The 72,089-nt window shown below is 44.0% G+C and overlaps 2 protein-coding genes across 2 annotated transcripts in view; both read right to left on the bottom strand.

The window, feature by feature from the left end:
* Window positions 1–8,338, bottom strand: part of LOC307247822 (B2 bradykinin receptor) — a gene marked incomplete at both ends in the record, with an annotated part of 23,508 nt that extends 15,170 nt beyond the window's left edge. Inside the window, one exon of the mRNA XM_080023943.1 lies at window positions 7,268–8,338. Coding sequence (XP_079880069.1) covers window positions 7,268–8,338 — 1,071 coding nt within the window. The remainder of the gene's footprint in view (window positions 1–7,267) is intronic.
* Window positions 8,339–37,476: 29,138 nt separating this feature from the next.
* On the bottom strand, window positions 37,477–63,051 carry LOC307245980 (uncharacterized protein C14orf132; the record flags this gene model as incomplete). The annotated part of the gene is made up of 2 exons (XM_080021745.1): window positions 37,477–37,710; window positions 63,025–63,051. 2 exons carry the CDS (start codon window positions 63,049–63,051, stop codon window positions 37,477–37,479), a joined length of 261 nt encoding a protein of 86 aa, XP_079877871.1.
* Window positions 63,052–72,089: the final 9,038 nt, after the last annotated feature.

Raw genomic sequence — 72,089 nt, 5'->3', positions numbered from 1 at the left:
AGTTATTCTTCTATTTCTGTTCTTTTTTTCATGCTTTTTTCATCCAAAATGGAACTTTATTAATATTTAACACCAAAACACTCTTTATCACGGTGTAGGAATCCCATTCTCACCTGGTTTTCACAGTTTGTTCCAGAAATATGCATGAATTGATTGGTCTTAGAATAAATAATGCATGAAACCATGAGTAAAAAATGTAAGCTAGATATTCATACAATATATATTTTAAAGGTTGGTAGTCTCACTGATCTGGGGGGGAAAATTTTCCGAGAACAAGACTGAAATTTCCCTGAATTAATTAAAATTTCAGCGGCAAGGAAAAGTTAATTCATTTTGTGAATATTTCAGTTCATTATAAAACATAATATACCCAGAATTCATAAAAAAAAAAAATTGTCTTCAGAGGCAAGTCATTGTGGTCAAATGAAATGCTTTTGGACGAATTTACTTGTAAAATGGACTTCAGCTATATGGAGGGGGAGTTAACCTCAGGGCCTTTTTAATGACCTTTTGATCTCTTTAAAGGGACCTCTAAGGGATCCTTTAAGTATCCTTTTACCCAGGAAGCAGCTGAGGCAGGGACGGTGAGAAAAATCAGGACATTAATATGAATCGATATTTCCCACCCTCAGCATCGGGTTCACGACGCGAGAGAAACAAATGGACGTTTGGGACGACAATAAAAAACAAAAAACAGCGGGGGAGGCAAAAAAAAAATAGATTTTATCGATCGGGAAATTCGGGCCCCGGGAAATATAAGCGGCTTAAAAAAAAAAAACGCCCAAAAAAACCACACCATCGCAGGGCTTTCACCCTCGCCGTCTGTGGCGACTTCCTCGGCTCACATCAGAGGTGTTTGTGGAGCAGACATCTGTGTACCGTCGCCACGGCAACTGCAGCCCAGACACCCCTCACAGCATCTTCTGTGCCGAACGGAGGCGAGACCTATTATCTGCTTGTCTGACTTTGTGTTTATTCTGCGGCGTGGCTTCAGTGCACACCGCGGGGCCCGCAGCGCGTGGAATAAGAAAAGGATGCACCAGATGCGTGGCCACGTGAAGCACAAATGCAACGCAAACAGAGGGACGAGGGATCTTTGGAGCTCTTCTCCAAAACGAGGCGTTTCATCCCGAGGGGGTTTCGTCCTTTTCCCAAAATTCATTTGAGTCAACGCGTGCCTGTGTATGTTGCTTTGTTTCGTCCGGCCTCAGACCATAATACGCGTTTTTTTTATCGGCGTTTTCTGCTTTCTGTGTATTTTCTATTTGCACATTTGCTGGGAAGTCAGCAGCGCTGTGAGCCCAAATAAATCATTATGTCACAACATATCATGTCATGAGTTGACATGACGTCATCATACATGGTCATACGTGGCACTACTCTGGCTCATTAGACTGTACTGTATATATTAAACATAATATTGATTATTTATTTATTGATTTACTCATGAAAATAAATTAATAAATACATAAATAAAATAAAATAATATTTAATTATTATCCAATATAAAAATAAATAATGATACAATTTAAGAAAATAAAATGTAATAACGTCACTTAGTACATTTCAATTGATTAAAATATAACAAACTTGAAAACTTTGAAAGACATATTATGTTACGTAAGAAACAGAAGAACAGGCATTTATTTATTTATTTATTTTATTACAGTAAGCCTAAAGAGTCATAAGCATAAAAATGAGCACTAGGGATTGTGGGATTGCTGTAAACCGGAGGGCGTCTAATTCCTCCGATGTGTGACGGTGTTTACTGTAAATCCCATCATGCCCCAGTCCCTCTGTGTAGGGGATCGTACTGTGTATTAAGCAGAGTTGGTGGGTAAACTATATGTACTTAGGGGTAATCTATACGAAAACTTTGTACTTTTGTACCCAGATTTTAGAAATGGCGCTTTTCACTCCAGCGTATTTGTTAATGTACGTTTTGCTCAGTTTGCAGTTGATAAACATGTTTTTTTCTTCAATTTGCTCAAATTTCCTGTTGCTTGATCCCCCTTTAAAGCAGCACTGCTGCATCGAACTTTTGGTATTTGGTATTTTGCGCCCGCTCAGTTGCGTGTCTGAGTGAAATTGCACTTTTACGCCACTGTCGGAAAACTCGATCCCGTGTCCGTAAATCATTTACTTTTTTACGGCCACGTTTCAGTAACAGTCTATGTAACAAACATAGATATAGTGTACACACAAGGCGGCAGCGCCCCTCGCAGGGACCTCAGCGCTGCAGCGAGCGCTGAGGTCCACATGTGCTCGGCCTGGCGGGGAGGTGGTGCAACTACGTTTTGCGTGAGCATTACAACCAGACATCTTGACCGGCAAGTTTAAAATTGACGCACTTCTCCCGGGGTTGCGAACCCGGACGCAGAAGTGCAGGAACAGCCGTTTGGGATGGGGTTGGGGATGAAAGAGGTGCCCCTCTCCAGATTACAAGTCGCTGTTCCATCAAAATGATTCTGAAGCTGTTATTTTAGGGTTACATGGCGCTGCTTCAATAATCGATGCTGAACCAACGACGTTAAAGCAGTGAGAATGGTCGTCAAAATGCACCAAAGGGTTCGACAAAGCGCTTGCCCTCTGGCCACTTCCCCAGCGTTCCATTTACCTCGGAAGTCGGGGGTCAAAAATCCAAGACGCCTCCTCCGTGGCGCTTGCGCATTCGGAATGAGGACAGGTACGGATCGAATATGGGAGCGGGGTCTGCAAACGAGAATTAATAATAATAATAATAATAATAATAATAAAATAAACATCGTTAACACGCTGTCGCAGCCGTCACCGCCAGTGTTGTTTTCCGAACCCGGAAATTCCGCAGAGTTGAACGCAGCCCGGAAGCACTGGAGCGGTGGACTTAACCTGTTTCTGTTTTTTGGAGAAGTACTTGACTCAAACCCAGTCGGAGTCTTTCGACAGTGACCCTCACCACCTCTGTCGGCTACACAAACGTTCCGCTTTTATACGAACACGCCACCATTCTGCACGCCTTTTATCATCGTAATGTTCAAAACAACATCGCTTCATTTCACAAGCATGTTTTATAAATTGTAGAGTGCGCCGGGCGAACCAAAGTGATGGAAATTAATTTTGTATTTTATAACCCAGGTTATGTGAAAAAAAAATAGATATAGATAAATATAAAAATCGAAATAATAATGTGATAATATTAGAATAAATATTAAAAAAAACAACAGTTGTCATTCTGGTGGCGTGAGGCGACAGGAGACGTGCACAGGTTCTCATGGATCAAAGTTAGAAGATTAAAGATTAGAGATCATTTAAAGTAAGAATACGGATAAATCGTGATTGTTGGGAAGTTTCAAGGTAAGTCAGTGGGTGGCTGACGTTCTGCTTAAAACGCGGTGTGCTTAGGACATTCCCGTGACTTAGTTAGCATATTCTAATTAGCATAATTTGCCACGTAGCTGATGTAACGGTGCAGTTTACCGATTATTCTGGACAGAGAACACCGAGGATACGACCGTGACCCGATGGAACTTGAATGTCTAATGCTCAATAATTATACTTATAATGATAATGATACTGATACTAACATTGGACATTTTAATGTTTTAATCTTGTAGTACAGCCAATGTATGCTAGGCTACGGGCTAGCCCAGCTCAACAAAGCCAATGTGGTGTTTACGTTATGATTATATTTTATTTAAATGTATTATTAATGCTTGGTTGAGGTTACCGTTGTTTTTATTAATCTGTTTTTTTGCGGTTATTTACGGATTAGTTACGAGACAATGTTCATTGTTATGGATGTTGATGCATTTCTGACGGAATACAGAACGAGGTTTGGCTTTGTTTACGTTTGTGTGTTTTTCTCTTATAATATAATGTAACGATCGGGAAGAGCAGAGCAGTCGTTTCTCCGCAGTGATTCTGTTCCTTTTCAAACTGCTCCTCCAACTGAACCTTGCTCCTCAAAATCATCATCGTCGTCGTCGCCTTCATCATCGTCGTCTGGTATGACCTCGACTTCCCTCTAAAAACATCTAAAACGCTTGAAGCCATTCATTCATTTCACTGCGAAACTTTAAGATCTGAATATTGTTTGTTATTGATTATTATAATTGATTATTATCATCTTATCAATTCAACTCGATAAGATCTTTTTTTTTGTTTTTGTTTTTAAATAAATTGTAATCTGTTTTGTTGGTTCCAACCCCAACCAACTGGTACAGTACTGTTTCCTTTATTATTATTATTATTATTATTATTATTATTATTATTATTATTATTATTAATACTTATAAACAAAATAAGACTTGAATATCAAATAGTCATTGACTTAATTTGACATTAGAAACTGTCTGAGGGTGAGAGTTGTTTTTGGGGGTGGACAATATCTACTTTAAACTAACTTTAACGTAAAACAGCCTCTTCATAGAACCTAGAAACTTATGGAAATGATAGAATGTAGATGGTGCTGCCTCCATTCCAACTTCTTTGAATTGAACTGACAAAAAGGCCCTTGGGACTGATTGACGTGTAAAAAGTACAAGATCTTTCTCCTCAGCTCCTAAATCGATCATAATCAAAAGCACCACTAGAGGCCAGTGTGCGATGGCAGAATCGCATTTCTGGAGCAAGTAAAACGGTCACTCGACATACGAGTAAAATAAAAAGCTTATTTCTCTGATATATTTATCATATAATTCTGCTATTGCTTAAAGAATAATCCTTATCAAACATTTTGTGTATTTATTTGCCCAAAGTATAGGGGTTTAATTCAGTAAGTTATTAATTCAAGTTCAATTCCTGTTTAAAATCCAATAATAGTCCACGTCCATGTCGTTCTTTCACACTTGTTTTAGTAATAAAAAGCCCATAATGCGGTTTTTTTTCCTGCTTTGCACCAGAATTTATGGAGACATTAAGTTATTATTTTTACCATAAATTCCCTTTGCATTTCAAATATCTAGCACTGCTCGGGACATACATAAGTATACACAGTTAGTCTATTGAAAATATAGCATTTTGTGATTAAAATACAACAAAATAATACTAGAAACAACGAATAATACCAAGATAAACAAGGAACTCAGTGACTAATGCATGAACAACTGTGGAGGCAGACCATCCTCTGGTGGCTCAGATGACAACTGCACCTTAAATGATTGATATACAGTATGTATTTACAAACTAAACCATATCAAGACAGCAATATCAATTCATTTATATGTTTTAAAAAATGTGTACATGGAAATTACATGAAATGGCACAAATGTATGTATATACAGTACACATACAGTATATATGTATATACTGTATGTGTATATATATTTGTATATGTGTGTGTGTGTGTGTGTATCTATGTATGTATGTATATATATATATATATATATATATATATATATATATATTTGTATTCTTTTTTCCAAAATATATTATATACATATATACACATATATACATGCACACACACACACACACATATATATATATATATATATATATATATATATATATATATATATATATATATATATATATATGTGTGTGTGTGTGTGTGTATATATACGTGTGTGTGTGTGTATATATGTGTGTATATGTATACAATATATGTATATAATATATTTGGGAAATTTGGGATAAAAATAATACAAATACAGTATATTTTAACTCGGCTGGAGCTTAGTATTCCAAGGGGAGTCATGCCATAAAAAAAAGTTTGGGAACCCTCCTGGCCTACAGTGTAGATGATGCAGAAATGTTTTCGGGATCTCAAGGGCGACTCGGGGCTACTGAATGAATTTTGCTCTCTATGAAACATTAATATTTCTATTCCTCCCGTGTCAGGTGAAGTAGTTGCGTAGCTACCACTTTGCCTGGTAAGAGGGTGGGAGCGGTAGTTGAGAGTCGGGGGGAGGTGGTCGGTTTGAATTCCAGAGGTCAGCAATGGGGGCAAATCTGGAAGAAGAAACTAAATAATTAAGTCAACTGGCCCCACTGCCTACAGGTGTGAATTTAATATCATGCACATATTATGACATATCATTCTTCGTGGTTCCATGAAAAACCATCACGAACAAAAGAACCACTTTATTTAGTGATGGCCCCCGTTCTTTTCATATGGTTCTTTAGTTTAATAAAGGTTTCCTAATTCTCATTGGAGTAATTGGATGGTGGCGAACGCTCCTAATCTGTCTCGTAACGGAGCGCTCCTTCTGGCAGCTTGTTGAGGTGTCTTTGAGCAAGACTCTGAACCCCCAACTCGCATGGCTGCCTCCGCCATCGCTCTATGAATGTTTCGCATGTCTGTGGACTAGAAAAGTGCTTCATCAAATGCAGTTCATTTAACATTTACGCTACATTTACTCCCCCATGACCTTGAGTTTGAGTGTGATGGCTACCAGCTTGTACTGTGTGTGTGTGTGTGTGTGTGTGTGTGTGTGTGTGTGTGTGTGTGTGTGTGTGTGTGTGTGTGTGTGTGTGTGTCTGTGTGTGTGTGTGTGTGTGTGTGTGTGTGTGTGTGTGCGTGTGTGTGTGTGTGTGTGTGTGTGTGTGGATTGACTTCTACAAATAACTAAAATTCAACGAAATCCATGAAAGCTGGTGTCTAAGAGTATCAAATGTCTAAGAATCCAAACTGGTTCCTCTCAGGTCGTGTCCTTTGAATGCAGTATGAACGCAACGCAGAGTAGAAATGTGGCATTTATTGACACCCAAACACACAAAAAAACACACTCGAAAATAAATATTAAACACCGATGATAAACACTTTGGTGTACCGTTAGCTTACAAAAAAATAGTAACGACGGCTTTTTAAAGGACGATATCAACTTTCTTTTCTTAAATGAGTCCCCTTCATGGTCCAGCCCTTAATGGCAGAGCACTTCATCAACCTTTGACGTATCAGGGACAATGACAGTCTTTATAGATCACATTTAGATGAATCCTCACCACAGTGTATTACAACATAAATCAGTACAAGGCATGATTTTTGCATTTCAAGTTTTTGGAAAATTCCCAATAATTCGCGTGAGCACAAGATTACGGCAAACACAGTGAGGAAAGGTAGAACGGCCAAGCCAACTGTCGGTGGAAATGCAGCCTTGGCAGATGGCCTCCGGTAATTACAGTTCAACAAGAATCAACTGGAACATCCCAGACCAATTTATGTCTTGGCTGGTCGCAAGAAAACAACCGATCAAGCTGAAGCCGAAGCTTATCAACAGAATAGTAAAGCTTCTGTTGTGACCTTCATTCGTTTATTACAGTTCAGCAGAGTCCGAGGTCACAATACTGCCTGGATCTGTCTGTAATCCTCTAGTTTTTCAACGGACATGTTCTGCATGTTTAATCTGTTGACTGAGGAGAAACTCACACTGAAGGACGTCAAGTCCTTAGAGAAGCTGTTCGCCGTATTCCCAAACACCTCTTTTGCCTTCTTCCTAAAGTGCTTCCCCACGACCACAAAGAGGAAGGGGTTGATGGCGCTGTTGCTGTACGCCAGGTACGTAGACAGTTGTATTCCGATGTCGAGGACGTGGCCCCAGAGGCAGCCGGGCGTCGCCTGGAAGTAATCCAGAGTGTCCAGGAAGCGCATCACCTGGTATGGCGTCCAGCAGAGGAGGAACACTGCCAGCACAGCGAGCACCAGGTGTGTGGCTTTCCTCTCTGTCCGGACCCTGGGGAGCCGCCGGGCGAGGCCTTTCTGGAGAGCGGCCACGATGTGGCAGCTGCAGTAGGTCACCGCCGTCACTGGGAGCAGGAATCCCAACGCGTTGTTGGTGATGTTGTGCTGCACGCTCCACGCCGGATGGGGGTATGCCAGGATGCAGGCCTCCACCCCGGGATTTCTCACGTACCTCACTCTGCGGAAGAGCAGTATGGGCAGGCTGAGGAGGAAGCCCTGGACCCAGATGGCCAGGCAGATGCGCTTGGCCCACGTGGCCCTCCGCAGCCGGCTAGGCTTCATGGGCCTCACCAGAGCCAGGTAGCGGTCCACGCTGACCAGCACCAGGAACAGGATGCTGCAGTAGTAGTTCATGGAGATGGCCACGTTCACCAGCTTGCACAGAACCTCGCCAAACACCCAGTGGTAACTGTGGGCGATGGTCACAGCCCAGAAGGGCAGGCAGAACATCATGACGAGGTCGGCGGCCGCCAGGTTGGTCAGGTAGACGTCGGCCACGGTGCAGGGCTTCCTCTTCAGGCAGAAGACAGAGAGGACCAGGCCGTTGCCCACCATGCCCAACACGCTGACCAGGCCCAGGTAGACCGGCTGCAGGGCCGACAGCCACTGCCAGGCCACGGTGTAGTTGCTGCAACCTGTCCCGAATGAGTTCTCATTGGGGGGCAACCAGTCCGACATGTTCAGAACCATTGGAAACTGTGAAATGTAAATACAGGGTTATAAATATGCGAACCTCCTGTGATTCCATAAATTTGGAATTATGGTAAAAACTGATATTCTTGGTGAACTGCATCACTAGACGGTGAGCTGGGATGTTTGGCCTGTGTCTCACCTCGGAAATGAGCGGAACGGTATGACATCACTAATGGGAAACAGATGCCGTTGCACTGTTTGTAGAAAAGCTCATTTATCTGATCTGCCTCCTTCCCACTGCTGAAGCCTGATTCATTGTGGGATTTTTCTGTGATACCTGCCACCGCGACTGCAGCTTAACTCTCAGCGCACTCGGGTTCTGTTTTTTAAAAAAAAAAAATTTTTGTGCTCGGGCTACTCAACTCACTAGTAGGGACTGTCCAAGGCTAACATCATTTGTTCTTTTCTCTGTGAACACTATGCAATCCTTTGTTATAGTTTGTTATAAACTGAGTAGAAACTGGATGGAATCCCTAAGAAGCATGGAGGATCTGTTTCGTGGATGAGCCATGAGCCAAGTTTGCACACTCTCTACACCCAGGGGGTTAACACTGGCCAAGAAAAAAAATCCATAAATCACATGGAAATACACCTTTTTCCCCTGGTGGACAACGCCTGTCAGCCCCATAACCACTCACCTTATCTGCAATGTTCCGTCCAGATGTGCTCCCTGTTCATTCCAAGGGGGCTATCGTCATGGCGATCCAGCCTCGGATGGAGCCCGCACTGGAAGACAGGCCACTTTTATATCTGCAGACTTCACAGAGATCATCCCATCCCCGTGTCGTCACCCAGAAATCTCAATTTTTTTTTTTCTTCCTCTAACCACTGTGTCAATGAGCAGTGAGTGGGCCCTGGCTCATCGCTGCGCTTTCCACCGCTCATCCACACTGTGTTCTCACTTGTTTCCCTCTGACTCAGTGACAACTGAACAGCAAAAGAAAAGATCTGAGGATAGAATGGATGGAAATGATGAGTCTATTCTGGGCTTCTGTATCTGAGGGATCGGACACAAATGTCCGGCCCAAAAGTTGGATTTAATAAGCTGCACGCCGACCCCAGGCCCCCGCTCGCACTTCTCTGATTAATATCTCACTCGTGCAGGAGGAAATAGCATGCGCTTCGATCGATTGAATGGTCGCCCCGGAAACTCGTTGTGTCCTCCATGTGCCTGGGAAAACTGGGGTCGGTTAATAGGGGCAGAAAAACAAACAACTGAATGTGCAGAGATCCTAAATCCAGCGATTCAATTGGATTTACGTCGGGTTGGACCCTAATTCACATTTTTAGCAAACCTATGCAAGTTCTTCTTTCTTTCATGAAAAGGGTTAGGGTTAGCTGAAAGAAATGTGAAATAAAGCAGGGAGCTTGAATGTGAGTGATTTTCAAAGAGGAATACATTATTTGGATTTTGACGATTTCATCATTACGTTAAAGCAGCATTTTAGCGCATCTCATTGCACACTGATCTAACAGCCCCGCCTCCATAATGGCATAGTGGAGCTGGAGCAGCTCGGGCTCTGCCCTATCACACATGCATTTATTTAATCGGAGGAAGCGCCTGACCTCCAGGTAGCCCGCCGCATACAGGGGATGTATTAGGTTTAGGAAATATGAGGTTCTCTGTCTTGCCGCAAATTGTCACCTCCTCACTCCCATCTCAAGTTCCAAATGTGAAATAACAGCCGTCTAAAACTTTAGAGATTTTGAATTTTATTTTACGGGGTGGTCAAGGCCATGCGGGACAATTTATTGAGACCGAATGAAACTAGAGAGTGAAAAGCAATTACTGGGAAGCATTTGAAAGTCAATTTGGTCGTTTTCCTGGAATTGACAACTTAAAAAAAAAAAAATGTGAAAGAATGAATGAATGGGAAAAGAAAATCGATGAGGCAATCACAGTCCTATGCTACAAAGAGCTGATTATAACTAATCCAAACAATTGAATCGTAAAGTTTGACCACTGTGACTAATGTCGACTTTTCCATTAAAATCTGAATAATGTGGCATGGGACCTAACTAATAGTGTATTAACAATAGTTAAATAAAAGTATTATTTGTAATGTTTGCAGAAATATAAAAGCCTAGAGGTGAAGTAAGGATTTGTAATCTGGATCTTGGATGTTGATTTTAAAACTTGAAGAAAAAGTTTCACTGAACGAGATATTTCCATGATGGAAATGAGTAACTGAGTGTTTATCTATTGGCACACATGTATCTTTTGACTGTTTTTCCTCTAGTTCTTCTGTTTATTTTTCTATTCAATTTGGTCAACAGAAATATTTTAAGTGTTTTAAGTACGTATTTTCCGGACCAACCTATGACATAAATTCCTCAATTTAAAAAAAAATCTAAAACAGATATGGGAAGAAAGGGACGGATGATTATTATTGGAGTTATTTTGACATGAATTTGGGTCTCCACTGACGTGCACAGCAGCACAATGAAATAAAGCCTTTTGTCTGTAACTCAGTAAAGATGACTTGACCCCATCTGTCTCTGACATCTGACTCCGACAGCTTCGCCACGAATTTCCAAATTTCCACTCGATTTACGACCACGCTCAGCACATTTTTCTCCTTTAGGCCTCCGTGGCTTCAGATATTCCGAGAACAAAGTGATGGGCTTGGGCAGATTTACGATCAAATTGTCAATCGGCGACCGACTCCATCGATCACCATTGACATTGATGACTGGTTAGGTGTTATTATAATTAATAAAATAAAATAAAAATTAATTATCCGCCAGGGAAAAAAATCTGTGCATTGAAACGGTGTGAGTGGAGTTTACCCTGTTCTGAAACTGTTTTGGAGGGGGAGAGAGGGAGGGAGAGGGGCCACAGGCTCTCCCCCTCTCCGCTCAGGGCTGTCGAGTAACCACTTGTGATTGGATCTCACTTCCCTGCTCTATATTCAAATCCTGTGGTTATAACATATGATATAGCAGCGTACTGTACAATATGACCTCATAGAGAAAGATTTAGGTTAATTTTGTTTCCGTGCTTTCTTACTTGTATGGAAACCTAAACCTAACTAAGAATTCTCCTCCAGACAGCGTTGCACCACGCGCAGGCGGCGCTTTGCAACCTGGGCGCTGGCTTTCCTGTGTTTTTCATTTGAGTTTCTTTCCTCCGTGAATGAAACAGCATTTTTAAACACAACTGAGTTCAGGGGCTGTCCCGCCCCGACCCCTTCTGAAAACATCTGTGCACGTCCGCCCGTTGCTTTCCGTTGCCATGGCAACTTAATTTTGTATGAACTGGATGTTTTTGGGTAAATAATTTGCTTGTAAATAATAAATCCTGCACTTCTGGAACAGGGAGACCGTGTTTGCCGTGTTACGTCCAATAGACGCGTGATAAAATTGCCAATCGTTGATCGCTGCCGTCGGCACCATCTGGAATTTGGCACAAATTCAAAAGTGACACCATTTCTGTTTTCTTTTTTTTTCTGTGCCGTCTATCTCAGGGACCGGGACACATATCTTCCCGGGGAGGGGAGGGGTGAGATCTGCACGGCGCTTTGTTGGCTCCTGTTAATCAGCTTTGGCCGGAAGCCATGAACCCCCCGCCCCCCCAACCCGAATGATGCTGCTGCCGAAAGCGTCCTTCCAGACAGGTGAGCTGCCAGCTGCCTCCCTATCTCCACCTGCCTGCTTCACTTTTCAATTTTCAGGCAATAAAATAAGTGCAATAACACTGGTCAAACTGTAACAACTTAGTAAATATAAAGCAGTGATTTAATTATAATTTGTACCTGATAGACCAATATCAATAAAATGTCCTGTGCATAATTGCATTTGTATATTTTAATATATTTGACAATTTCTGTTTTGTATTTTGTGTTCTGTTTGCTATTTGTGTATATTTGGTATATTTTTTTATTAATTTTTTTCTTTTACTTTAGTTTTTATTCTTTTTTATTTTATCAATATCTTTATAAAATATTTTTAAGCCTTTTTTAATTGCTAATCATCCGTAGAAACGCACCAGTTTTCACCTCGACAAATGCCTCAATAAGCTCATTCTGATGCGGATCGCTTATCTTCCTGCGTATTTGTAGCCACGCCTTTCCTGTTTCCCCCCGTCTTCCTTTCCCGTTCTCATTCTCTCTCTCCTTTCTTCGTGGAATTAGGCCGGGCTCTGGCTGCCGGGAGGGCTCGGCGGCGGCGGCTGCATCGCAATCAGCGGATCAGCCCGTCAGCCCAGATGAATGGCTTCATTAAAGGTTTGACCCACTGTGTTGGCGGTGTGGGGACCCGAGAGGAGCTGCGCCCGCAGTGTCTGCGGCCCCGCAGGGTTATTTCAACAATTGAATCCATTATTCCCTATTTAGATCGCCTCGATGACATCTCAACATTTGGAAACCACTCACCGAACAGGGGTCAAAACACTCGGGGGCAGACTCAAAGAATGGATTGTGGATGGTGATAGCGCCGTGCGTCTTGCATCAGTTGTGCTCGCGATCTGCTCCGTCTCACCGTCCGGTTCATAAAATATATTATGATGTACAGTGCAAACACGGCCATAAAGTTATGCTGCAAGTGCAATTTGCCCTTATATTGCATCTGATCGCAATGATCCAAATTTGGTTAAACCTTTAAAAATTGCTTCTGTCAACGTTTGTGACGCCTTTTTGTACAAGTTGCTTTTGGCGTGAAACCTCGGACTACTGCCCGTTCCACCACCTGCAGACGCTGTGACAGCAATTATAACTACAATAATATTGTCAAAGTATAATTTACCGATCACTGGAACGTTGGGGCGTGACACCGCTTATAAATGAACTTCAGTTGCACCAGCTCTCTGAAGACGAGTGGCAGCGCCGTCTCTTTTTCCTCACTTTTCTTTTGGTCTCATGCAGTTACCACTGGGTCTCTGCAGACACTCATGTCTTCACTCTTACTGCGTGTGGCTGTCAGCACCGGTCTTTGTCAATTGGACATTTTTTTGCGTCGAGGCTCGTTTGCATGGAAAGGGGCAGATTTGGCGCCAAATGTAAGAATAAAACCTCATTTAAATATGCACAAATAGCACCAGCGCATCGAGACGCTATTTGCCTGGCAGCGCAGTTAGAGTTGTAGTTCGAGTGTTAGCATTTCACCACTTGCGGTTGCTTTGTGAATCACACGCTCGCTTTTTCTGTAGTTTGCCCCGGTTTGGCGGCCGCAAAAGCCGCGCAATCCTTTTGTGAGTTCACCCCTCACTCCCCTGGGATCGTCCCCTTTTTACTTTCAACTAAAGTTGCTTTGACTAATCCGGCGAAATGACTCCCTCTGATGCGGGTGTGGCTGACTGGTGTGTGGACATTTGAAACGCATTATATACGACTTTTCGTATCAACAAGTTCCGGGAAGGATGAAACGGCACATTCGATACCATGACGTCATCTTAAGAACGGAATGTTAAAATAAACCTGAAGGGAATGCCGTTGACTCCAGTCGCTCTTCATACCGTTGTGAGAGAAAAATGCTTGCGATCATATATTTTGAATGAGGACAAAGGCCTCTACCTCCAGAGGGGAGTTTTTTAAAAACATTGTCTCTGTTTTCCCAGGGCCCCCCCGACTTTATGTAAAGAGGGATGTTCTTTCTCTCTACAATGTCAATTCTAACATGGAAGAACCAGATCACATTTGGCCCTGTTTACCTTGTATGGAGATGAAGAATAACCCAAGGGGAGCCTGGAGGTGCGTTGTAAGGGACTGTAATCAGCGTCTGCCAGCTCAGTTACAAGTTCCTGTGAAAGTAGTGTTTGAGGTTGGCATCCAGGGAGACAGCTGAGGGACACAGACTTGCAAATGACTTCTGACCCAAGCCACACCCTCTGTTGTTGTATAAAGCCCTCTTGATCAGAAATAAGATCAGACTGATCAGAACACTGCTTTGGAGCAGTACTGAACCTTTCTCTTTATTCTGCAGAATAAATATCTTGAATATTCTCAGTTTTGTTTTCTTGTAGCGGGCAGATTAACCTCACCGATCATTGACCATTGTCAAGACCACCCAAGGGGTGTCCACCGCCCGTGAGTTTCCATGTCTGATTCAAGACCTTTGGGTGAACGGGCGTTAAGAAGTGAGTCCACTGCTTATCCAGTCTGAGTCAATTCCAAAACGTTTGGAGTGTGAACCATGACCAACGAGGTTGAAACCTGAGTCAAAGACTCGCACCAGAACAGCGCCAGAAAGGGAAACTGAACAGTGAATACCATGGAACCAGTTTCCCTGGACTGTACTTCTTGGCTAGTCTTCTTTTCAAAACAGATTAGATAGAACTCACAAGTTGTGTGATTCTTGTAAAGTCAAGTCCAATTGGGCCAATCGTGGTCACCAAGGTCGCAATTGCTCCATTATACTACGTGTTGTCGCTTTAAAAAAAAAAACTTGATTCCAGTCACTCAGGTTGACTCCCACTGATCGAAAAATCACAAAGACACAACACGAATGTCTTCCAGCCAGGTACGGTCACATTTCTGGTTTTATTGAACTTTTTCTCTTGGCGTGCTCACAACGTCACTTCCCGCGCACTCAGAGGTTGCGGAGTCTGGCATGGAGGGTTTTGAGGATTCTCTGGAGTTTTGACAGTTTGTCTAAGGGAAGGAAGGTGTGAACGCTAACATAGCGTATAGGTTTAAACAAGAGGGGAATTTGAATTGCATTGCTGCAGAGAGAAAAAAAAAACAGGACAGGAAAGATGATATTACGATTAAATAATACAGTCGTTATTTCCCAACATCCCCAATATACTGTCCTTGAGAGAGTCAGTAAAATGTGGGGAAGTTTACTCATTAAAAATATTAATATGTGGGTTTGGTTAAAGTGACAGGGGAATATTTTGCCAGTGACTTTAGTTGTGTAAACGTCGCTGCCTGGATACGTTTTCCTGTCAAACATAGTGATTCAGGACGACGAGCGAGTTGAAGCCTCAGCAGCGGATGAACTGGAATCCAAACCGTACAAGGATTCTGTTTGGCACCCCGCCCCGTCCCCGTCACTTTGTGTCAGCGGCTTAGTGGAACAGTCCGCCGAATCCCAAGTGGACGTTTACAGTAAATACACTTTTTTTTTAAATCACAACAAAAGGCGCGACGTTACTGCCCTTTGCACTGTGAAACTAAAAGGAAGGTCGGCTGGGATTAGAACTAAGTGAAACTATTCCTTGTATTGCTGTCTAAACATCTGCATCTGCAATATTATGCATGTTTTTTTTTTTTGGGAACTTGATTTTTTAATTCATTTTTTTGATTATTGTTCATTTATTCTCTTATTCAGTGCATTTTTATTTGTTATTTGAAATACTTTATGTAAAACCGAGAAAAAGAAAAGGCTTTTGCCTTCAGAGAGGTACTGCACACTAGAACCCGCTTTAAACTCAAACATACTGTTCTCTGATGAAACACATCAGTCCTGGTCGTAATATAAACGTTTCTTTAATGTGAATAAATCAATAATAAGTGTGACTCAGCGCCACCTACTGGTTGAAATCAGTACAAACCGCTCAGGGAGGATGCTGATGTAGATTAGTACTGTCTGCGGCTCTCTACGTCACGAAAACATTTGAAGTAAAACAAAAACTTCCCCTGGTGGTCCCATCCCAACCCCACCGTCCTGCGTCGACCGAGCGAGGGCCACGAGGCCACGCCCGCCACCGACCACTTTCTTCCCGGAGCGTCCTTTCGTTAAGCGCCGAAGTATTTGACGTTAACGCCTCACACACACTGTTGCGCCGGAGGTCTGTTTGTGTTCGAGTGTGACCTCGAATGTAAGAGCGGCCGCCGACGAGCGCTTTGTTTTGTTCTCTCCTCTGATCCCAAACACTGTGACAAGGAACGAGGCTTCCAGGAGAGAGGGGTTAACGCCGTGACACACACAGTAAACTGACCATGATCCCCTCCGCTTCCTGCCGTTGCACGGCGGCCGTCCCAGCTGCCGTTGCACGGCGGCCGTCCCAGAGGAGAGGGACGGCCAGCGCAAAATCCGGACGAAGAGACGGGACGAGCGGAGCCGAATCAAAAGCCGACCTTGCGTCTGGACCAGCGTTTCCGTTATCCGGTAATTCCCGGTATTTGACCGGAAAAATCTGTTGACGTCCGACATATTTAAATCCCTCCGGTCATAACGTCCGGTGAAAATGATTACCTCCAGGCACAATTTGAATCAGTGCCGGGTGGGTCATTTCAATTTAAAAAAAAAAGTCTGAAGATCTGTTTATTTACGCGCTCGGCTAAAGCTGATCTGAAAGCTTCACCTCTGACCAGTCAGGATGCTCTGGTGAGCGCCAGGGCCTGGCTGGTCACAGCTTTTACCAAGGAAGGGGTGAGAGGCAGGGTTTGAAACAGCGGCGCTACAAGGACACGCTCTGCTCTGTTTTAGAGGGAAATGTGACCTTTTGCAGCGTGCTTGGTTGATTCCTTGGTGTGGTGATAGAAATGGGCTTTTTTTTTTCTTCCTCTTTGGGGCCTTTTTGCTTGTGTGGCTGATAATGCTCTTTTTTTTATTATATTATAATTGTATTATAATATAATAATAAATATGATATAGTATTATAATCACTATATCATTATAACTAATATTTATTTATTTTTATAATTTATTTATTTCTTTGCTCATTGATTTGTCTTCCACTTTTTTTGTGCTTGTGCCACTGGAATCAATCGATACCATGTGTTAAATAAAAGTATTTTTAAAAAGTCAAAAAACTCACAACTCCTCCCTCTCACACCCCCCCACCCCCCCCTCTCTCTCGCCCCCCCTCGCTCACTCTCTCTCTCCCTTCCTCTCTTTCTTTCCTCCCTCTCTCTCTCTCCCCTCCCCCACCTCCTTCTCTCTCTCTCTTCCCCCAACTCCCTCTCTCTCTCTCTCTCTCTCTCTTTCCCTCCCTCTCTCCCTTCCTCTCTTTCTTTCACCTCCTCTCCCGCTCTTGCTCTCTCTCTCTCTCTCTCTCTCTCTCCCCTCCTCTATTTCTTCCGCCTCCTCCCTCTCTCCCTCTCCCCTCTCTTTCTTCCGCCTCCTCTCTCTCGTTCTCTCTAACGGTAAGTACAGATGGAGGTCAGTAACAACCAGACCCCTGACCCTGTCCCTGGCTAATAGCTGCTCTGATAAGCACCAGAGGAATGCCACCCCCCAGAGAGAACCGATAAGTGGGTTTGGTGATGCTGAACTGGCCATGCCTCCCCCACACCAGAGACCACACTGGATCAACTGGTATGATGATATGCAGGAGAGATACATGCTCATGGGTTATGCTTCAATTATATGATGTAATTACATGCTGTACCGGAATAAAATATATGCAATTGGATATCAGCTGCTGGACTGACGGACATGGCTGAGGTCTCGTGAGAACCGGGATGTGACAGAGGTCTTGTGGTTCAAGGTTCGTCCATATTGGTCCACATTCCGAGCAGGAATTTGTGAAAAACCAATAAAATTTGACCGGAAGTAGCCGCACGTTCGCGCATCGCCGACACCCGGAGATTCCAAAACTTCCGGTCGGGTGGTGGAGCCAGATGAGGTTGTCGAGTAAGACGCTTTGTGACATCGTCATCCACTTTGTTATGTATTTGCAGGTTGTGGCCGCGAAAGTCCATTGGCATCTTCTGAGCCGCATGGTGTAGACTCCATCGCTCTGTAGTGGTTGCAAACTGCGTTTGTCGTCTTATCTGTTTGACGTCGACGGGGCTGTTTGATTGATATTTTCTCTTTTGCTCTTTTTGTAAATAAAGGCATGATGTTAGCCTCTAACCCCGTGCTACATGCGGCGTTCCCTTGCGTCCCTCCTTACCTTGCAATATTCAAGGAAGTTGTAAAATCCAAACTGCGAATCCTTGATGCATTTCATGTACTCGGAACGCATGGGAAAAAAGGAGGACAGAGCAGAGAAACAACCATGTGACACAGACAGCCAATCGTACAGAGCAACAAAACAACCATGTGACACGAACAGCCAAATCGTACAGAGCAGAGAAACAACCACGTGACACGACCAGCCAATCATACAGAGCAGAGAAACAACCATGTGACACGAACAGCCAATCGTACAGCTGAGATACAACCGTGTGACACTAACAGCCAATCGTACAGCAGAGAAACAACCATATGACGCAAACAGCCAATCGCACAGCAGAGAAACAGCCTTGTGACACAAACAGCCAATCGTACAGCAGAGAAACAACCGTGTGGCACGAACAGCCAATCATGCAGAGAAACAACCATGTGACACAAACAGCCAATCGTACAGCAGAGAAACAGCCATGTGACACAAACAGCCAATGGTTCAGCAGAGATACAACCATGCGACACGAACAGCCAATCATACAGAGCAGAGAAGCAACCATGTGACACAAACAGCCATTCGTACAGCAGAAGTGCCGGTGCTGCCTCCGCTCTCCGGCCGGCAGGGTGCAGCGGGGATGAGGCCCCCCTGAGCCGACGCGCCGGGTCTTCCTCGAGGCGCAGTTTAAACTGGACCTCGCCCTCCTCCCGAACCAAGAGAGCGATTCAAGAAAGAATCCGCCATTTTCAGTGACGTCTGGAGAAATCCCTTGCTCCGCTCCAAAAACATAATCCATAGTCATATCATCATGAAATGTATTGATTGATTGATTGATTGATTGGTGTGCTTTATTGCCATAGGGAAATTCTGCTTTCAAAAAGATCTAAGAGAGATTTTACAATAATGACATGAGGAAGACACGGTGCCAAAAGACATAAATCATGTAAATCAGTTAATCATGATCATAAATTATGTGAATCAGTGGATCAGTCTTGGTGGAGAGTTTCAGCCTCTTATATTCATTATAATCATGTTGAGAGCTCTTAAGTTTTTTTTATTTATTTATTTTTTTTATTTTTTATATTCTTCCAGAATCAAAGTCCGTACTCAGACTGTTGAATATAGTCACAATCTCTCATAATTTTAATATCTGTAAACTCTTTCTCTTTGCCGGGAAGAGCATCCTCAGGTCTCCAGAATCTTCAAACTGCAAGGGACCTGCATTTAGATGATTCTCATTTACTGTGATTACATTGTTTTGGCAGATATTGCGACAAAATGCCTCGTAAATGGAGTAAAGGCTTCAGGTCTAATTCAGGAGTCTGTCTCTCTCTCTCTCTCTCTCTCTCTCTCTCTCTCTCTCCCCTTCCCTCCAGCTCCAGGCTCTATTTACATGGACTCATACTTTCTTCCCGTCCACATGCAGACTTCCTGGCGTCGGCCTGAAGGGGATGGATTGTCTCGAAGGAGGAGGAGGAGGCTCTGCACCGTCTCGTGCATCACAACACAAATGTTTCATCCAGAAAACAAAACACGCTGGAAGCCGGGAGGCTGCGGCGACGGGGCCTCCGTGGCCTTGCTGTGCTCCACTGTGAGTGTTTATTCTTAGTCGCTCGGAGGTGTCAAACGGGGTTAATGTTCTATTTCGGTGCCTCTGTTTTCACGACGGCCTATGTTTTTGCGATGGTGGCCTTGATGGAACGCCCGATTAGAGTAAAGTGCTCCCCTTCCGAAAAGTGTACACAGAGCCGCGGAAGGAATTTTTATTTTAATGGAGCCTGGAGCCAGGAAACCAGTGTGTGTGTGCGTGTGTGCGTGCGTGTGTGTGCGTGTCAGCGCGCATGTGTGTCAGGGTATTGAGAAATGAAATCAAATACCGGAAATGAACCATATTTTACTCAGAACCAAAAACGGAAATCAGAGTCAGCCTGTCTTGGCCAACTATGCTTACACACATACAAGGCATGTGATTGAGGATGTCAGTGATGGAACATACAGGAAGGTAAAAGACGAAAAGCAAAGTTTAAGAATATATACTCATTTTTTGTCATATTTACATATACAGTATTGGTATTGTATTTATTATTTTACTGGATGAGGTCGAGCGTGCATGATGGTACGTAGTAACGATAAATGTATATACAATATTAAATATTGCAAAAACATTTAATCGTTCAAAGTTACATAAGGTTTCTTATGTAACTTTGTGTAATCTGCCTGTGTAATCTCTATTACCAGATAATGACGTTATTTTTTCATACCATCCACATTTTTTTACCTCCTGTTTGACCTCCACGCCCCAAAATGTCAGATCTACGTCAGGTCATATCAAAAAGGACCTTTAGTTTGTGGCACGGTGCACTGCTGCCTCACAGCAAGAAGGTCCGAGGTTCGATTCCCACCTGGGGCGCTGTTGGCACCGTGCTCCGGCGGGTTAGCTCCCAAATAGGAGCCTTTCTGTGTGGAGTTTGCATGTTCTCCCCGTGCTCACATGGGGTTTCCTCCACCTCACGTCAGTAAGGAACCCCACCAAAAACATGCACCCATCATGGTCTGACCAGCAATGGACATTTATCACCTGGTCCCCGGGCGCGTCCACGTATGCTGCCCACTGCTCCTGGCTGTGCCCCCGGAGGAAGGACAAGCCAGGATGGGTCAAAAGCAGAGAATCCATTTCACCGGCCACCATCAAAGCATGTGCATGTGTGTGTGTGTGTGTGTGTGCAAGCATGTGTTATAGTGTAGTGTGTTGCGTGATGAATAAAGACTGTTTCTTCTTTCTTATTCTTCTAGTTCGGGTTGAGGAACATTACGTTTAGGTGCTGGTCCTGCTCCAAACAAACCGTTTGGGGAAAAAATATACGCCGTATATAAGGCCTGGTGTGAGTTGTAAAATCGTATTATCGGTCCTGAAATATCCAAGGGTGAAGGGTCAGTGCAACCTGAGCCGCTCCCCGAGATCAGAGGAGGCTCCAATCGAGAGGAAGACACAATGGTTTTCTTCCTGGAAGGTTTTTCATTTTTTTTAAATCTTATTATTATTTATTTTTTTCTCCCCGGAGTGATGAGTGGTGTAGCGGGGGCCGAGTGACACGGGCGAATTCACCCCCTTCACCCACTTTCATCCGCGGCGGAGAAATGTGCTCGCTCCCGTCAGGTCCGCTGAGCATCAAACGCTCGGAGGCTTGCGGTGACGCGCGGCGATGCTCGAGTTATAAACAATGAATGTTGAAAATGTGAAATGTTAAGATAACATATGCCCCCCGTTGGGTTTCCGTAACCGGGCTGAGGGAAAACCCAACCTGGGGTTTTTCCTTGAATACACAATAGATTTAAAAAAAAAAAGGGGGGGAAAACCGCATAATTGGTTCCATTACTCCAATGTTGGATATCCAGTCCAGCGCTGCTGATGAGTCATAAGGTGGGAGGGAAGGATAAATTAAATAAGGATTTTGAAGCCAGGCAGCAAAATCGGATCAAAAGGTCAGTGCTGAATAGGGCAGAGTATTTTTTTTTTTAAATTCCCATACCGGTACCCTTAAAGTGATACCGATACCAACAGAGTACCTCATTTGATACTTTTATTTTTCTACTGTACCCATCATGTGAATGGAAGGATTTAGTCATGTACAATGCCACCACTCCTCCCTATCCAAATTATTTTTACACAAATACATTTTGAAAGCGTTGAAATTATTGAAACATTTATTAAACAACTGTACAAAACTGTACAATGAAGTATTGGGGCAGTGTGATTTTAAACAAATAGCCAGTACAGGACGACTGATTACAGAGAGGAAGACCTCTTTCACTGTTCATATGGACACCTGACTGTTGTTTTCAGAGGGACTTGATAAATTGTGAACCTGTCCTATAACAGTCTGTTGTAGCTGCTGCTGCGGTGGGGAGCCAATCACACGCCGCATTAAATGGAAAAACCCTTGCAGTGATTGGCCCCGAGTAAAACCAGACAAATAGTCCTGTTTTTCTAGATCTGGGTACAAATAGGATTGAATGCAGGTATCGTTTGACTGGAGAAGATTCGATACGACTTGGTGTTATTTCAATCGATACCTTAAAAGGTATTGAGTACCAATACCCAGCCGTTTAAGTACCAATACCCAGCACTTTAAGTACCAATACCCAGCACCTAAAGTACCAATATCCAGCCCTTTAATTACCGTTGCCCAGCACTTTTAGTGCCAATACCCAGGCCTTTAAGTACCAATACCCAGCCCTAGTGCTGAATGCCCGTTTTCTGATCTAAGAGTCAAGAAATAAATAAACATTTTAGAAAACATCTTTTTACGACTGCGAGTTCGAAACAAATGACGAAATCTGAACAGGTGAAGTTTAAAGGATACGTTTAAACACCATCTTTCATCAAATTGAGCAAAACAGAAAACTCACATCAAAGTCCAACAGGTTTTCTTCTGCATTCCAAATCGGTAGTTCCAAGTCGGTATAGTCGCCAGTTCCCAGCCTAATGTGTTCCATTTCCTCTTTTTGGGGAAAACATGAACAGTGTATTTATATTTGTTTGGCAGTTTGTGAATTCCACAGCGTCTGACCTGGAGTTAAAACTACAGGGAGTGGTTTAGATCAAAGTTGGACGTGTTTTCAAATAAATACTTTTCCAAGTAGGAGGTGCGATATTTCCGAGTTCCCACTTCAATGGAATGCAGGATCTGGTAGGGGTTTCACAACGACCGACTTTAACTAGTTGCCAAGTTTGGAGTTGTATCCGTAGAGGCGGTTTAAATGTTTGGCCCGATTTTTTTAATACTACATGACTCAATCGAGATATACTGTAAATGTAAATACAGATGTAGGCGCTGGATTGGACAGTGGAGCGAGGAGGCGCAGGCTGGAGACGTCGGGAATCCGTCTCCTTTTGTTTCTCAACACAACAACGTCGCCTTCGCCCTGAGGGCACCAGCCTGCGCCTCCTCGCTCCAGGCGTTACCAACAAACTGTTCAATCCAGTGCCCACGCATTATTTTAATAAACTATTTTACTTATACAATAATTATTGCAAATCTGGTGGGTGACTAGTCGGCTGTTGCCAGCAGCGCAGACTAGTGGTTATGCTAGTCGACGAGTTGACTAGTTGGTGAAACCCCGAGCAGCAAGTGTATTTTTTTTGTGTATTTGTTTTTGTTCAATCATAAAATGATGAGAACCAACGTTTGAATGAATCCTGAATGAGGATGAATAATGGCAAACCCGTCCTTTAAGCTACGGCATGTCTCCTGGGCGGTTGGAAGGTTCTCGTGCGATTCGGTGACATTTCGGTGAATGCTTGTGCGGTTCAGAAGGACGGGAGTGATTGAATGAATGAAGCGAACCTTCAGTGCTTCAAACCCTGTCGTCCTGTTAAGCCAACTTTGTTTCCTTTCACAGTTCAATTTACATTTTCCACCAACTGCACCAATGGCTCCCATTCCTCAATAGCTTTATGGTTATCAGAAGGAAACGGGGACCTTCATTTAAAGCAGGTGTAGTGAAAGTATTGACATTACTGGTGGTGGCGTACCCCTGGATAGGTTATATAGATGTGTTTTTATTATTGAAAATATTACTCATTCAGATTGTTTACACACAACACATTGTGTTTCTCATTTATTTTCCATATTTTGCCTCTTTTTGAGGAAAATATCAGTGCCACAATTTTGCTTGTAACAGCAAATTTCCAAACTCTAAAATGCGCCGGAAAAAAAACAACAACAAAAAAACGGACCCTGTTTCACCTGAAGCACTTTCCAGCAGATTCACGTCGGGGAAATCCTCCTGACCGACGCTGCCACCGGCCTTCACCTCTCGTCCCCGATCCTCTTTCAAAGATGGAGCCTGTTGGCATTCGATGGTTTGTGGGAAGCGAGTTCCGCTGCCGTCGAGCGGGGAGGCCCGAGCTGCGAGGAGCCGTCGGTTGAGATCGGCCTGAAAATCTCTGCCATCTGACATGTCAGGGGCCGATAATGAGCCATCACTCTCCCAGGACGCTGGCGCTCGCTTTAATCAAAGATGGGGTAATGCCCCAGAGCCCGTCGTCGTTAAAAAAAAGTTCCCGTCCCCTGACCTCAATCGCTCTGTAAACTAATTGCCGAGGTGCGGTGTCCTCGCTGTCGCAGTGGTTCATGGTTCACGGGGGAAACTTTCTGGCTTTCGGTCCCCCTTGGCATGGGACCAAAAGGAGTCTTCCTGGCCTCCAGAGTTTCAAGTATTGCGTCCCCGTCCGACTCCACAGGCGGTGCGGGGTCAGTTTGACGCATTTTCAAGATGCCTCACGCAGGCTTTTACAGCCGCATTAGCTCAGATTATTAAGATGGAATGGCCTGTGCCACGCAACGGGACTGTGGAACTGTGTTAGTTCCACAAGTTCTGGCCCCTTATAGTCAGGGGGAATGTCTTTATGTTCACAAATAGCAGCCTTTGTCTTCTGTACCTGCCCAAAATTGCTACTGGGATACTTGATGGACAATGTTGATGTTGTATTGTAAATTGTAAACCAACGGTGGTGATAAAATGGCTCAGGCAGGGCGGCCCTTTTCTGCTGTAGATTCACTGGCCATGTGGCCTTCTCTGATTTGGTTGTTGTAGTATATGTCAAAGTAAGTTCCTGAGATGCCGACTGTGTATTATTAGTGTGCCGTGTTAGTGTTCCATACATCACTAATGCTGCATGGATGGGTTTTTGTGCCTGATCCCCATTTGGACACACTGAATTGATTTCTTTGATGGTTGCACCAACATCGCAACATCACAGACCAGGTTCAGGCCAAAAAAATGGACTGCTTACCTTAACATGTTTTATATCCTTTATTCTGTATTTTAACCTGTGACTTCTTGCCTACAGGGTTAGCGTGGGTCCTTAAAAAGTCTGAAATCCTAATCCATTTAAGCATTTTATTTTTTTTACCCGTCAGAGAACGACGCCATCCGCGATCCATTAAAAAGGGGGCTCGTTCTCTGGTATTACATTGGAAGGCGCGGACGCGGCTCTCTGGTTGAAGGCGTTCCGAAGCAGGAAGTGATGCTGCGTTCATGGGAACTCGTAAAACCGTAATTTGTCTCAGTAGCCCCCTGCTTTGTCGGCTTCCACCGCAAATTTGTTTCAGACCTGCGGGACTTTTCCTTCATAATCCTCGTACTTTTTTTTTGCCAGTATGGACGTGAAGGAGGTTTTAAATTTCATTCATAATGGTCTTAAACGGTCTAAAATTTAACCTGTTGAAACCTGCAGAAGCCCTGTCATATGTGTTGTCAGACAAGTTCAAAAGCCCCTCACATTCCTGGGTTCCAGTAAATAATGAAACGGTTGTCCGGAACTTCCTCAAAGCTAATCCCAACTAATCCTTTCAGAATTCCGTCCTCCTCAGAACTTCTGCATCGGCTGCAGCACCCCCTCGTGATGGATCGCAGCTCGGTCTGGATGCTTCCGACCGGATGAATGTGACCGAATGGAAGTCAGTCGAAAAAGAAGAAGAGTCTTCGAGACGGAAATACAATAAATTCAAAGTCAGTCTGTGATTTATGTGAACTTTGATGTGTTAATGTGACTGAATGTGTTGCGTTGTGATCTCAGTGAGACTGAATAAAGCTGATCTTACGTGTCAATTTGGTTCGGCTCGCACATCCTGCCCCAAATGCTTCAGTCCATTATCCTGTTGTGTGAGACTAGGATGATTTATTGCTTTGTTCAGGCTAATTCCTTCTCTCCGCATCCTCGCCGCCCGTCTTCTTGCTTCTTTATTCAAATTCCTCCTCCTGTTAATTCCACTTGTTTTTCTGACCGCATTTGTGTTGCATATTATGGTCTTGGGGCCTCTCAGGACCGTCTGTGTTGCTGCCTCACTCTAGAATCTATTCCACTGGCGGCTCATGTCCATCGCTGCTCCCTCCTAGGGACGGGCTCAATTTCAGTTTCCATGGCGACCGCATCACAGAACAGCGGGCAGCCGTCCCCCTTCCTCCGTATGGGAGCATCTGTCGTCCCCTCTCGCCGAGCGCTGGAGGAGCGGGTCGTGGCTGAATAACAGAGGCTCCAACAGTGAAACATGTTGGTGGTGAGTGTTGAGAAATGGAAGGAAAGCACCATAACCAGCCAACAGCAATAGTCACTTACTATACCAAATACTATATTTAACCATACTGTAGTATATTTAAACATATTCATTGCTACTAGTCCTATCAAGGTATGTTATTTTGGCAGTTTGCACTGTCGCTATAGTATGTTTGTACTTAGGTGAAAATGATTGTCAAAATTAGAAGAACGCTTTGTGGCACGCTGGTGCAGTGCATCCTCTGCTGCCTCACAGCAAGAAGGACATGGGTTCGATTCCCGCCTGGGGCACTGTTGGCACTGTTCTCAGGTGGGTTATCTCCCAATTTGGGACCTCTCTGTGTGGAGTTTGCATGTTCTCCCCGTGCTCACATGGGGTTTCCTCCAACACACCAAAAAAAGGACCCCAATTAAAAACATGCAGTCCCTGTCCTGTCCCTGGCCACAACATGCATCCACCACCGGGAGTTGGTCCCCGGGTGCCAACATAGCGAGGGCTGCGTTCTGCTCCTGGCTGCCTCTTGGAGGAAGGACAGATAGGATGGGAGAAACACAGAGGACCAAATTCACCATCATCTTGTGTGCGTGTGGTCGGGTCGTCACCACTACCCGTGTGTGTGTGTGTTAAGTGCATTGGACCTGTGAGATCAATAAATTAGGATTCTTCTTCTTTTTTAAGCAATGTTGTGCTATTATAAATGCTGGAAAACAACATGTTAGTCAGGCCTGGGTTGAAAACTCATGGAAACTTAATGGATCGTTACCCTTAACATTTGTTCAGCATTTAATGTTAAACCTTTCCAATCCTTTCTATTACTTCTGTTTATGTGTGTACACTACATATATGTAGTTTAATTTGTATTTACTTTATAATTTAGCACTTTAACTCCCGGTGAATAAATATAGTGTTCTTATTTTAATCTTAATATAAAAAAGCAATTTTGCTGGATTTGTATGTGATGGATGTGATCGGCGGAGGCCTTAAAAAAAACAATAGGTTGAAGGGCGATGTTGAGCACAGCAGTTTTTAAAACCGAGAAATAAATATGGCTATAAATAGCAGAACATTGGTCACGCATGCATGGGGCAGGATAAAAAATTGCTTTTAAGTCATTAAGTGCTTCAAAAACATCATGAAAGCACATCGCCTCGAGGATCCAGCTGTATGGAACCGAACAGGCTGAAATAATTGATCCCCCCAACCCCCCCCCCCCCCCCCCCCGCTGTGTTATTCGACGTGTGTCAGGTTTTTCTTAATTTATTTTTTTATCACCAAGGTCTCTGAAACCGCGACACCCTGATAAAACTGCAGATGAAGCCGCCGCTGAAACACGGCCGAGGAAAGCAGCCAGCGGGGCGATATGATTGCACGGTAATCCTTCCACCGGGAGATCGATCGAAACACTTTGCGACGTCCAAACAGCGGTGAAAAACGCTGCAGTAACTAAGGCCGGAACGTCGGCGCCAATCTCCCAGATAGAACGGTAGAAAGAACAGAAAACCCCCCTGCTGTATGGAACCCGGGGAAACGACTTTTCACTCATTTTTATTAAGGGAGTGATCACAGTGATGTATAGAGAACCACTCGCTGGTGGGTTTATGGATTACCTTTAATTCCGTCACGTTAAATTTAATGTTTATCACAAGATATTGTAATAATGAGAATTTGTTTATTCTGCCAAGTGCATTTACATATACAGTACAATGATTGTCATGGTGATAATTGGTGCGATACTCGACAGACAATTGGCATAAAAGAGGCTTGAGTCTGAAAAAACAAGTAGTATTTTTCCAATACTATGAAACACTACAACAAGGCTGCTTCTGCAAAACCTGATCTAAAATACACCCATGTGGTCCCTTCTAGTTCTAAAAGATTGACTTCCCTTTGAGTGTCCCAGTTCCCCTGCTTCCACCGTAGGGCTGTAGGTGGTTTCCTGACCTCACTGTACGTGTAAAATGGGTCGGGCGGCCTTCTCTTTATGTAAGACGCTGTCGCAGGGATGAGTAGAGAAGGTGACAAATGCGCGGGGAAGCTCCTGTCCGTCGATCAATATGAGCCGCTCTGAGCTCTGACATGTTGTTTGTTCTATTCTTATACTCCTAGCGGGCAGTGAGCCTGGGCCTTGTAAACAAGCGCTCGTATGGCGGTCGCGGCAGCCCATCTGGCAAGCACCGCACAGGTCGACCTTTCACGCAGACCCGGGGAGTCTGTCATGGATTTGTATGGGGGCTGCAGGAGGTAAGGCGGGTGGTCTAGTGATCGGAAGACTGTCAGCTCCTTGTAGCGTGCTGAAGTGTCCTTGAGCAGGACACTTTACCCCCTAACTGCTCTCATTGAGCTGGTGCGCGCCTTGCACGGCTTCTGCCACCATCGATGTATGAATGTGTGTGTGAACAGGTGAATGTGAGGTACGCACCGTCAAGCGCTTTGACTCGCATGACTTGAAAAGCACTTTATAAATGCACCCTATTTACCATGGTACAAGTTAAAAAAGAGAAAAAAAAACCCAGAAGGATGGATTTGCGTAGAATTTGCATCAAGCCTTTGGAAACGGTGCGTGTACGCTGTGAAACCCTTGGTGGAGGATCGGTGAGATTATGTGACGTGACAAGCGCTGAAATGTCAACCGACGTAAGGAGATGCAAGCGAGGGAAATCCTTTCCAAGAATATTGAAGTGCTGTGGCAAAAAAACAAAGATGGTTGTCTTGTCAGCATCTTCTTGGAAAGGGAAAAGGAAGAACTGATGCATGAAATACATGAGTAACCCACCTCTCGGCTTGGTAATACATGGTAATATATAAAAATACTTGGTAGTACATTATTCCTATGGGAAACACTGTAGGACTTGGATAATGTGATTCCCAAACATGCGTAACGTACTCACTAATATCCGGGACGGTAATACCAACTGACAACATAATTCCGTTGCCTATGGGATCACATGCAAGTCGCTTTAGAAGTGCGGGGGCGAAGGGTGCGGGGGGAAGGGACGACCAAACAGCCTGCGGCAGGCATCCCGCCGTACGCCGCTCTGTCACGTAAAAGGTTAAAACAGCCATCGCACAGACCTCCATTAAATCCTCGATGGAAACTAATATGCCATCAATCATAAATCATCCAGGGCTTTCAAACACACACCCACACACACAAACAGGAAGAATTCAACCTGGAAAGCTATTCAAGATACCAAACTTTAAGAGGCATCGTGGGAGTCTCTACCCACAGGGTTAGGGTTTAGGGAGGGAGACGGATTCCCCGTCTGCCCCCGTCTCAACGTCCGATTGACAAAACATTTTGCGCTAATGATTCTGTATGGCATGGCGAATACGGCCATAAAGTTTTGCTGCGGAGTGCAATTAGCCCTTGTTTTGCGTCTGATCACAATGATCCATGTGGCAGATTAAATAATCCGTGCATCAGCAGGGGGTTCTCATGCCTGCTTAACGAATGATCTTATTGCCTTAAATAAATATAAAACTTGAAATAATTGTCGGACAGTGGTTATTTTCAATGAGTGTTGAAAATAATTATGAAAAATGTGAAATTGTAAGGAAATGCCATGCCAAATCCTGACGTGGAAAAATTGGAAATTCATGAAAATTAATTGAAAATTATGGAAATTGTCCGGGTGGGGGGGACACCCAATGGCTGATTAATAATGATAATGTCACAATATAATTTACAGATCAATAGAAAGTCTGGGCCTGATACCCCTTATAAATGCACAGTTACCACCAGGTCTCTACAGATGGTAATAGCGTCACTCTTAACTGCGTGATGTCTGTAAATTGGACGCTATTTGCAACGAGGCTCATTTGCATAGAAAGGAGCAGATTTTGCACCAAATGTATGAATAATACATTGTTTAAATACGTGCAAATAGCACTGGGGCACCGAGACGCCATTTGGCAGCGCAGTGAAAGGTGCATTTCACCGTTTGCAGATGCTTTGTGAATTGGACCCCGCTTTTTCTGTTATTTGTGGCGGTTTAGCGGTCGCAAAAGCCGTGCAATCGCTTCCGAATCGAGTCCGCCGTTTCCGGCACTGGCTTGCCCACATGGCGAGAATTTTTATTAAAGGCAAGAACAGAGAGGCTCGCTGGCCAAAAGGGTAAATAATAAACAATAATAATAATCAGTCGCGGGAGGAGTGATGCTCCGCTCCGGCGGCTGGTCGGCTGACGAGCCCGTGCGCTGATCACCGCCTGCAAGACAGACGGACATGAAGGAAGCTCCCGGCCCAAGGTCTGGGGCAGCTGGACGCCCGTGGGAAGGAAGCCACGGTGCCTTCTGCAGCCAAGGCTAAACCACGGCCCTTGGTCCGCCACACTCATACAGAGTCTTTGTTTTTTAAGCTATCGACGTCAAACTCGGTCCCTAAGAGTTCTGTCCTCTGCGATTCTGTCGAGCTTCAAGGTCCGACGCCCCCGTGACATGAAATCAGAATCCCGTTGGCCGATATCTTGGAAAGTCTTTAGCCAATCCCTCAGCTTTATGGGAACTTTGTGAAGGTGTATTCATTTCCAAGATGCAGTAAATTCTATCCACAGATCTTCCATATTGAATGACACCTATTTACTACATTTCAGGTCTCTATTTCAAATGAGCCGGTGAAAGCTGAGGTTTTCATGTTTAACTGCTTATCATGCCGCCCCCTTGTGGGCGAATTGCTACCGGGCTTCCAAAGCCACAGGGAATAAATACCTACAAATAAGAAAAATATGTCAAAACGTGCCTTTGCTCACACTCACACTGTGTATTTTGTCAGGTCCTTCAGGCGCCTGGGGAGCTAAACTGTGGAGAAAGTATTGACAAGGCCGTCGGACGGGCCGCGGGGGCTGACAGGTTGGCCTTTGGGGAGCCCGGGTGTCGCGAGCGGGGCTGGGAACCGGGGATTGGCCGGGCGTGCAGAGGGTGGCGTGCCCGGTGAGGCGAGCCAGGAAGCGGGGCGGCGCCGGACGTGAGGTTGACGCGGTGATGGGAATGCTCGGGGGAGGGGGACGAGCTGCAAGGGGGGCCGAACACCTCAAATACAAGTGATGAAACATTAACCAGAGGGCGTTTTCATCCCAGTTTGAAGATCTTTACTTCCTTTTTGATGAACACTTTGAAGGACGGAGGGGCTCGGGGGGAGTTTCTTTTCTTGGAGATAAAAATCTCCAAAGCAATTATTTCCACGTGAGCCGCGGTCCGGGGAATCAGACAGAAGTCGAAGGGTCTTTCTCTGTTACTGTTTTCGACGGAAGAGGAATAAACGGCATTAACGGGGAGTATGAAAAAAGTCTTCTATGCCGTTTTCAAACCCAAATTGAGGGGGCGTGGGGGGGTGTGCACGCAAATGAACAAACCAGCGAACGGGCGGACGAACAATCTAATCAACGGATCCATTGACCTCACACGGATGAAGATTTTCGCCCGAAGACGGATCCGCTGTCACTCCGCCCCGCTTTCCTCCGACGCTCCAGTATATTGTCGCCTCCGTTCCTGTCCCTCCCTAATTGGTTCGCCAATTTGCACCACCGCGCCTTGCGACACGCCACGGCGGTCGCCGTCGGCAGTACTGTAGATGCTTCCGCGGACCCCATTCATTTTGAGCTTAATGTGATTATTGATCGACTTTAATCCCTGGAATTGGTGTGGGGAACCACGGTGCTATTGACTATTTCTGTATCGATCAGCGAGTCGTAATGCTCATTGTCCGTCTTCGTAAACAGCCGCTCAGTGCGTCATTGAGATATCGTGGCAATTAGAGAGCGAGTTTTGGGGATTCGGTGAAAGGAGTGATGCAGAAATTGATGCTTCTGGCAGTCTGGCATTTCTTGAGAGACCGATGACATCAACACTTCAGGGAGTTCTGTGAATTTTTACTCACATTTTGGGACAGTGATGAATATCCTCTAATCCAGAGCGGTGCTTTGCGTTCGGAGTGTGGGTGCGATTTATTCATTCTTTTATTTTTTTTAATGTGCCAAATTAATCAAACACTGAAACAAGCAAGTGTATGTCCTGTCTTAAGGGATATTTTTCAACGCGGGCTTTATTAAAATCATTTATAAATGTTCTGAGCACAAGCTCACCGAAGGCTTTCCTGTCGGGGACTTTTCTCAAGTCAAATGCAGTACAATGGTGCAAACAATTAAAATAAAGAAAAATGTATTTAATCTCTTTTGCTAAAACATGAAACTCAAGTTATAGTCAGACTTTCTTTAAAAAAAAAGACTATTTTTATATAAGTCAAAAACCATGCATTTTATCATGTTTTTCAGGGATTTATTGATTTGTTTGCACTTCCTCAAATCAGCCCCTTTGGCTACATCCATGCTCACATAAGAGACGAGAAACAGGAAGTTGCGTCGCTTCCCACTGGCACCTGCTTTGGATGCTTTGTGTCAATTGCAAAAAGTAGCTATAAATAGAATGTGATGTTACTGTTCTTCTAAACATGTTAAGATATCTACTATACTACTACTATATTAAATATCCACTAAACAGTTGAATGAAGGCTTAAACGTTTGCCCCATTGGACTGCACTGAGCACACTGAGAAGCTGCAGCATAGTGGTAGGTTTGTCAATAGTGAAACCCTAAAATAGCGACTCCATCCGGAGCTGATGGAACGGATCCATTCGGCTCCAATGCAACTCAAGCCTTTTTATATTGAAACATCGTCGCCGGGTTCGTGTCCGATCGGCATCTCCATCCGTCATCCGTCTCCCGGTTAAAAGCCAATTAATCAAGGTCACCAAAAACACTTGAGAACCGCGGACTCCAGTGTCATCCATTACCCGAAAAAAAGAAAGAACCAGCAAGTCCCCCCCCCCCCCCCCCCCCTCCCCGTGGGCTCCATCGTCCTGCGGCTGTCACAGGCAGACTGTCCACCGGGCATTTTTGGGGAAAAGGTTGTGACTTTCCTAATGATGTGACCGTGACCTCCACCCAGGACCCACTTCGGGGATTTCGGCGACATTTCATTAGCCTCCGGTCGTGGCATTTCACCTAACGGTATGTCAAGCCGCCGGCGCTATCTTGGGAGGTGGGGGTTGTGACTTGGACGGCTGCCCCGTCCACCGGCCAGTAGAGAGAGTCCGGGTGTCTGGACTCGTTGACTCCAAACTGGAGTTGAGATTCCGGCTGTCGTGTTTGTGTTTAACTGCTGTGGAGGGTTCACCGTTCGGACAGAAGGCGTTGTGGTGACTGTGAGACGGGAAGCAGGATGTTGGAGGGTAAAAGGAGGTGAAGACTTTGATGAATAAAGCCGGCTTCACGCCAAATCCGAAAACGCCGGATGATCGGATGAACTGGGTTTCCCATCACGAAACCTCAGGGAAAATGGGAGAGCTTGTTTTTTCCAGTTTAACAGCGAGTAGTTCGCTCAGTTGGACATAAACCATTTTCCATGAGTGAACATTTAAAATGTCCTTTATATAGTGTGTGCAAAGTGCAACAAAACTTTGAAAATACACACAATTCACTTATGTGCAACGAGACTCATTGTTTGTGAATATGGTGACATCCAACGTTCACGTTAACGTCATTATTAAAATATACGCGACTTACTTAGTTTTAAGAACAGTTCCAATTTGAGTGCAGAATAGGATATAAATGGAGGAATAAATGGAATTACAGTTTGTTGTTGCCGTCTCTTGCATTCAGTGTGAAGCTTAAGAAACATTAATACATGACAAAGTGCTTTCAGCGTTTGGAAGAAAGTGTGTGTGTGTGTGTGTATGTATATGTGTATATATATATACATATATATATATATATATATATATATAATGTGAAAAATAACATGCTGAATTTTGACTAAAGTGGTAATCCGTAAGATTGTTTAGTTAAAAAAAAATCCCATTTGATACTTTATTTGACTGGCACTTTAAGAGATGCATCTTTGTGTGTGTGTGTGTGTGTGTGTGTGTGTGTGTGTGTGTGTGTGTGTGCGTGTGCGTGTGTGTGTGTGTGTGTGTGTGGGAGTTTGCACTTGTGTGTCCAACCAGGTGGGTTTGGGAGTAATGAAGCAGGTGCGTTGCCGCGGGAACCGGAGGCTGGTGTTCACTATGGCAACAGGCTCATCTCAACCCCAAGTCCCATTAATGTCATTCAGCTGAGGAAGCAACTTTGAAGCACAAAGACAACTCAGAGGTCTCAATCTATTTTTTTTATTATTATTACTGTTGTTATTATTGTTATTATCATTATTATAGCAATGCCAATTATGGGTATATCAACATCAATTTATCACAGGTATATACATGGAAAATAGTCATTTGGTTTAATACAGATACATCAAATAGAGGATTGCTCTGCCAAAGTCTATACAAAAATACAAAAAAGACATGTTAACTTAAAACGTATTCAAACTACTGATGTTTAAGCTTCCAATAATCAAGAGCTCAATAATGGGAGACCGGAAGAACGCTTCATTAAACAAATAAACATTTAAAATCAAGCACTATGGAAACAGGATTAACTTGTGAGAAGAAAAGGAGCTTTTAAAGTTAAAAAAAATGTAATACATTCACCAACAGACTTTTAAGTACAAACTTTTGCGTTATTGTAAAAAGCACATTTAAAGCAAATAATAAACACAAAAAAATGTAAATTCAAAAATGGTAAATTAAATGAAAAAAATTATAATTACATAAACTTTATATCTAATAAATTATTACTGTAATAAAAAAAATATGTAATAATAACGTTAATAAATAGATAAAGACGAAAACGTCCAAACCAGTAGCTTTTTATTTCTCAGGTATCTTCCGTTATATTCATTGGTTCTGATTAAAAAGGGAGTTTTGTTTTCGTGCATTTTTGACAGTAAACTGCCGTGGATCTGCGTATCTAAATGTGTTTATCGAGGATTGTCTGTTTCACACTGAAGGCTCCATTGGCAAAAATAACAGAAAATAACAGATGTTCGTGACACCAAAAGCACATTGTCAGAAACAAACGACGTCCGTTTAAATGGAAGTCACATTAAATCGGCTCCGTGGAGGCTGCAGGGCATCCGTCCGTCACACGGCCCAAAACCCACATTCGCTTCATAATGATGATGATGATGAAGTCATAAAATAAAAATATACCTTTGTATTTCACTACTCAATCTCTGACGCATTGAAAAAAAAAACGACTTTTCCGTAAAAAAACGGAGTATTTGTAAATAAAAATAATATGAAAGCAGTTTTCTACGCTGTGGTAATAGGAACAACTGAAATACTCACATTTATAGTAAATGGTAGATAATGTGGTTTTGGGGTTTTATGGCTGTTATACGATGATTACAACCAGAAGTGTAAATTATTTTATTGAGGATATATATATATTTAAGAATATATAGAAAAACAATAATCACAACTCGCAATTGTTGGCCTAGAACCCAAGCAAGCACAGCTAGCTGTTATTAGATTTAATGGAATTATTAGGAAATGTGATAAAGCAGATTTCAACTCACTTCATTTCAAGGAATGTGTACGAGTTAGACATATATATCAAATATATATATACCGTATATATACTGTGTATATATATATATTGTATGTATATATACTGTATATATGTATATTTCACTTATTAGATCAACTTTAATATCTCACTTCACCTCTAGAAAACAAACAAATTAAACCGTTAGCAGCAACAGTGGTTTAAGTTTCTAAAAGTCGACATATTTATCGTCCTGCAGCGGCGTCCTATTTACATGAACAGGAGAGAAGCTGGAGGCGTCCCCCAAATCTGCCTTCAGTCTGGGAAGTGTGATCGGTTTTTAAAGCCGTAGTTTCAAAGTGGATTTCAAACTGAACACGAGGCCAGACTGTGATGGGACGTTCCAAAAGGCTTCATGTAGCTTAACCAGGTCAAAACACCTCAAGCATTCATCAATCATGGATTGTTTTGGTGAATTTATTTCAGAAATCTCTGAAAATGCAAAAAATAAAATAAAATAAAATAAAAGAATTGGGGCTTAATGAGCCAATATTGACTTATTTTATTTTATAAATTAAAAAATTACTTTTTCCATGCCCTTGGAACTTTCACCTCAGTGACATCTCATGACCCTCAGGTTTGGTTCAGTTTTCAAAATGTTCATTTAGAATTTTAGCCTTGTTAAATTCCAGTTTTTGGCCCATTTTTTCCACTTTACTCATTGAAAACTCAACTTGATAATAAATTTGATGTCGATTTCCTTCATCTCACCACTGATAGAGCACACGCTTCCCCACATCCGTTTGTTTTTCCCTCATAACGCCATTTCATATTAAGCCCTTCGGTACGTCCCACTGTGAGGTCACAGAAATGTTCTCCCGGTTTCAGGACTTCAGGAGATTCTTAATAAATTCTAGGCTTCGTGTCCAGATGACCCCTGACCCCATGTGTGTTAATAAATGAATAATAATCATTCATTATTCCAGTATTAATTTTTCAGGACTAATGTGTGAAAACTAGAACAATTTGAAGCACAGAAAAACATCTTTATGTACAGCGGGAACCTGGGAAGAGCAGTTTTCTGCATTATATTCCAGATTCCAGATTGCCACCTGTTGTGTATATAGGCTTTGCACACTGTTTTTTGATTATAAATTGACTTTTCTGTCATGAAATTAGAATTGATGTCGACTCGTTGTTGTAAGATGTTGACACTCAACAAAGATTGTTTAACAGCGGAACGAATCGAATGACCGACTATCTGATGTGTGTGGAGAATACATTTGTTAGAAAGGCCTACGATACACCATCAACAAATAAGCAGCAGTTAGAAACAAGTTGAACCAAAATGAACCTTTACTGGTTTGATAGAACTCCCGCAGAAAGTCCCACTCCTTACCAAAAAAAAAAGAAGCATAAAACGTGCTCATTTCTTTCTCGCGGTCCCACAGTTAAACAGCACTTTGGCGTCGTCCTTAGATACCTCATTTGAAATGCCCCCTTCATAAGTTCATGGGATGACGACTGATGAGAGTCCAGTCGAAGGTTCTTGACTTTGTGACTTCCCTAACTTCAGCCGTCAGTTTAACCATATCACCAATAGTTCTACTTGCTCAGTGCTCAGTTCCCCAGGTGGCCAGGACTTGTATTGCAAGCAGTTTAACATATGTTTTGTTGTTGTTTTAACTATGTGGTAAATGACTAGTGAACGTCAGCTGTTGACTTGTGATATTGAGGTTGACTAGTTGACTAGTCTATGCAACCCCTAGTTCTGTTCTGTTCCTTAAACACTGCGTACATTTTTGCCATCGCTCAAAATCACCCGAAAAAAACAGACGTATAGTTTGAGCCCAGAGTTATTTGCTCTCAGAAGGTGAACGCGTAGACCACTCCTACCACCACAATGTTTCCGATGGTGGCGGTGATGGCGATCCACAGCCAGATGGCGTCCCGGGACATGGACTGTGGCGGCTCCTCTGCGGCGCCATGCGCCGCCATAGCAGCGGCGTGCACGCTGGCCGACGAGTTGAACAGCGAGTGGTCGGTGCTGTAGTCGTCATTCGGGGACGAGTCCATGAACGCACCGGTCATCACCGGGATCTGCAGAAGGACCCACAAAGAGGCTGTTAGTACTGGTATGATGTCGTTGGGACACTCCAGAGAGCACTTTACACTGTTTCCCTATCATAAGGTCACTGTAGATGGCACTTTACAACATTTTCTCTAAGGAAGGGGCACTCTCCAGGGCACTTTACATTGTTTTCTCTATCGTAGTGTCACTCTAGAGGGCAGTTGACACCATTTTCTCTATCATAGGGGCACTCTTGATTAGTGGTTCTCAAAAAAAAAAGGAAAATTAACATAAATTATGTACTGTATGTGCGTCATATGCATTTTCTTTGAACATTATATATAACCAATATTTTCTAACACTTTTATTATTATTTGAGTATCACCACATTACCCCCATTTGAGAAACACTGCTCTTGAAGGCACTTTATAATATTTTCTAATTTGTAGGGTCACTCTAGAGGGCACTCCATACCATTTTCTCTATGGTATGGTCACTCTAGAGGGCACTTTATAATGTTTTCTCTACCGTAGGGGCACTCTAGAAGGCATGTTACACCATTCTTTTCTCATACACCAGTCTTTTCTCTGCTATTATTACTAGTAAGTATAAATTATACTAATACTGCTATTACTTCTATTACTGAAGCAACTGATACTACTACAATGCTACTGTTAGCACAAACACTATGACTAATATGACTTATACTGCTATATACTACATTTGATATGCTATCTAGCAGTGTGATTCCATAATTTCTATTTCATTTTCCCAGACTGTGTCTTTATATGGAAAGACCTAACCTTCCATGGGAACATTTTACGAATCGAATCTCACTGGTCTGAGCCAGGTGAACGTGCTGACGCTCATCTGGGATGATTTCTATTTGTTTCACAATGACCAGACTATTACGGAGCAGATTCCCAGCTGACACCAGTCCACAACGAGTGCAATGGAAATTTGAAGCAGAAATATGAATAGAAAGGACATGAGGTGCATATACAGAATGTAGAGTATTTATGTGATGTGGTATGTCATCTATCTATCTATCTATCTATCTTTATTTAACAATTGCAATACACTGAATATTGAAAAGTACTCCTCTTTCAGTTTGTTTTAGTATTATATGTAAGAGTAAATGGTGGTCTTTATACCATATGTTAACAACATGCAACATTAACATTAGAAAAGCCTAAAGGTCAGCTGTCGGGGCAGATTTCTTCCTGACCTAATTAATTGTGGGCTGTCTGCCATCTCGTTATCCATCTCGTGGCTCCGGTGTTTATCACCTAACGTAGAACCAGTGGCGTCTCAGGGGTGTGCAATGTAAATGGCAACAAAGCTACAAGGTTTAGTATTAACAGCATACATCAACAGCATCTTCCCAGTGACCACGAACCACGGAGCCTCGGAACACATTTTGCATTGTCTATCTCTTTTCTGCCACTTCTGTTTGTGAAGGAGTGTGTTTGGAACTAAATAAGTCAAAATAAAGCTTTACTTACCTGACCTTACTTACTATTATAGCTTATTTATTTAAGCTCCCAGAAACAGTATGTTTATAGCTAATTGTTCTGCTAAACAATAATTCTCATAATTGCTAATCGACTATGATATGTGACATTTGTCTCGTATAACCTCTAGTGGTTCTTAAATACTTCTATTTATTGTGAGATGCTTTGAATAAAAGCATCTGTTGAGTGAGTAAATTCTATATTGAACTTTTATGCAAATACTTTTCTCTTTGAAAAATAAATCTAGTGTTTGATATATTTTACATTTGGATAAGATGAAAAGTTGTTCTTCATGTTTTTGACATAGGAGTTGGGGGCTTAATGTTTCTTACTGTAATCAATTGAAGAACCATAGTAACCATAAGTAAACACTGCAACTTTATTCTGGGAGAACATGTTTCTGGATTCAGTGCACGTGGGCATGTTCACTGGGATTAGCATTAGTCATCTCAGTCAACAGTAGTTTAAATCAAATCAGCAATAAACAGAAACTTCAGCCAAAGGGCATATTATGGTTATTTATTATTGGATATACATGAGGAAAATCATCTCTGCACACAACTCACCATTTTTGGCTTCCAAAATGAGAATCAGCGCAAAATATCTGCACAGGCATACAACCCCTGAACCAGGAATAAACGTATCGTTAAAATACTGCTGTATATTGCCATTTCTGACAGACAACTCTTAGATCTACTACTTTAAAATATTCTTTGTTTATGATGCATCACAGAGAGTAGCGCAGCAGAGCAGCTAGAGCTGGAGGGATTGGCTCCTTAAATAGGCCGGCCTATTATGGGCGTGGAAGCGTGTGGCGCCGTCAAGTTGTCCGACAGAACTAGCTCCGCATGCTACACACCATTTAGATCCAATTGTGACTGTGAGAAGTCTGAGCAAGTCGGGAAGGGAAGGGAAAGAAAATATTGAGCATAGTTAACTATGTTTGTTTCTATGGTGTTGCTATAGTAACAAGAGGCTATAATCAGTTGAGCTAATGGTAGAGTCACAAATCTGACCAAAACAACAGAAGGAGGACTTGCATTTGGTGGACTTTTTTTTGCTGTGTTTCGTGTTCAGTTCTGTACATTACTATACAGAGAAAAGATGATATTTCATTTATTTTGTAAGTACTGAGACATAATCATGACCATTGATTTGTAATACAAATAATATCCCTGTATTCTTACTAATACTATAATATGCATATTTTCACATCTTAAGTGCTTCTAGTTGACTGCTCTTGGTAAAGATACTGTCTTCATTTCATGATAATTATTCAAAATTAAAAGTGACGCTTCTGTACGTCTCTATAATGACAATATTCAGTAATAACACATACATTCAATAATCGTCATTGTTATTCAACAAGCATCATTGTGTTTGTCATAACGGGTGCTTCAGCATTTCAAAAGGTTATTTAGGGTTGGCCTCCAGTTAGTTTTAGTATGTTCGAAATGTGTCCCCTAAACTGTTTGTAGGGATCGGATAACATTCAGCCGCGCAGCGTGTCAACAAGCCTGAACTAAACAAAAAAAAAAAGCACCACACTCACACCCACACAAGTAGCATGGTGAGTCGTGGGTCATGGAGCTGTCCAGTGGAGCTTTTAAAAATGGTTTCCTGGGCAGAAAACAAATGGCTGCGGCGTGCGGCGCCCCGGTGGGCCGGCAGCAACCTCGCAGCTGAGACAGTCGTTAAGAGGCGTCACGAACCCGGGCGGGAAACCCTGGGTTCATCAAACCAGCGCCGCCTCAGTCTCTGTCACATCCCATAGAAATTCCATGGAAAGAGTTTGGGCTCTTCAGGCTTTTCAGGCTTCCTGGAAGGGATGTTTCATCCACAGGAGTGGACTCAATGTGCATTTTCGATGAAATATTCCCAAATGAATGAAATACTTAAAGAGGAAATATATTAATAAATATAAGCCGTTGACACATATGCCACACCTAGAAATTATATACTTAAATATTAATACATTTGTATTAAATATGAATAAATATATATTGCAAGTGTGCAAGTAAAACAGAAACAGTTAGGTATTCAACGACAAACTATAAGACGTAACAACAAAATGACTGGCGATTAACTGCTCATTTCCAAGTAAGATTTCTGTTCTGAAACAATGAAATATGATTTCCTTTAACGTTTCCTTTTTCGTTCCTGGTCAAATATGGTTTTTGTTTCGGTTTGTCGAAGGGTTTCGGAGCCGTATATACACATGATATACTATACCGTATATACAGTGTGTGAATCCAGGTGAAAGCAAAGACCTTTTTTTTTCCTGTAATGAAGAACATGACACAGGAGTAAAACCCTTTCCACATCATTATCATCCTCCCTATCACAGTCTTCCTGGTCCATTCATATCACCACCAGCTGCATTTCCAGCCATTCTCCGCAATGTCACATCTCATCACTGCTCTCTGGGATTTAATCCCTGATGTGGAGGAATAAAAGACCAAGTGGTTTTGGCTGAAAAAAACACGCTGGGATGAAGCTCGTCGCCGGCTCCTCGGGAGGTAATCAGCTCCTCTGAAGGACCAAACGGCGGCAGCTGCTTCCTCCTCCACGGAACACATGAGCACATGGGTCCACGGTTTCCATTCCGTTTTGTCCTCTTATGGCGCAGCGCCGGCAGGATGAGGGTGATCAGGAACAGACTCGTGCGGCTCAGCTGAAATTTAGACTAAAAGGAATGTCACGTATTGTAGGTGACGGCACCAGTTACATTAACTGTGTACTGTTACCCCAAGGGTTTAAAGATGGGCTGAAATTAAAAATCAGTCTTATTTCTCTATGCTGATATATTTTTATTTTATAATTTAATTTCAATAATCAAAATTATATAAATATTATGAATAATATTTTTCAAGTCTACTTGAAAGAAATAATTGTATTAAATATTTGAATTGTTACTAAATTTTATGACAATTTATTCATATTATTATTGATATATTTCTTAAATTGTTATGTCTACTTGAACACAGCGTTCAGACATTCAGACACAATTCAGTGACAATTTTTTACTTGAAAATGGCTGATATTTTGTTTTCTATAGTTTTATCGATAATGAGCCTCCATCACCTACAGAAATACAGGCGGGAAATTAAAAAGGTTCATGTAAAGCAAGCTCAGCCCAGTGGGTGGGCGTGGCGTCCCATTGTGATGCTGTGATCTGATTGGCTGGATCGACTGAGATTGAATGAACTAGGGAACTAAATATAAAATATCAATTTCAACCTTTTAATCAGCATTTTTATTTTTAGTTAAAGATACAGAAGCGTGATGAGTAAAGTTATACGCGATGAAAGAAAATATTGCAATTTCATTTTGGTGCATTTTTTTAACACATTTTGCAGCAGAACCACCCGGGAGGTTCTATATTGTAGCCTTGGAAAATGTACCTCTTTTACAAATTGGCATTCTTAAATGTATGACTTAGAGTGCACAAGGCTGTACAATGACTTGTCGAAAATTAAGCTTGGCTGTCTTCGCTGCCAAAAATTGTCTCAAGAAACCATAAATCTTTCATCCCTGTTTTGCTTCCTGGTATTATATAAATCAGGGTGATGATCTCAAAGTTTTCTCAAAGTTCTTCATGTCTACTCAACAGACAAATACCGGACACCTTCCGAATATTGATTTGGATCTCCAGGGCATGTTCTCACACAATTATCTAAAACTTCTTTGTTGCCTGAAGGCTCAAAAAGAAAATCCTTCTTTAACCTCTGCCCATGTTCACCTCCACCTCTCTGCTGGAGGCCTGAAGGGAGCGGAGCGGGTGAGCGGGTGTGGAATGGCCGCTTAATCTCCTTCCTCAATTATCTCCAGACCAGCTTCCTCACATTGAAGCCTTCAGCACACAGTTCATGCCTGCAGAGGTGGAAAGTTTCTGCATTTTCTCCGAACATTTCCTTCATAGTTCTGATTTTCAGAAGTGTAACCCTGTTTTATACCGCAGCCTCAAACAGGTGCTCGATGCAAGTGATGGGGGACAAATCTACAATCTGCGTTCAGTGCAAAAAACTCAACCTCATTCAAAAAAAAATTTAACTTGAGTTATTATGAGTTATAAAAAAAACAAAAAAAAACTTTTTAATGGTTTTATTGCTAAATGCCCTGTTCAAGTCACTGGTGCCTTGTTGTATTGCTGTGCTGCAGTGTTGTTGCCGGTGTTACACTTCAGCGGGTGACCGGCTGAATTGTGTGATAGTGAAGATGAACAGTTTCAAGAAACTGCTTTCAGAGGAGTGCAGCAACCGAAGAAAGACAACTCTTTTAGAGATTTCCTACATGTGATGTGGGGGTGGTGTGGTTCAAGCAGCCAAGCCTGTCTTGGGTCTAGGTAATTGGGTCCAGGATCAGGGTGGCTGTTCCTCTGTTGCTTATTAGAGCAATCAACGGACAGGTAAAAAAACCCACCCCCCACCACCAAACGCACACAGGAGAGGAGCCCTTGTCCTGACATGTCGTCCATCTACTGCGGGCTTGTTGCATCTTGCCCACTCTCTACATTAACACTGGCACCTTTCAACCCCATCCCCTGCGTCTCTGTATCGGATGGCCCTGACAACACCATTCGGGAGCGTGTGGCAGGCGAAACTCCCACACGCCCCCACATTATTGCACACATTGTTATCTCCTGAAACTGGCAGATTTTTGGAAAGTCTTTCATCTTTGTGGGCACACTAATCTTTTACGTGTGTCGTAAATCCACGGGAAAAAGGCAGATTGTGGTTTGGTCCCTCATTACTTGCATTAAACTCCTGATGGAGGGATGGAAAATACCCTTTCCTATTCCTTTAACAAATGATATAAAAACAAATATTTCCTTTGGATTCACACGTCCAGAAAGAACATTTACAGAACTTCTTTGTTTTTGTCGGCACTCGGCAAATAAAGAGCCTGACTTGGGGCAGAGCCTTTGTGTACTCAGTGTCTTGGATCTCGCTGTTTCCAGCCCTTTGTTCCCGCTGCTTATGGGGCAGGAGAGCACTTTACAACCATCTGTCACAATGTATGAACGTCTTTCCGTCGCTGCCGGCTGCTCCTCAAACAGAGACCCGGTCGGATATCGGTCAGGCGGGGCTCTAAGTGCTCTGCGCGCGCTAAATGATCCTCTGTCCTCCAGCCCAGCGTGGCTCCATCAGGCTGAAATATTGCAGGAGGATGTGGAGACGATACGGGAGAAAGGATGGAGAGGCCCACGGCCGATGTTTGTGCTTTGAGACCGAGTTTGTTTTGTTTTATCCTGTTTGTTGGTCTTTGGTTTTCCTCTTCCTCTGAGCCTTGGATGCTGCGTCTGCCAGTTGGCCTGTAGGAAAGTGCCTGGCTGGCGGGGCGCGCTGTTGAAATTGCAAGTAAAAGGTTTGGTGCATTTGAGAAGGAAAGTCTTCTTGGCAGAGGAAGACGGAGAACTGATGACGGTAATGATGGAATTGCTGTTTGTCATATCAAGGCACTGTAATAGCCTTTACTTCCAAAAGGAGGAATTCATTTATCTGAGCGTCCCTCTTGAGACCAATATTGTAATTACATTTTTGCAGGGGACTGAAAACAGCGGATCTGGTGGATCTGCATTTAAGGATATTCCATATTTTGGACGTGGACATTTTGATTTGTGTGGACGTCGACTGGAGATTCTGACCTCCAAGACCACATCCACTTATTTTAGTATTGAGCTGTTTTGTGTTTGTTTATGGCGCTCCTTGCTGCAATACAGCAGTCATCGCCATATCGCCAATATCAAAATGTGACTTCCAATCCTCCAGGCCAGCGCACCATGAAATAAAACCATTATTCGCTCGGCCTGGGAAAATAGAGCTTTTTGACAATAGGCCTATCGAGCTAGAAAAGCACCTTCTCTTCCGTATGAGCGTTGGTGAGAATCCGCTTTGTTTGTCAGCGGTTGCCATGGGGTCACAAACGCACGTGTTAACCACGCCCCCGTTTTCCATTTCAAGGGGGAGAGCAGGGCGTGGGATTAGTTGGAGGAGGGCCTTTAAGGTTACAGAAGGGGCCGTCAAACTTATTGTCACAAAAGTCACAATATATCATAAAATAGACATCAATCAAGAGCCACCGAGCTGGAATTACTGTTTTAAACTGTGGATGAAACTAGAAGAAAAAAAAAAAAAAAAAAAAAAATTATATTCAAAACCTATTCAAAGTTATTCATACTTGGATTACGCTCAGATTATACATTGCTATATCTTTCTTAAAATATATTCCAAAATAAAGTCTAAAATCCTCCTTTGAGCCCGGTTGGACTGATCGGCCGCACACCCTGTTTCTTTTTTCTTTTTCTGAACAGCTTTAACAATTTCACTCCAGATTACTTGGGAGGAGTGATACATGGCTGATGGATTGGAAGACATGCTTCAAATAATAAATAAGTCCTGTGGTACACCGCCACATCTTCCCGGGAACATTTGCACCTAATGGCTCGTTTTATGTTTCCCAGCGCGGGCAATATTTCCTTATCGATACCGTGACAGCAGCTGAGACGCAGGAGACCTTTGAATCATCTCCAGCTTCTCAAGGACACATTTTGAGGATGTTGCACAATTATTGGATTTCTTCCCCGACGATCTATGGCGACGGCCGTTTCTCGGGTCGCGCGATGAGAGCTTAATCAGCGAGGGCCATCTGACACGATTTTTGAATATTCAACTGAACCGTTGCGGCCCTGTCGCTATCCAAGCCAAGTTTGATTTGGCGGTGTACATTTTAGGACGGGGTCAGACCAGGCATCAGATCTCGTACGCCAGTCGATATGGCATCGGCTTGGACCAAAAGGCTTCAGGTCACGAGAGAAACTGTGTCAGACTCCGTCAAAATGGCCCCAGATAAATGCGATGATATCAATCAGGATAGTTAGGCCTAGATATAAAATACATTTCTGACAGACAACTCAAGTCAAGTTAAGCTTATTTATAAAGCCCGTAATCACAATACAGTCTCAAGGGGCTTCACAAACCCACATTTCACATAAAATCAACGGCATCTCCTCGTCTGAACTCCACCCGGGCAAGGAAAAGCTCCCAGGAAAACCCTTTGGGGTAAAAAGGGAAGAGACGCTGAGAAGGGGCCACAGAAGCAGGAACCCCCCTCTAAGGATGACCGGGCTGCGGTGGATGCCGAGTGGGCAACATTAGTATCTTAGATTTGATTTAAAGCCACCTTCATTTGTTTAGCATCGTGGGAGTTGGGGCGTCGGGGCTCCTCCGCTCATCACTCCCAGCGAGGTGTACAGGAAACATAGGAAATATAAGGGTTATGAGCTTGAATCCCCCCATTGGATAGAAGAGTAGAGCCCAACAGGTGGATGTGGGGGAGGTGGAGGGAGCGTGGCAAAGCAGGAAGCAAAGCAGGTCCGGCGAGAGGGACTGGCCGCTTAAATAGGCCGGCCCATGTGGCGCTGTCGAGTTGTCCGGCAGAACTAGCTCGGCAAGCTACACCTCATAAATATCCAAAAATACGATCAAACTGTGTGTCCCCTTTAAGTGATGCAGTTTGGTAGATAGATCCTCCTACTGGGAGTTTCATGGTTAACTTTTCCCGGGACCTTATTTTCAGGCGAAAGCTCTTGACTGTTAAGCTTGTTATGCTGGATGCCCTAATTTATTTTGTAATGCCATATTCGGTGGCGGTCAAAGGACGACGCCGTATCGTCTGGCGTTTGAGATCTGATGCCGAGGTCCGACCGTGTCCCAAAATGCACACTGCACTCGACGCGGTGATTCAGCCAAGTCGGGGGAGGATTTCCAATGAGGGACGAGCCAGAGGCAGAAGAGTTGGTTCGGTTTTTGAGAAGTTCAAATCATCAAATAATTACTTTGATGGAATGAAAAAGTGAAAATCAGTCCGGTTCACTACGAATTAGGCCAAATGCCTTGGCTTTTCTCCACATTCATTTAATCCTCCGTAATTATTCTCAACTGTCTTGCTCACTCGCCGGCTCTCAGAATCGAAGCGTAAGGAGCTTGTTGTTGCTCGTCGCTGTGCTACTTGCGGTGCATGTGTGACTCGCAGCTCATGGCTTTTGGTTCGTGAACGGAGATTCCGACTGCCTGGCTGCAGTTAGTCACGAACCAAATCGACAAAACGAGCGAACGACTCATTTGCCTGAGTGACTCCAGACTCTTGAGTCATTTCACGGATTTGTTCACTTTTCATCACATTTACATTACATTTAGCAGACGCTTTTATCCAAAGCGACTTACAATTGTTCAAACGCCGATGGACGCAGCCATCAGGAGCAATTAGGGGTTAAGTGTCTTGCTCAAGTACACTACAGCATGCTAGCAGGAGGAGCCTGGGATCCAACCAGCAACCTTTAGATGACTAGACCACCAGCTCTACCTCCTGAGCTACCATCCCGCCATCACTACAGCTATCGATGAACTACCGTAAAATATAAAATATGTATCCTGTGCTGCTAATTGTATTTTGTGTATTTTTATATATTTGGCTATTTCAGTGTTTTGTTTTGTTTTAGTTTTTTTTATTTGAGGGGGTGTTATTTGTTTATATTCTGCTTTTTTTATTTTACTTTTTATTAGATTTTACTACTGTTGTTATTTATTTATTTTTCCTTTTTTTTCTAATTGTATAGAAACGCACCAATCCTCACCACGAAAAATTACCTCATATGACATTGTACTTGGCAGAATAAACTCATTCCATTTCTGATTCTCTGGGGGAATCCTCTTGGCCCTTTACTGCTTAGTCCCCTGGTTACCCACTGGTGTTTCCCCATCACCACCGTTCTAATCACTGTGTCTGGACTTTCCCTCGACTTCCCTTACAATTTTATTAGGACAGAGCCGTCACAGCCGTGTTTAGTTGGATGGTGCATTGACCATTTAGGACCGCAGGATTATTTCGCCAACAAGGTGAAGCTGCAAGACACGAGCCATCCATCAGGCGTGAGAAAGTCGACAGGGCTGTTAATATTCCTACTGTTCACCAGCAGCTGCGACTACAACCAAACTGATGACACTACGACTACCTTTACCACAACTGCATCTCTTGCTGCCTCCATTACTTTGCTGTCCAGTGCAGTGCCACGAACAAAAAAATAAATAAATCCATCGCCATTCCCCAACACATCCCTCTTCTCTTCTACATATTTTCTTCCATTTCCCGGGTGGTACCCACCTGCCACGCTGTAATATATGTGAAAGGCAGCGCTCTGCCCCCGCCGGACGCTGCGGCCGCCGCTCCGGACGTGAGTTACATCGCGATGGGGTGTTTAATGCGACGGCACACTGGCCAGACTGTGATTCTAAGGATTTTGGTTCCGCGGAAAGGGAAGAAAAGAACCAGCTCAGAAGGAGGCTGGCGGAGCAGAGAGAAGAAGAGCTCCACCGGGCTCTCGCCCTCCAACATGAATTTCGAGGTGCTAAAAGCGGCGTGGAAGGGAAAAATCCAAAAAGACAAAATCTGGGAAAGAGTTACAGGGCATGGATTGCAAGATTCAAATGGGTTTCTGTGAGGAACGGATGCGGGAGTAGTTCAGGACGATATCTCTGGACTTACTCCATAAATCGAGTTATGAGCACATTTTAATCTGTAGGAAAGCAGCTTTATTGCAAACTCCAAAAAACCCAAAGACTCATTTAACCTTCGGATGTGGCAGTAAATAGACAGTGCAGTCGCATTTGCTGCATTTTGGACAAATAACTCGAGAAATACTGATTTCTTCACATTAAAAGTGGAATTTTACTAAGCCCAGACTCATCGCGGTCGATTTCTGCGGGGACGGCAAAAAATTAAATGAGAGAACAGTGATTATTTTACGGTCCAAGTTGAAGTTTTGACTTTGACTTTAAACCTTGAGATTAAGAGTCAGTCTCTGAAGAGGGAACGTCTGACACTGTCGTCAATATTTCAAGGCTTAGTGTCTCCTAATGCACATGAGCACTGTTTACTAAATAATTAGAATCCAGTACAACTGTCAAATCTCGGCCTAGTGTGCCCTTGAGCAAGGCAGGTGCAATACAGTAGAACAGTGTGAAGCTTTTCAATGTGTGGTTTAACACGGAAACTGCAAGTGTTAACACAAAGTTGATGGAGATCATGATACTGTCTCAGACAAAATTTCACTTCCCGGGAAAATGATTCTGTTGTTGACTTTGATTGTCGTCTTTCAGTGCGTTCATTCGGTGCAACGTCAAAGATTCAATTATTGTGTCGTCATTTCAGTGTCAGTGACTCGCACAGCATGAAGGAAAAACAATGCATAGTCTGACATACACATAAGCAAAATCACAGACCATAAAGGAAAACATATTTATTTTTATTGATTTAATTGTGTTTTCTCCGGGTATCATCATTTTTTGTTTGTTTGTTTATATATATATATATAAATTTTTTATTTTTATTTTAAATATTATATTTATCTCTTTTTTTACCTAAGTCAGAGCAACAGCTCTTGTATTAGTATTGTAGGTACAGTACAGTCCTTGTGTTGAAGCTATTCTCTCGACACTGGATCACTTGAAAAGATTCTGCTTGCACCCGGCTTGACTAACACTGTTCTAAAAATAAGGTGTATGTTAGAATGAATACTTTAAAAATACTTTCGTCTGCATTTCCAACCGCCACAACTAGGGTTTCATAGCTTTGATCCTCCAGTGGAACTCTCCTCCGATAGGACACTGTCATTTCTCTACAGGGATGAATAAAGTGTTGTTCTATCTATCTGTTCCACTGAAGCTCTCCTGTGTACAGACGGCTGATCCAGACTCTTCGTCCGGCTCCGCCTGCCCTTGGCCTCCTTGTGTCAAACAAGCGCTGATTAGACAAATGTCCTGAGACGAATGGCTGCTGCGCCCCATATCTTGTCCAAGGGGCTGTACGTTCCACAAGCCCCGAAAAAGCCCCGGCAGCAGGAGTGACTGCCCAATTTGTGTGCCTCCTACAGGGACAGACGGCCAGACAGGCAGGCAGACAGGCAGGCAGACAGGCAGGCAGGGGAAGCCTCTTGGAGAGACGGTGGGAGGGGGCAGTGTGGAGGAGGAGGCCACTCGTCAGGTTCCTGGTGAGGATGAGTTCGCCAGAAGCCATCCGACCCGTCGAGGTGTTCCCTTGACTCCCTCTTACTCACTTGATCGCGAGTCACCTTGGATCGCTGTGTTCAATCCCCTCAAATGTTAATGGGCTGGTTTCGATGACTAAAGGATTCCTCAGCGTTCTTGGGCGGCCAACTGCAAAGCTGAGAAGTTTGTTCTTCGACGTTCATGTAAATTCACCTCATTTCTATGTTTGCATGTACAGCCAAGTGTTAAACGTTTGTCCCATTGGACTGCATGTGAGCACAGGGAGGAGCTGCAGCAGAGTCGTAACAGTAAAATGCTGTGTGAGGTTGTTGTTATGCCACAGTTATGGGATGGGAACCAACAGGGTAGTCATGTTAGTAAGGCCTGGGGTGAAAAACAGCGAACCCTATCCCTTTAGCACAGTGCAGTGTAAAAGAGCCATCTCTCCAACTACATTCCAAGGCGTCGTGATGTCCTGAAAGACAAACACATTTTAAATTCCCGATGAAGGAAAAAACTAAAGTGTGTGGAGGAGCCGTGCCGGCGTTTTAAAATGGTACCAACCCATCACGTCATCTTTGTTTAGATTCCGGCACTCGTACGAGGTGACATCGCTGTGTGGGGACGACGACCGGCTATACGACGGGCGTTTTGAGTTTTAAGTCATCTGGCAGTGTTGCATCATGGGATGGGGCCCTCTGTAACGTGACCTCACCAGGGTGGTGAGAGGCCTTGTGATTATATGCGAGTCACTAGGTCGGCAGAAAAACCATGGCGCTGGCACATTGTTTGGCTGCGGGTTAAAGCAGTCATACTACTGTGTTTGCATGTTCTCCACACCGCATGCACATGTGTGTGTGTGTGTGTGTGTGTGTGTGTGTGTGTGTGTGTGTGTGTGTGTGTGTGTGTGTGTGTGTGTGTGTGTGTGTTATCTGGACAAGGACGGACAACGGCCCCAAGGACACACCACGAGCCACCGCCTGTTGTGTCGGATCAACACATTTTTTACGTGTTCAGCTTCTTTCTTCCAGGGTACTGGAGGGAATGTGAAGGTATATGTACCATACGCGTCTACGTCCCTGACCATTAGCTCATCATATTCATCACCACTGATTTGGGAGACAACCAGGGACATCCACAAGACGTCTGAAGCTGTCATTCACTGAAACTAGACTAGAGACTAGAGACAAACTAGATGCTTAAGCTATTTCCAGTGCAGTATATTCGCTTCCCAGCCTGGCATCCATTGATATAGAACAGTATGGCCACCGTCCCCTCACAAATTGACCAAAAGTAGAGCAGCCTCACCTACTCAGCTTCACTACAGCAAAGTTTTCAGCTCCCGATGTTTGAGCCTCCTGGTGCCAAGGGTGAAGCACAGGTATCCGTGAGTCATATTTACTCAGGAGCTCAAGCAGTATTGAGCACTGTCGGTTCTGGTCCATCAAATACGATGGGTACTTAAACCCGGCTCAAAACATTGATCCAAAATGTTCGTCTCACTGGATTGATTGAATTGGCTCATTTAATTCACCCCGACAGCAGTTACTTCTTGGACATATGATGGTTTTTCCGGTCCGAAATATCCACAATTTGGCCAGTCTTTCCACAATTGAGAAAATGTACTTACTGTAATAAGAACCCTTAATCAGCAGTAAGTGGATGCAAGTTTTCACCATTTGGTAAAAAAAATTAAATAAATACCCAACTCCATCAATAAAGTCTTTTGAAAACAGGACCTTGAAGGTTCCTCTATGTCGAGCGCACTGTCTCGAAAGGGACAATTCCTAACATATCCTCCGACACATCCATCAAATCATCATTAGAGGACAATAGGAGGCAAAACAAGAGAGAGAGGGTGGCGTGACGTGAATAATTCAGCACCATCTCAAGACAACAGACTCACCTTTGGCGGCGACTGTCAGTGCGTGTAGGTCAAATGTCAATCACGACTGTTTTTCCCTAAACAGCTGAAGGTGGGTCGTGGGTCCTCAATGGGTTTGACACCTGCTTCACAGAGTCGTTAGCGACCTTCGGGTCATACACTCGCTGTGACTCTCTCGCCAATCATCTGGAAAGATTAAAGCTTAAAGAGAGGCCAGTAGTGAACGAGTAATGAGACCATTAAATCAGGCCGAGAACCATTCGTTAAGGAGCTTCGCGGGGAGGGCACAATCAAGGAAGGAGAATGCATAACGGTCCTTCAAACACGTCCCCCTAAATCACGGCGCAATGAAACACTGGCGTCGGGGCGAAGGTTGAAGTCTTTGCCCTTTAAAAACTCCAAGTCCCCAAAGGGCGTTGTGTCGCTTTGAGTCCTCTTTGTGTGAGGTTGATGCCTCTATTGTTGCGGACTATGAGCTAATGCTGGACAGACACCACGCTAATGCAGAATAAACTGATTTATTGACTGGCAAAGGGACTTCTTGGCCTGCGTGCAGCTGTAAAAGCTGGAGGATCCACAGGGGAGAAAGTGTGATTCACAACTGTTGCTTAGACGCTTAGTGAAAATGTGAACTGTCCGCGAACAAAGATGAACGTCTCCCCCCTGCGCCATTAGCCCACCATTCAATGATAGTTTAAGATTAATGTGACGAAGCTAGTTGAAATGTCTGCTAATGAATTTATCAGAAATTAACATGAAACTTTAGGGTTAAAGGGAACGGAATGGAAGATTCAGCGACACGAGAGAATGCGCAAGATAATCACTGTTTGAATGATGTGACACCGCACCATCCTAAGATATTATATTTAATATCCTTCCAAGCATAATTATAATTGAAATTAACATTTTCAGGATGAAAATCCCTCATTGTTAGCGACAGCTCCAACAAGCGACACTGAATCTCCATTCTGAAAAGTATTATGGAGTTTGGGCTTCTGCACAAACTGGAAGAAACTCAAATCACAGAACAGCGATGGCAGTAAAGTTAAACTGCCCTCTGATCCTCACAAGAAATGATCATTTTCCCATTGAATAAATGAACATGAGCATATGCATTACAGAATCCAGATGGCTTTCTAGAGGAGACAGACAATTCACAGTACTGCTCAGAATGGGCTCTTGGCACGGCGGCTCAGTGGTTAGCGTTGTCGCCTCACAGCAACAAGGTTCTGGGTTTGAAGCCGACTGTGGGCTTTCTGTGTTGAGTTTTCAAGTTAATCCCACTGTTCACGTGGGTTTCCTCCCACCCTAAAAGATATGCATGTGAGGGCAAGACACTTCTGCTGATGCCCTTGACCAAGGCGTTGGCGCTGGACCTGGAGTTGGTCCTCAGGCATCACGCTATGTCTGTCCACCCACTGCGCCTAAATAGTTAGGATGGGTCAAATGCAGAGGACAAATTTCCCTGTTGGGCTCAATGAAGTGATTCTAATTCTGATTCTAAGTGCGAAGAAGACCTCTGGGCCATCACTGGTGGGAAGCCAACCCTCATCCAGGTCGTCTACAGCAAGAGCTGCTTCCAAGAAGCAGTGTTATCCAGGACTGGCGCCACCCAGGTCACCCTCTGTGCAGCCCTCCAACATCGGGTAGGCAGCCTCGTCTCAGCCTAGTCTCTCAAGTATGATACTCACATGAAAAACAAAATGCTTGATATGATGACAATCATATTAGAGGCAGAGGGAAGGACGGATGAAGAATAAATCCCTGTCCAGGGATATGAAGACTGCTAAACAGACTGCTGAGAGGAGGTGGAAATTGGACAGCTAGACATCTAAAGTAGGGGCTCAGAGGTCGCACACCTGTGGGCTCACGGTCACTATGTGTTGTTGTTTGAAAGAATCAACGTTTAGTCTGCCAAAATCTAGCAAAGTAGCCGAGAGTGTCTTTGTTATTGACTGAAAAGGGGTTTTCAGTCAGTCCACATGATAAAACGAGATTAGGTCATTTTATGACTGTTTACTTGACCGTGTCTGAATAAAAGACTGTGGTATATTTTATTTTCTGAGGCTCTTTTACCGATTAAGTTGGTAAAAACGCTGTCCTGCCTTGTGAGACAGCGATAGAGACAGAGAGAGAGAGAGGGAGGGAGAGAGAGGGAGAGAGGCAGAGGGAGAGAGGGAGACAGCCGCTGGCTAAGACGTATGACTCACCCGGTATGAGGACGGCATCCTCCACAATGTGAGGAGGGTGTTTTCATTTGCTGTTTCTCTCCACTTTTAAGCCCAAAAATCCCAGTGAGGAGACTCTGACGCAGCCCCCCCCCCACAGTAATAAACCGATCGCCGCGGCGTCAGACAGGTCATCGCTGTCGCCGTCACAGCGGGTCAATAGTGTTGGTCTAATCTAATATCATTTGTCACTCGGGTTGGTTCCGCTCTGAGTTGTCGACAGAAATGAATGAAAAATGACCAAAGGGAACTTGTCAGTGTTTTCATATTTGTTTTAATTCCTAGCGGCTTAGAGGTTCTAGAGGTTTACATTTTATGGATTACAAACTAATTTGTACAGAAGTTGCTGACACATAAGGTACTTGACCGTATCTTTGATCTTGTGCGCAACATTGCTGCGTTGAAGGAAATCTCTGGTGTAATTTTCAACCAAAACTCAATTTTTTTTTATCACTGGGAGTCAACACAAGGATCGATGCCGTATTAAGAGAATAGCTTCAATGGTGCAAATGCAACCATGGTCTTCAGCACACATGGTTGACTGTGTTGATAGAAAAATAAGGTTTGTGTTAAAAAATACCTTTAAGTTAGAAGTGGCGGTTTAGACCAGAGATGGAGCATCAGAATCCACATTAAGCATCTGTTGATTAAGTGTTTCCTGAAAGTGAAAATAATCTTTCATCAGTTAGGTTCCTCTTTCTTAATAGCCCTTGAAAGGCCATATTCCAACGATCAGCACTAGCAGCCGCCTAAATAGGGACTAAAGTACCTCTTGAGAATGATGGGAATGGTGAGGATGATTGCAAAATCGCAGATAATTAAGTTAAGTGAATTAAGTTGAGTGAATCTGTAACGCGATGAAAAAAACCAAAAAGATGAAACGAACAAAGTGGATAAAGGTTTGAGAATCAGATCAAGGTCCTTTTGTCGTTTCTCCTAAGCACTAGGTATGGGAAACACGTTTTTAATTTCCCTCACAATTACGATGGAGATGGATTTGTCCAATCAGCTCCACACTCGGTCCAGTGCTGAGGACCATCAACACGGCTGTGGGGTCAGAAGCACCACATGCATCAGAGCCAGTAACTTCCTCTGTCCTCAGCATCGCCATGTAATTACACCCACTGATCCAGTCCAGATAATTCATGTGAGCGGCAGAGGTTAACCGAAGCAATTTACTGTGTTTTAAAGCAATTATATGCATATTAAAAGTTCTTTACTGGAGTATGGAATCTCCCATCCACATCTAGGGCTATGCAGTACATGAGTGTTCTACAACTGGTCTTAAAGGACCAGTATACTAGTCAGAACACACATTTCATTTATTATACTTCAAATTGATCCTCATTCCTGCATTTGACCCATCCTATACCTAGGAGCTGTGGGCAGCCGCAGTGCAGCGTCCAGGGACCAACTTCAGCTCTTTTGCCAGTGCCTCGGTCAGGGGCACCTCAAACATACATGTCTTTTAATGGTGGGAGGAAATCGGAGTAACCGGAGAAAACACACACAACCAAAATCCACTCAGAAAGGACCTGGACGGGCGGGGCTCAAACCCAGGACCCTCTTGCTGTGAGGCAACAGTGCTAACCACAACCATGGTAACACTATTTTTTTATTTCAAATGTGTTGACTCTTCACAACAATATGTGTTGGTTGTGTTAATACTGTAGTTTTTAGTGGGACCAGGATATACACTGCGTTCCAAATTATTATGCAAATTGGATTTAAGTGTCATAAACATTACATTTTTTGTTTTCCAATTGAACTCATGGATGGTATTGTGTGTCAGGGCTCTTTGGATCACTGAAATCAATCTCAGACACCTGTGATAATTAGTTTGCCAGGTGAGCTCAATTAAAGGAAAACTACTTAAGAAGGACGTTCCACATTATTAAGCAGCCACAGGTTTCAAGCAATATGGGAAAGAAAAAGGATCTCTCTGCTGCCGAAAAGCCTCAAATAGTGCAACGCCTTGGACAAGGTATGAAAACATTCGATATTTCACAAAAACTTAAGCGTGATCATCGTACTGTGAAGAGATTTGTGGCTGATTCAGAGCACAGACGGCTTGGTGCAGATAAAGGCAGAATGAGGAAGGTTTCTGCCAGACAAATTCATGGGATGAAGAGAGCAGCTGCTAAAATGCCGTTACAAAGCAGCAAAAGGTATTTGAAGCTGCTGGTGCCTCTGGAGTCCAGCCAACCTCAAGGTGTAGGATCCTCCAGAGGCTTGCAGTTGTGCATAAAGCTACTATTGGGCCACCCCCTAACCAACGCTCACAAGCAGAAACGGTTGCAGTGGGCCCCGAAATACATGAAGACTAATTTTCAAACAGTCTTGTTTACTGATAAGTGCCGTGCAACCCTGGATGGTGCAGATGGATGGAGTAGTGAATGGTTGGTGGATGGCCACCATGTCCCAACAAGGCTGCCACGTCAGCAAGGAGATGGCAGAGTCATGTTTTGGGCCGGAATCACGGGGAGAGAGCTGGGAGGCCCTTTTAGGGTCCCTGAAGGCGTGAAAATGACCTGGGAGGCTGTTCTGACATCCTGCAAAGAAATTCAAGCAGAAAATCTCCAAAACCTCACAAGTTCAATGGAGGCAAGAACTGTGAAGGTGATATCAAAGAAGGCTCCTATGTTCACATGTAACTTGGCCTGTCAAGATGTTTTTGATTTAAATAGCTTTTGATTTCAGTAAATATGACTCCTAATGCTGCACATTCAACAAATGACCACTTTCAGTTCTTTACAACCTATAAAATGTTTCGAAACTCTGTTGTGCATAATAATTTGGAACAGTGCATTTTGAGTTTTTTATAAAAATAAAAAAAAATACTGTTATCATTGGGAGGTTTGTTCAATAACATTCAAATTATACCCTAACGGATGATGACTTGAAAATTATGCTGACTGTCATTGACCCCGACTGTCAAATCTGAGAAAAATATCATTTGCATAATAATTTGGAACGCGGTGTAAGTTTGTATTCATAATGTTTGGATTTTCCCAAAATAGAGACAATATACAATATTTTAAATGTAAAAATGTGAAGTATCATCAGGAAAAATGGTCATGTAAAATGTGTGTGCTGACAAGTAAACGATTTTAAAACTCAATTTGACACCAATATGGTCCTTTAAAAACCCACGCAGAGTATTTTAAGACACACTCGACCAAATGGCTCATTAGGGACACCTTGTCTGCGTAGCCACGAAAGGCCAGGCCACTCTCCTCACTCCACCTGCGAGTGGAAGCTGTGACGGTTTGCTGTGGCTCTTGAAGGTAGAGGTTAAAAATAGCATCAAACGACGGCCTCACACGCATAAGGACATCTGGTGAGCGTCCGCTGGGAAGCTGTCAGACAACACAGCAAGACATCCTGCCAAAGAGGACGCCTGGCCAGAGGGGACACAAAAACCCAACACTCAGCATTTAAAACGGATACCACGAAACCTCGCACTGATCTGCTTTCAAGACGTCTACAAAGCCTGCTGGTGCGATGTCTAATCTCCGTATTTTGAGGGCGAGCATTTGGTGGACACGCCACTGTGTGAAATTTGAAAAAGGTTCAAGAGGGCTGTGGCGGACAAAGGGGCGTGGTCAAGCACCGGCTGCGGACGACAGCATGGTTCCCTTTTCCCACGGCCACCAAGCTGCCTCGAATCGGCTCAATCAGCGCCTACGTTGGGCAGGGAGTTTTTATTAATGTTTTGATTGTCTTACAGAGGACGTCGGGGCGCAGGCTCACGAGCAGCCGAGCAGAGGAACACCATTCCTCCTGCGCCAGAGAGGACTATTATTACCCACGATTACCATAAGGCTCCTCAGTGATATATATATTTGTGGCCTGCCTGCCACGGATTGCAATGAACAATAAAACTCTCGCCATGTCGGTGCACCACGGCCAGAAAGACTCCGCCTCCCTCTCTAAACCCTTACCTGTGGGAAGAGACCCCGACAAGGGCTGTTTCTCAAAACAACACTTTGCTTATAATTTAAAGCTGTACGTGATCGTCCAGCTAAACGTCCAAAAACATGACACATCAAGGTTTCTGTGGTTTTCCCATACCATGAATGATTGGAGCCGGTATGACGTAGCATTGATCCTTCAAATTCATAATGTAAAACAAAACAATAAGTCTTGTCCCTACAGCTCATTAACAGCAACTTAATTGATTGCGGGGCGTAGTCCAGATTCCACTGGCCAGAGCCCAGCCCACTTTTTGTGCATTGGTAGTGAGTAGAAACTGAAATTTCTGTGTTTAGTGGCTCTTTAAGTCTTATTTCAATCTCACTAGAACTGCGCATTTAGCATCCAATCAAAGCTACATTTCCATTGTAAATTGATGACATCATAGAAAACAAAACATCTAATGGAAAACTCAGGAAGCATTGGAGTTCCCGACTTTAGATGAGCGGAGAAAAATAAAAATCTCAAGGTGTGGAAAAACAACTTCCATCTCATTCCATGTCAAAAGTAATCGGGCTACACATTCATTTCAATAAAGGTTTCAAAAAAGAAGACCATGACCATTAAGTGAAGAGTCATTTTGGCCAGGGATTACAAGTCATTATAACTTGGCGTCAGATGGAGCAAAGCGTCCCGTGAGAGCGTATTAAAATGTTCAGTGAAGGACGGCCAAACCCCACAAACAAACCCCATTATGGACTCTTGTCTCCTTCCTGTTCCAGACGCGATCTGTGGGCGGCTTCTATTCTTGCAGTCTTTTGGCCATGTTTCTTCTGGTATGTTGTGATGGGAACTGGTGGCAAAGAGCCATTATTACTTAGTACATTCCTCCCCCTCAGCCTGTCAGGTTCCTGGGCTGAGAGTAAAACATGAGTGGGCTCAGCTGAGGAACCTGGACGCCAGTCTAGAAAAGACCAGAGCTGGGGGAAGGATCTACTTCTCTATGGAGCAGAACCCAAGACAAGTGTCCCCAAGACCAGTGTTGAGGAAAGGATGTACTTCTCTATGGACCAGAGCCAAAGACCATTGTTGAGGAAAGGATTTACTTCTCTACGGACCAGAACCCAAGACCAGTGTCCCCAAGACCACTGTTGAGGAAAGGATCTACTTCTCTATGGACCAGAACCCAAGACCAGTGTTTCTGGAAATAATCTACTTCTCTATGGACCACAGCCCAAGACCAGTGTTGGGGAAAGGCCCTACTTGTCTATGGACCAGAACCCAAGACCAGTGTCCCCAAGACCAGTGTTAAGGTTGACGATCTACATCTCTATGGACCAGAACCCAACACCAGTGTTGGGGAAAGGACCTACTTGTCTATTGACCAGAACCAAAGACTAGTCCAAAGAGACTAGTGCAACACTACTCTTTGGACCAGAACCCAAGACCTGTGTTTGGGGAAAGTACACGAACCTAATGTCCAGAACCTGTCTCACTGTCCGGCATAGTTTGAATTTAAGAAAATTAAGACTTAAGACTTCGACCCCCACCCCCAAAGAGGTGAAAACAACAGGTCGTAATATATTACGATATATTTCCTACATTCATGCCTGGAAGAATCTTGTAATATGATTTCAGACACACCTAAAGTGGACCGTACCATTGCGCTGGGCATCGTGCTCCGCACTCGACCCAGCCGAGCAGGAGCAGCAGCTCCGCAGCGGAGGGCGCGGTCCGTAGCTCAGATCAAAGCGATGCCTTTTCCAAACAGAGCGACTGAAAACAGTTTGTTTTTATTGTGGATTTATTCATCTTTTTTACTCCGTTTTCTAATCGAATGAAACAAAAATAGCCCCGTGTGCAGCCGTGCGTAACGGGGACACGTTCTCAGTCACCGTCACCCACCCCCCCCCGATTGTCAATGTATAGTACGTGCTCTGCTGTCCGACAAGCTCCTCGCATGGAATCTGAGGCCAGTGGGGTTAGGGTGGTTCTGCTTCTCTATGGAACAGAAGACCAGACCATGGGCAAGGACCCTGCTTAAAAGCAAAAAGGTCATTCCCATCTGCAAGGCTGAAAAAACCCATTTGTTATTGATGCGTACAGTCTGGCTCTCTCCCCCTTCATCTCTGTCGTCTCTACACTAGTATGCGAGACTACCTGATCAAATAAAGTTTTCAATCAATCAGTCAGTACTCAAAGACGGCCTGAGGTTTGAATGGCCCCACAGCTTCTATAATCTCCAAACCCGCTCGATTGCGACGTGTCAATATTTTATAATGTGAGTTATAATAAACTATCAGGGTGACACTGATTTTTTTAACCTTCTTTCTTTTACTGTTTCTTGGCTACGCCATCCACCATTCAACTGGGTCACCGAAACCACCCCAATTCCGCCTGAGTAAGGATTCTATTTTTATCTTTGTTTCCAGTCAAGTTCCTTCTTTCATTTTTCTTTCCCTTAGGATGGATACAGGTACCTGGGTCAACTAGAGTGGATGTCCGTAAAAAACACACACACACACACACAAAGAAAGCAGATGAATAAATAGATGAATAATTGCTAAAGAGACAAGTTTATATCTATGGTATATTAATTCATCATACTGATCTGTATATGCACTTTGGTGTTGAGAAAAGTGGAATACCAAAGATGTTTGAAAGGAAAAAGGAGCCTCCAGCGCTCTTCCCTCAGGCGCTTATCAGGTGAGCACTAAGCACCGCTCCTCATTATACCTGACTGTCCCCCACGGGGATTAATAATGTGTTATCTAATCTTAATAACACAGCGAGCAGCCTTACTTGAACTCAAAGCTGTATTGTGCAAAAATCCTGTCTCTACCCCCAGCCCGGAAGCGTCAAACTCTCGCCGCCTTGTCCGTCAAATATCACTCTTCCAGCACAGAGCATTATCCAATATATCTTGGAAGGAGGTAAGATATATATATATTTTTTGTCTGTTCAGCAAAAAGGGAGGAAGGGAACATGATGGAACGTCCCTCGCATACAGCAACATATTATTAGGCAACTGAGCCTCAAAGATATTTCGTGCAACCACCTTTAAGGACGACCAACAAGAGCGCAAAACGCTGCCGTCAGCTGACATGGTTCGGAGCGCTCAGCAAACATCTCTTCTTCTACCAATGCAGGGCAGATGAAGGCTATTTTTTTTTTTGCCATGTTTGCTTATTTGATGATAAACTGACTTTTAAAAGTTCGTCTTGATGAACTGGTTGAAATGCTGCGGCTGAAACATGACTTTTTTTTAATCATCGGAATAGAACCTGCTTTCCCAGGTCAAGTCGAAAAGGAATTGTTGAAACTGAATTACTTTCTGTCTTGGACTATGGTGATGTAATATATAGACATGCTGCTGTTACCACCCTCAAGCCCTGAGACGCTAGAGATCACTCTGCTCTTAGATTTGTTACTGGTGATGCCCACAGTACCATCGTTGTCTCTATGAAAAGGTTGATCTGGTCCTCTCTGCGAGACCAGATCAACCCTGGTATATGTTTTATTTGCAAAGCGCTCCTAAAAAAAAATACCAGTTTCCATTCCTTCAGGATTAAACCTCAACGTAGGAGCTCATCAAAACCCGCTGTCAGGACTGGATTACGTTAGATGTTCCGCGGGTCAACTCCGAGCTTGGAAAGACTGCTTTAAAATGTTGTGCTCCGGACTGGTGGAATAACCTACAATGCACTTTAAATACTGATTCCTTGATACCATTGGGACATTTTAAAAATATGATTTACAATGAGATACAAATCTCATTGTTTTATAATGTGATTGTTTTCACTCGGAATTGTTTTAACCGATGTTGATGTGTGTGTTCTTATTGTCTTCTTGACTTATTTTAATATATATTTTTGTTATTTGTGTTTTCTTTTTTTTTCTGCCAAATTTTGATCTCGGCATCGTTGAAAACGGGGGTTCACCCCTCAGTGTATCCCCGAGAACTAATTAAAGCTGAAATGAAATGAAAAATGTATCTCAAGAAGACCAAGAACAAGAAATAGAGTTTGACAAAAAGGCACAAATGAGATTTGCCAAACGATGGAGACGTTACACTGTGAGTAAAGGCTGCTACAGTATCACACTTTGTCAGTGTCTACTGACCAAGGTGGTGCTTGTTAAAACAGCAAGTCGTCTGCAGTTTCAAGATTTTAAAAAAGAACGAAATAATTAATTAATTAATATATACAAATAAACAAACAAATGAATTCATTTAAAAAATTAATAAATGAATGACTAAAAATAAACAAGTACATAAATAAATTAAAATAGACAAACACATTAAAAAAATAATTAATTAATTAATAAAAATAAACAAACAAACAAATAAATAAATTAAAATAATTGGATAAAAAATGTGCACGATAATGAAAAAGAGATAAATAAAAAAAATAGATATAGATATAAAAAAATAGAATAAACGCAAAAAACGATACAAATATATAAATCTAAATCTAAAAAAAACGAAAAAAGGTGGAATGCACGGTCCAGTTCGTTGCACTTCTTATAAACCCCTCGTTTCTTTCATTTTTGCCATATTTACAAATGCTGAACGAACGAGATCCTCGATTCCAACTTCCTCGGACAAACTTTCCCTCCGACTCACGGTGCCCGTCACCCAAAACAACGTCTCCCGCGCCCTCCCCACGCAGCCGCTCCACGCGCCGCAGATCCCTCTCCCCCTTCCCCGCAAGACTTGCCCCCAATCCGGGGGAAAGGGGACGCGGCGAGCCCCTACCTGCGCAGCCATGAAGGAGAGGTCCATGGTGACGGGGTGCTGCCGGGGACGCGGTCCTGGAGCCGAGCGGAGACGGACGGGGGCTTCAGACGGGCACGGGGGTGGAGGGAAGCATCCTCTCATCCGTCAGTCTGCAGGTGGAGGAGGACGGAGGAGGACGGAGGAGGATGGAGGAGGATGGAGGAGGATGGAGCGTCCTAACGCCACACGCACCGTGGAGAGGAGAGAAGCAGGAGGATGCAGAGCACAGCAGGTCGGCGGTGATTCTGAGAGAGTGAGCTGGGAGGGAGAGAGAGGGGGAGGGAAGGGGGGAGGGGGGTATGAGAGAGAGAGAGAGAGAGAGAGAGAGGGAGGGAGGGGAGGCGGAGAGAGACAGTATGAGAGAGAGAGAGGGAGGGAGGGAAGGAGGGGAGGGGAGGGGGGGCAGAGTATGAGAGAGAGAGAGGGAGGGGGAGAGAGACAGAGTATGAGAAAGAGGGGAGGGGGAAAGAGAGTATGAGAGAGAGAGAGGGGGAGGGAGGGGAGGCAGAGAGAGACAGAGTATGAGAGAGGGGGGGGAGAGAGGGGGGCAGAGTATGAGAGGGAGGGAGGGAGGGGAGGGGGAGAGAGACAGAGTATGAGAGGGGGGGAGGGGAGTATGAGAGAGGGAGAGGGAGGGAGGGGGAGAGAGACAGAGTATGAGAGAGGGGGGGGCAGAGTATGAGAGGGGGGGGGGAGACAGAGTATGAGAGAGAGAGGGAGGGAGGGAGGGGAGGGGGAGAGAGACAGAGTATGAGAGAGGGGGGGGGGAGAGGGAGGGGAGGGGAGGGAGAGGGGGGGAGACAGAGTATGAGAGAGAGGGGGGGCAGAGTATGAGAGAGAGAGGGGGAGGGGGGGAGAGAGAGAGTATGAGAGAGAGAGAGAGAGAGGGAGGGAGGGGAGGGGAGGGGGAGAGAGGGTATGAGGGGGGGGAGACAGTATGAGAGAGAGAGAGGGAGGGGGAGAGAGAGAGGGGGGGGAGACTGAGTATGAGAAAGAGGGGAGGGGGAAAGAGAGTATGAGAGGGGGGCTAGAGAGGGAGAGGGGGGAGAGACAGAGTATGAGAGAGGGAGGGGGAGAGAGAGGGGGGTATGAGAGAGAGGGAGGGAGGGAGGGAGGGAGGGGAGGGGGAGAGAGAGAGAGGGGCGGAGGGAGAGAGAGACAGAGTATGAGAGGGGGGGAGAGAGGGGGGGAGACAGAGTATGAGAGAGAGGGGGGAGAGTGTGAGAGAGGGGGGGGTAGACAGAGTATGAGAGAGAGAGGGAGGGAGGGAGGGGAGGGGGAGAGAGACAGAGTATGAGAGAGAGGGGGGGGAGAGGGAGGGAGGGGAGGGAGAGGGGGGGGAGACAGAGTAGGAGAGAGGGGGGGGCATAGTATGAGAGAGAGAGAGGGAGGGAGGGGAGGGGGAGAGAGACAGAGTATGAGAGAGAGGGGGGGGGGAGGGAGGGGAGGGGAGGGGAGGGAGAGGGGGGGGAGACAGAGTAGGAGAGAGGGGGGGGCAGAGTATGAGAGAGAGAGAGGGAGGGAGGGGAGAGGGAGGGGAGACAGAGTATGAGAGAGAGAGAGGGAGAGGGAGGGAGGGGAGCGGGAGAGAGACAGTATGAGAGAGAGGGGGGGAGAGTTTGAGAGGGGGGGCAGAGTATGAGAGAGAGAGGGGGAGGGGGAGGGAGAGAGAGGGGGGGGGGACAGAGTATGAGAGAGAGGGGGAGGGAGGGAGGGAGGGGAGGGGGAGAGAGGGTATGAGGGGGGGAGACAGTATGAGAGAGAGAGAGGGAGGGGGAGGGGGAGAGAGAGAGGGGGGGGGAGAGAGAGACAGAGTATGAGAGAGAGGGGGGGGGAGAGAGAGACAGAGTATGAGAGAGAGGGGGGGGGACAACAGCGCCTGAGGGAGAGAGGGGGGAGAGCAGCAGACAGAGAGAGAGACGGAGGGAGAGGGGGGGACAAAGTGGTAGAGGGGGAGGGGGGGGGCAGCTTCCTTCTTTATTTGAACCTTTTCCTCTTTTCCTGCTGAGTGAAGGTGACCTTCACTCATTTATGGGATGTTTCATTTCATTTAATTGTATTTATGTTGTATTTATATATTTATGTCTTCAGTACTTTTTCCATTGTATTTATGTTGTATTTATATATTTATGTCTTCAGTACTTTTTACATTGTATTTATGTTGTATTTATATATTTATGTCTTCCGTACTTTTTACATTGTATTTCTGTTGTATTTATATATTTATGTCTTCAGTACTTTTTACATTGTATTTATGTTGTATTTATATATTTATGTCTTTTGATACAGGATCCGTCCACGCGGGGACGCCCTCGTCTTCCAGACCCGGCCTTACATTCGGGTCCACATTCATGGGTCATTCCTGAACTAATGGGAACCGACGTCACATCAGTGAGTTGTCGCCGTGACATTGTTTCCGCGGACGTTTCCGCTGAAAGTGACGTCACCGCCATCACCGTCGGACGTCGGTTGCCCAAGTGGCGCAACCTCATTGAAAACGCGCTGGTTGGTCATGGCGCCGGGCTGCCACCGAGTCAGCAACCGGGAGACGTCTGACGTCTGACGTCTTCCTTTGTTTCATGTCGGGGTTTATGGTTCAAATCCATGACTTGCTTCGAGGCTCGCGGTGGATGGAGTTCCGCGCACGGTTTAGACACGTTCCCCCACCAGGGAGTTGTCGGCGGGTGTTTTGAAACAAGTCATCGGCCATCGTTGGACGGGCTGGTCCTCCAACCTGGAGCTCGAGGGAATTCTTTTAAATTTGCTCGAAGTTTTTCCGCGCCTGCATTTTAGTTTTCCCTTTTTTGCCTAAATCTCGACCGAACAAGCCTGGTGGAGCGGCCGAGCCGGAGGGCTGCGTTTCCTCCTTTGCCTCCTTTTATTTCGTAGCACCGAACCTTGTGGTTTTTGCAACCTTCAAACGAACCCGCGAGAGATTCCCGCCTAACTGGTTTGAGTGACTGTAGATTCAGGCAAATTGAATCGACAGTCGGCCGCAGCCCGGAAGCGCCCGGGAGGCGTCGCCGCTCAGCCGGGAAGTCGTCGGGGAATCAGCTCGACTTTTTCCCCGGCGCCGTCCGAGTGAGACAAGCTGCAGCGACGGACCGGGAGGCCGCGGACCCGGTTCTATTGTTTTGGTGAAAGAGTCGCACGACTCCAATGCCTTGATGTTGTCTCGGAGCTAAAGGGGTGTCACCGTTTTGGTGACACCAAGGGCGATGGTGGCGCCGCCGCTTGCGGTCGCCTGCGCCGGCGCTCCGGTCCTATCCCGCGTGAATAAGCATATTCCCCTTCTTCTCTTTTTCCCTTTATCTATTGCATTTTATTTTAGTCTATTTTATTTTATTTTATTCTACATGTTTTTATTTTATTCTATTAGTATTCGACTTACTGTACTTACATTATTGGAATCAGTTAGTTGGTCTCGTAGAAAGTAATTTTTCCTCATTGTTTGTTATCACCGGGTGCGTTGCATTACATTTCACTGCATATATGTATGAAAGTATGTATATGTATGAAAGTATGTATATGTATGAAAGTATGTATATGTATGAAAGTATGTATATGTATGTGACGAATAAACCTCTTGAATCTTGAATCCTTTTAAAACCCCGTATTCATTTTGCTTATTTTTCAATGTCGTTCATTTTCTTTTGCGTTTATTCGACCATCATTGCCAATGTTTATATGTTTTACTGTTGTTTCATTTTGTGCAACTGTTTTGCACGATAAAATAAATCCCATTCATGAGAAGTACCTCTTTGTCTGCTCGCGTTCCCCCGGGAATTGAAGACGGCGGCAAACGCGCTGACAAGAATTCCAATCCTCAGGAGGCTGATCAATTATTTTTAACGTGGTTTATATTATTTTCCCTTTTGGATAAAGCTCAGTGCCCCGTAAATCAACGAGATCATTTATTGGTTGAATAAACCATGTAACACGACATCAATTGATCACCCTTTTGATGGCTGCAATTTTCGAAATTCTAACCTGGTTTTGACGCGACAGCGACACTCATCTGTGAACGTTGGACGCCCTCGTGCTTTCTCCAGGACGTCCACATGCTTCACTTTCATTTGCTGCCATATATTTTCTCACAATCCGTCAACGTTTGTCAGACGTGTGCAGACGTGAGACGCAGGAACGTGACTTCCCGGTGGAGCTGGTCCAAACATGGATATGAAATGATGTCGATTTTACGCTCCGACACCGTTTGTCGTCTGGGATTTTGGTGACTGTGATATCGCGGTAAAAATGAAATGTTGTGTTTTGGGTTTTCCAGATCAATCGGCCGTAGTATCCACATCGCTGACGATTGTTTTTCTTGTCTGGAAATATTCAGTGAAAGCCCCGATTGGTCTTCAAATGATCGATGTCCAGGTATTCGTCAAGGAAATATTGTGATATTCGATTTTTGGCGACATCGCCCCCAGACCCAGAGGTGTTATTCACATTTCAGATAGATAGATAGATAGATAGATAGATAGATAGATAGATAGATAGATAGATAGATAGATAGATAGATAGATAGATAGACAGATAGATAGATAGATAGACAGATAGATAGATAGATAGACAGATAGATAGATAGATAGATAGATAGATAGATAGACAGACAGACAGATAGATAGATAGATAGATAGATAGATAGATAGATAGATAGATAGATAGATAGATAGATAGATAGATAGATAGATAGATGGATAGACAGACAGATATACAGATAGATAGATAGATAGATAGATAGATAGACAGATAGATAGATAGATAGACAGATAGATAGATAGATAGATAGATAGACAGACAGACAGACAGACAGATAGATAGATAGATAGATAGATTGATAGACAGATAGATAGATAGATAGATAGATAGATAGATAGATAGATAGATAGATAGATAGATAGATAGACAGACAGACAGACAGACAGACAGATAGATAGATAGATAGATAGATAGATAGATAGATAGATAGATAGATAGACAGACAGACAGATAGATAGATAGATAGATAGATAGACAGATAGATAGATAGATAGATAGATAGATAGATAGATAGATAGATAGATAGATAGATAGATGGATAGACAGATAGATAGACAGATAGATAGACAGACAGATAGATAGACAGACAGATAGATAGATATACAGATAGATAGATAGATAGATAGATAGATAGATAGATAGATAGATAGATAGATAGATAGATAGATAGATAGATAGATATACAGATAGATAGATAGATAGATAGATAGATAGATAGATAGATAGATAGATAGATAGATAGATAGATAGATAGATAGATAGATAGATAGATAGATAGATAGATAGATATACAGATAGATAGATAGATAGACAGACAGATAGATAGACAGACAGATAGATAGATAGATAGATAGATAGATAGATAGATAGATAGATAGATAGATAGATAGATAGATAGATAGATATACAGATAGATAGATAGATATACAGATAGATAGATAGATAGACAGATAGATAGATAGATATACAGATAGATAGATAGATAGATAGATAGATAGACGGATAGATAGATAGATAGATGGATAGACAGACAGATATACAGATAGATAGATAGATAGATAGATAGATAGATAGATAGATAGATAGATAGATAGATAGATAGATATACAGATAGATAGATAGATATACAGATAGATAGATAGATAGATAGATAGATAGATAGATAGATAGATAGATATACAGATAGATAGATAGATAGATAGATAGATAGATAGATAGATAGATAGATAGATAGATAGATATACAGATAGATAGATAGATTGATGGATAGATAGATGGATAGACAGACAGATAGATAGATAGATAGATAGATAGATAGATAGATAGATAGATAGATAGATATACAGATAGATAGATAGATAGATAGATAGATAGATAGATAGATAGATAGATATACAGATAGATATACAGATAGATAGATAGATAGATAGATAGATAGATATACAGATAGATAGATAGATAGATAGATAGATAGATAGATAGATAGATAGATAGATAGATAGATAGATAGATATATAGATAGATAGATAGATAGATAGATAGATAGATAGATAGATAGATAGATAGATAGATAGATAGATAGATAGATAGATAGATAGACAGACGGTCAGACGGATGGATGGGTGGATGGATAGAGGGATAGATGGGTGGATGGGTGGGGGATGGATACCGTAGACAGACGGATGGATAGAAGAGGAAGTATTCAGCTGAAGAAGCATCTCAGCTTCGCGTCTCTTCCTTTATTCCCTCGTGTGCTTTGTGCCGCTGCTGTGAGGCACCACTCAGCTCTGCAGCGTCTCCCAGACGAGCGAGAGGCGTGAAACCCTGACGCTGCTCATCCTCACCCCATGCAAACGAGGCGGAGGGCTTCACGCGACACCTCGCACGCATGGAGGACGTAGAGACGGACGCAGAGAACGCACCGAGGAAGGAAAATCACGATAGAATCCGTAGAACGCATGAAGGCGACGGCGCAGTGCAGGAGCCTTGTTTCACTCTCCCTGAACAATTATTTCTCCTGTATTTCCCCGAGCAGCGTTTCACCGGACGCTCGCCCCGGAGAGCCCAATCTGCGCATCTTTTGAATGAGCCGAAATGACCCTTTTCACGGCCGCGGCTGGAAACATAATGGGTTTGCGGCCGAAGCAGAGTCGGCGCGGATTGTTCATCAGCCCCGTTGGATTCCTAAAATGTACTTTCCAGTGTTTAGGTCTTCTCTCTCTCTCTCTCTCTCTCTCTTTTTTTTTAGCTGAAGTCAGGTTATGTTGATAAATGACAATCACGCTCGCTCTGAAGAGCAGCGTGGACCGCGATGGGGTCGGGGATCGGCTTGTGCCGGGGTATTTATTTCACCACGACGATGGCGGGTGACACACAATCTGTTGAGCTTATCAATAGTCCATCAACGGTTTTGTTTTTCTTTTTTTTGGGGGGGGGGGTCATCGGAGGCTTGAAGGAAACAGCCTGCGGGGCCGCAGTGTTAAACGAAAACACACTGGGGGTGACAGTGATGTATCCCATAATTTTCAGTTTCAATTTTACAGTGAGCTGGTTGGCTGCTAGTTCAGCCTGCTTCCCGCGGTGCAGGATGAGGACGGTATCCAATGCCGGTTCGGAATTTTTGGGTTTCGTCCCCAGAAAACGGCCCCTTGCCCTCTGGGCGGGGGCCCCTCCAAAGGGCGCGATGTCTAGGACTGAAATTGGGCTCATGTGCCCGTCCCAAGGACTTTGTTTCTTTTGGCGGATGTCAGCCGAGAACACGGCTTGAAGCCACAAGGTTTGGTCGAATAGTTTTTGGAAAGGAAAAAAATCAACTGTGATTCCTGGGAAAAGTTCCTTCTTTTTCCATTGACTTCCATCGAGCCTGAGAGTTTCTGGAACACCCCTCTAGTGGCCATTACGTGAACTGCGGGTTTAGAGCACTGACCCGTTGTTACTGCTTGGCTGCTCCGAGGTGGAGACGGGAACTCACAACCAACACAGCATGTGCTTCATCATCACCATCATCATCATCACCATCACCACCATCATCATCATCATCATCATCATCATCACCACCATCATCACCATCATCATCATCATCATCATCATCATCATCATCATCATGGTCACCTCTCCCTGTCTCGCGTTCTAAAGGAATTCCTTCCTCTTTTTGGGGTAACGAGGCACTCCTGGTGACCTCCTCCCTGTTGGAACATGTGGGGCCAAGGAACGGATGCGTCTGCCAACACTGCCCCCAGTGGTCACCTTGTCTCATAACACGGTAGGATTCCAATTCCCTGAGGTCCGGTGAAGCCTCGCCTCTGGAGCCCAACCACAGCTCAGAAAGATGACCCCTCATCGGAGGGGCGTGGTTTTGCTTTTGTAGACTTTGAATTTGTCCGTCGAAGCCTCGCCAAAATCGAATCGCTCCCATTCAGAATCAGAATCAGAATCAGAATCAGAATCAGAAATACTTTAATAATCCCAGGGGGAAATTACTTAATTGGCACTGGATCGGGTTCCCCGGCATCCGACGAGGAAGTCAGCGGGTCGCCAGGAAGGACCCCGATGTGCTCGTCCTCTAATGCAGGGGTTCTCAATGTGGGGTCTGGGGACACCCCCCCACCCCCCGCCCCCCCAGGGGTCCCTCACGAGGTTCCAGGGGGTCCCTAGCAAAATGCCTGCATAATAGTTCAACTTCACCGCTGTTTCAAGATGTTGAGAATGAGAATTCCCTGTTATCTCCCCACCTAACCCTAACCCTAACCCTAACCCCTAACACTAACCCATCATATTAAAATCATGTCAACAATAAAAGATATTCTCAGGTTGGGGCGCCGGAGACTAAATCTCATCCAATGGGGTTCGTGCCGGAATGTTTATGAACTGGAATTCCATTATATGAAGAAAGGTGGAGAATCCCTCTCCCTTAGGTGGTTTTTTTTTTTGTTCCTCAAGTGAAACCCTATTTCGTCTCTTACTCCAACTCAGTGGCTACTTGTGGTCGTATGGTAAGTGTTTCCTTGTAGAAACCTCCCTTATTAATTACCGCTGCTCAAGGTGCTGGAGGTGAGATACACATGTAGACAGCGGTGGAGGCGGGTGCAGCGGTCGGAGTTTGTTTACGCCCATCGTTCAAACACCGACATTGGGGCGCACGCGGCTTTCATATCTGGGTTCCTCGTCCGCGTGGCCGGTGGATCGGGGCCGGTGCCTCGTCTGCTCGATCTGCCTCACTTTGCTTCGGGACGTGTGACGGATCCCTCCCGTCCCCCTTCAGCGCGGGGAGAGTTTTTCAGCCTTTCAGTGTGAACGACGTCCGGGCATGAAACGTATTTGGAATTGATAGAGGAGGACCGGGCTTAATGGCCCGGATCACCTTCGACGCGTCCAAAGATAGCAGGCAGATTTATTGCCCAGCGATGAGATGATGTAGGCTTTGTCGAATACGTACTACATACAAACATACATACAAATATTAACCGGGTAATTTAAATCACAGTAAAAAGCCGCCGCTA

The sequence above is a fragment of the Zeus faber genome, assembly GCF_960531495.2.
Source record: "Zeus faber genome assembly, chromosome: 2".
Classification (NCBI taxonomy): Eukaryota; Metazoa; Chordata; class Actinopteri; order Zeiformes; family Zeidae; genus Zeus; species Zeus faber.
Note: the sequence above shows the minus strand (reverse complement) of the source record. Positions and strands in the feature narration are given on the sequence as shown.